Below are 72,089 nucleotides of genomic sequence, written 5' to 3'. Positions count from 1 at the left end.
GATGGGATACCCCGTACTTGCCCACTCTCGCAGCCAGCCAAAGTCACCCTCGGACCACTACTAGCGGAACACACCTTCCTTTTAACCAGCAGCCCAATAAACCTCCTCGGTAGAGACCTCCTTTGCAAGCTAAATGCCACCATAAAATGTTCTGCAGATGGCATCTATTTATATATGCCCGAGGACTCCGTCCCCACATTCCAAGGCATAATACAGGAAGCTAAGTCGGATCGCCAATTCCCGGAACTCCCTCCAGAATTAGACGAGTTACCTCCATCCCTGTGGGGAACGGAATCAACCTCGGTGGGACTCTTAATTTCAGCCACCCCAGTTAAAATTATTTACCGGACCGATCTACCCTTCCCTTGTACCAAACAATACCCCTTACCCAAGGAGGCCATCGAAGGATTGACCCCAATGATTGAAGATTTCCTTGAAAATGGGATCCTAGTTCCATGTGCCTCACCCTGTAATACCCCAGTGCTCCCAGTAAAAAAGCCCTCAGCAGAAGGAGCCCCAATCCGATACCGATTCGTTCAGGACTTAAGACTGGTAAACCAATTCGTCATACCTCGCCACCCAGTGGTGGGCAACCCAAATTCTCTACTGAATGCCATTCCGGCAGGAACAACTTGGTACTCCGCTGCGGACTTGTGCTCCGCCTTCTTTAGTATACCTTTAGATCCCGCCAGTCAATTCCTCTTTGCCTTTACCTGGGGACCCAGTCAACTAACGTGGACAAGGCTGCCCCAAGGCTATGTAGAATCGCCCGCAATTTTCTCTGCGGTGCTACATCAAGATTTAGAAGATATACGTTTGCCTGCTAACTCCGCCCTCCTTCTCTATGTAGACGACCTCTTATTGTGTTCTACCAGTGAGGAGGCATGTAAAACAGACACAAAACACCTCCTGTCCGAGTTAGCGAAGAAAGGACATAAAGTGTCTCCCAAGAAGCTACAATATTGCAAGCAGGAAGTAAAGTACCTCGGGCACATCCTAGGAGTAGGCACCCGAAGTTTAGCCACTGACAGGATAGAAGCCGTCACTAAAATTCCACTCCCAAAAACTAAGCGCCAGCTACGCGGCTTCCTTGGGATGGCTGGCTTTTGCCGAGCATGGATTGCCGGCTACAGCGAAATCACGAAGCCTTTAACTATCATGACCCGCCAAGACCACCCAGACACACTGATCTGGGAAGAGGAAGCCTATAAATCTTTTGAAAGACTAAAACGGGAACTAAGATCTGCCCCTGCTTTAGGACTGCCCGACTATCGCATCCCCTTTAACTTATTCATTCACGAACAAATGGGGGTAGCCTCAGGCGTCCTGACTCAAACTTTTCGTGATCAGGAGAGACCAGTAGCTTATTATAGCCTACAGCTGGATAACACTGCGAAAGGTGCAGTAAGTTGCCTCCGTGCCATCGCTGCGGCAGCCATCCTACTTGAAAAAGCCCAAGAAACAGTACTCGGACATGAAATAACTATTCATGTACCCCACTCCGTCTCCACCCTCCTCACCCTGAGGGGCTGCCATCATTTCTCAAATTCCCGCTTAAACCGCTACGAAGCCCTACTACTAACACCATCTAATGTCACCATCAAACGAGTCAATTCCCTCAACCCGGCCACCTTATTACCCCTTCCCGACGATGGCACTCCACACCATGACTGCGCCACCATAGTTCGCCAAGCTGAGAAGCCTCGTGAGGATCTAGATCACCTCCCCTTAGAGAACCCGGACCTAATCCTCTATACCGACGGTAGCTCAAAAGTCGTCAATGGGGAAAGAAAGAGTGGGTATGCTGTTGTCTCCGATTTTGAAGTCCTAGAATCCAATCCAATTAATTCACAATACAGCGCCCAGGCCGCAGAATTGATTGCACTTATACGCGCGTGCGAAATCAGTGAGGGAAAGAAAGTCACTATTTATACAGACAGCAAATATTGCTTCGGTCTAGTCCACACGACCGGCCAAATATGGCTCCAGAGGGGCTTCCTCACTGCCGCTGGCTCCCAAATTTCTCATGCAGCCCTTGTAGAAAGATTACTAACCGCCATTCACCTGCCCACGGTCATAGCCGTCGTCCACTGCAAAGCACACACCAAAGGGAAGGACTCCGTCTCAAAGGGCAACCGACGGGCTGATAGGGCAGCCCAACAGGCCGCCCTTCGCCCCCCCGACAATGAAACCGAATTCCAAGCCTTGCAATTCCCGGCAGACATAGATCCCTCTCAATTATACCAATCCGCTTTAGAAGAAGAAAAAACTAGATGGAAGTCCGTAGGCGCCACCGAGCAAAATGGTATGTGGATCCTCCCTGATGGCAGAGCCGTCCTTCCAAAGGCCTGGACTCCAAAATTAGTGAGGATCCTTCACCAACAGACACATTGGGGAAAAGAGAGACTAATAGAACATGTCAAAAGGTCCTGGTATGCCCCGGGGATAGCAGCCGCAGCCACAGCAGCTTCAAAAAACTGCGTCGTCTGCAGTAACTTCAACCCCAAACGTCAGCCCAGGAAACCCCCGGGAGCCAGACCATGGGCCTTTGTCCCCTTCGAAAGCCTACAGCTAGACTTTATTGACCTACCTCAATGCCAAGGCTTCAAACACGCCTTAATCATAATAGACCAATTCTCTTCCTGGGTAGAAGGATTTCCCTGTAAAAAGGCCACCGCCACAGTAGTCGCTAGGGCCCTCCTACAGGAAATTATTCCCAGGTTCGGTGTACCCCGCCGTTTAGACAGTGATAGAGGGACCCATTTCACCGCGGATGTAGTCCAAATCGTGGCCAAGACCCTCCAAATAAAATGGGATCTGCACACTCCGTACCATCCGCAATCTTCCGGCCAAGTAGAACGCATGAATCAAGAAATAAAAATACAGCTAGGAAAACTCTGCAAGCTCACTGGACTAAAATGGGTAAATGCGCTTCCACTAGTCCTTCATAATATACGCAGCGCTCCAACCGGACCCCTGAAGCTTTCCCCTTTTGAACTCCTATTCGGGAGACCCCCTCCCGTTTACAATACTCTGTTTCCCCTCTCTGAACTTGAGGTGGGAGAAGCAGAGCTCACTAATTATGTCATTCAGCTCCAGATTCAACTCCAGCGCCTCCACCAGTACGCGGCCGTCGAAGGACAGAACCTACCCATCGATGTCCAAGCCCATTCCTTCCACCCAGGAGATTGGATCCTCGTTAAAGTCTACCAAAAACAACCCCTTCAGCCTTCCTGGGAAGGTCCTTACCAGGTACTCCTGACCTCACCGACCGCCGTAAAAGTAGGAGAGAAAAGTGCATGGTTGCACCACACGAGGTGCAAAACATCACCGCCACCCCAAGAGACGTTCGAAAGCTTCGGGGAAGATTATACCTACACAACCCCACCTCCCTCGCCGGCCACCTATATCGACGACGAGGAGGAACAGACCGGACCAGCAGATCGGGGCCAAGATCGGGCTCAACAGACCGGACCAGTAGATCGGGGCCAAGGTCGGGCTCAACAGACTGGACCAGCAGATCGGGGCCAAGATCGGGCTCAACAGACCGGACCGGATACCACGACATCCAACTGGACATCCGAGATCATTCCGGACACAAACGCCCTCAAGTTACGTCTCAAACGCTCCGAGAGCCTCGTTTGACAGCTTCCTACGTCACCGCTTCTTCTGACAGCTTCGTTTGACAGCTTCCTACGTCACCGCTTCTTCTGACAGCTTCGTTTGACAGCTTCCTACGTCACCGCTTCTTCTGACAGCTTCGTTTGACAGCTTCCTACGTCACCGCTTCTTCTGACAGCTTCGTTTGACAGCTTCCTACGTCACCGCTTCTTCTGACAGCTTCGTTTGACAGCTTCCTACGTCACCGCTTCTTCTGACAGCTTCGTTTGACAGCTTCCTACGTCACCGCTTCTTCTGACAGCTTCGTTTGACAGCTTCATCTGACAGCTGTGCTTTGACAACTGCGAACTATATCCCTCCCCACCTACACACCAAACATGGGTCCTGCCCCCACCTTTCTTCTTCTCGCCGCCATATCCGGGGTCATGTTTACCTCATCAGACCACTGCACAGGACTACAAACGGATTACCACTTCTTAGACTATCACGAGGTCGAGACAGGGGGAAGGTCTAACCCCGACCGAATGGGGGACTTTGATTTCTGCCTTCCTGAGTCTCGGACCCTGTTGCGCCACTCCCTAGTACCCCGACTCACCAATGACGACTATTGGGAACTTTTCGTCCGAAACAAGGACTTACGCCGTATCGGGTCTGCTGCCCTCGCTCTAGATCATTCTTCTTACCGCCTGACTTGCTACAACGGGACTTATCTCCTTTACAAAAATGGAGAATCCACACGAAACCCAAACTGGACCGAAGTCGAGATAGGAGGGGCCTCTCACGCTTTCACGGACTTCAACCACCCCTCTGGAAACTTGATTTTCGGCTTCCAGTGTCTCCTCTCTACCCAAGAAACTCAGAAACCCCAACTCCAGGGACTCTGTCTGCGGCAGTTCTGCTGCTTGTGGAACCTTGGGGTTACTCATGAGTGGAAAGGGGCGGAATACCTGGAAGGATGGCATCACCCCATACACCCTTCACGCCCCCCACATGGGACCACGTCGGACCCCTGAGATGCGGCGGGATCGCCAGAGACAGGCGACTACTGAATACTACCGACCCACTTCATCCAGTCGGTACAGCACCTAGACAATTCGGCACAGACTCTACGCTCCCAGGAGAGGACCTCCTTTCCTCCTGGGAACAAAACTCCTACATTAAACTTCTCAGCCAGGTGGCAAAAGAAGCACCCTACCCAGACTGCTCGATCTGTGCCCACGCACCCAGCCACCTCCAGCAGAGCCTCCCACTTGTCCCAGTACCAGTGACTTTGGAACAATTTCGCTCTGGAAATGTTACATCTTGGAACCTAACCGCGCTCAACTTGACACATCAGTATCTCTATCTCACAGGTCCTACAAAGGGACCCCTTTGCCGCCGTTTCTCCGGAGAAGGAACCTTCATTGGATCCAGTTCATGTACCTACGCTCTCGAAATCCTATCAACTGGACTGGTCACCGTCACCGACGCTAGGGGCCCCCGGACTTTTCCTAACCTCACCACCGCCTGGGCCGCTGTCGTTGGACACCCCTTAGACTGGACACCCCAACCCACGGACTCCATGCTGCTGCATACCTTTGCTTCAGGCAGAATGGAGTCTTACCTAAGCGGCTTATTCTGGGTATGCGGACATCGCGCATATACATGGGTAAGCCCACATATGTCTGGATCCTGCTTCGTCGGCTACATCGTTCCCGGAATTAGGATAGTTCCACACCTACCCCCCGGGAGACAAAGGAATAAGAGGGAGCAGAAAGAGCTGTCAGATCTATCAGACGTTGCTGCAAATGGAGAGACCGTAGGTCGATCACTTTTCCCCGCCTACGGTGCCGGTTCGAATCACGTGGATATTCTCCGACTCACCGACATCCTTCTAAAATTCATGCAGGAGGCGACCCAGATCACAGACTCTCTCATGTCAGAACTATCCGAGGTAAGACAATTGAGCTTACAGACGAGGATCGCGACAGACTTCCTCTTGTCCAGTCAAGGAGGCACATGTGCATTAATAGGCACAGAGTGCTGCACGTACGTGACTGACCAGACCTTAAATATAACTGGACATTTAAACAACATTCATGAACTAGCAGGGAAGCTCCACGATATCCAGCATGAAGGGCTATCCGATGTGGACTTATGGGGATGGTTGCCCAAGCTAGGATGGCTCAGACAACTATTGAAAGTCGTTTTGTTCATAATCTTAATTGTTGTTCTTTGTGTTTCTATCCTGTGTTGTACCATGCGTTGTATCACCCCTTGCTGTTCTCTCCTCCGTCACTCTGCTTTGCCTAACTCCTTTCCTCTTCGAGCCTATTCCCGCTCCCGACATACTCCCACCTTCCCAGACTACGTACAGATGAGGCATTTGGGGGAAGGGGAATACGAGATCACCGAAATTTAGTGCTTCGATGGTGCGGAGAAAGGATTTGCAAGTTCTTACAGAACTTTAATGCAAATCTATCTCCGAATGGGGGACTGATACGGACCAGAAGGGGTACCTCTTCCCCCCCGCCCTTTTCGTTGGAGCGTCCGAGGCGATGACCTCGAGGGTGCCCACCATATGCTCCCTCTCAGCCCCCTCACCGTTGCATAAGCACCACACTTTCATCAGACCTCTCCCTCTTTCTCTCTTTTCCACGAGCGAAATAAGCTCAAATATTCCCCTATCTTTCCTATGCCTATCTGCGCTCCATACTTAGAACGAGTAGACCGAGTGTTCCTGTTTCTCCGCTGATTCCTATGGCCCCGCTTTAGCCAATCACAGCCATGCATTCGTCCTGCAGGAGCTAGCTCAGGGAGCTACTGCACGCCTCATTTCACCCCTGACAAGCTGTTGACGGCCCCCCCCCTGCGAGAACAATGGATCTGAAACCACAGACCTCGTAAAACTGTCAAACTCCTGTTACAATGTATCCATTCTTGCTAAATTGTATCCACTCTGTTTCCGCTTTTGATTCGTAGTACGGAATAGGCTGGAAACCATTGAAATCTTTGGAAATTGATATAAAATCAACCGTAACTCGGATTTCTTCGCTCTTGGCGTCATTCAACTCAGCTCCCCCTGGACTCCATGATGCTTCCCCTACTTCCATAATCCCCAAAGCGGCAGGTCACGTACACAGGAACTTCTTAATCCTGTCAGATGGTTTCCCATAACCCTTCCTCCGGGCGATATAAAGTGGCAGACGATGCATATCTCTGGCCCATTGTCTTGCCACCACCGGTACTCAATAAATGTTTATCTATGTATATTTCTTGGTCTGCATAACCCCCCTCCCTCATCCAAAATGTTAATGAATGTAATCCCACCCCTTCTTAATCTATTCATGACGCGTGAAATATATTCATGACGTTTCCTGCACTGTATTCTGGGTTGTGGAGGGAAACTTTAAAAGCTTGTGTCGCCCCTTTCTCGGGGTTCAATGCTTTTTTGAACCTGTTGCGCAATAAACTCGGATCTTCGTATTTTGCTCCTGTGTCCGGCTGAGCTCCTTTATTCTCCGCAAGGACCCGCGGACTTAGTCCGACGAGCTGGGTGGCTGTGCACTCACGCACCCAGATTTTTCCCGTGTCAATGGCCATCATATCTCCTCTCAGTCTCAGTCTCTTTTCCAGGCTCAACACCCCCAGCTCCTTCAAGCGCTCCTCATGGAGGAAAGTTTTTTCCTCTCCCTCTTTCATAACACGTGAACTCGTGGATATCGAGTGAAGCTGATGGTCAGGAGATTCAGGACAGGCAAAGGAAGTCCTTCTTCACACAGTGCCTATTCATTTATTTATTTTTGAAATTTTATTGATTATTTTCACATAACAAATCATTTCAGCAATTATATTCCCCCCCATTTCCCCCTCCCACCCCTCATGCCTATGACTTCCCTTAGTTCCTCTCTCTGATTTATCAGCACATATTGTTCTCTGCATATTATAAAAATGTAAAAATCTCTAAATTATCCATCTATTATGTTAACAAATAAATTTGTGCATGTTTATTCAAAACCTGCCAAGGAGTCCAGTTCATTTTTTTGTTTCTTTAAGTACTTTGTAAAAGGTTCCCATTCTTCTTTAAAGTCACAGTTGACCTTGTCACATAGTTTATGCGTCAATTTTGCCAGTTCCACATAGTCCATCAGTTTCCCTTGCCGCAGTTCTTTGGTTGGGATTTCTTCAGTCTTTCATCCTTGCGCTATTAAGATTCTGGCCGCCCTTGTCGCATACATAAATATATTCCTCATTTTCCTTGGCAGGTCTTTTCCTACAATCCCTAACAAAAATGCTTCAGTCTTTTTTTACAAATGTTAATTGGAACATTTTCTTCAACTCATTGTATATCATTTCCACACAGTGCCTATTCCAACTATGGAACTCCCTGCCACAGGAGGCAGTGATGGATTGCTTTAAAAGAGGATTAGTCAAATTCATGGAGGGGGAGAGGTCTGTCAATGGCTACTAGCCAGGATGCCTGTGCTTTGCTTCCACAGCAGTTGCTGGAAACCAGAGGATGGGAGAAGACTCTTGTGTTCGAATCCTGCTTAAGGGTTTCTCAAAATGGGCATCTGGTTGGCCCCTGTGAGAACAGGATGCTGGACTCAAAGGGCCATTGGCCTGATCCAGCAAAGGCTTATCTTCATAAGAACCCAATGAGAACTGAGCATCTTTTACTTGGTATTATAAGTGAGGACATTAATAGACAAGACATTAAATTGTTTTTATACGCAACAACAGCAGCAAGAGTATTGTTGGCCCAGAAATGGAAGCAAGAAGAGAATTCTTGCTGCTGTTGTAGCATATAAAAACAATTTAATGTCTTGTTTTAATTAATGTCTTCTCATCACAAAGTATTGGAAGACACAAGATCTACCCACCTTGGAAGAATGGCAGATGAAGGTGATAGACTATATGGGACTGGCAGAAATGACTGGCAGAATCCGAGACCAGGGGAAAGAAGAAAAAAGAATTATACTTGTTCTTTTTTTTTCTTTGTTTGTGTTTGTTTGTATTGTTGTGTTTGTCTGTATAATTTGTGAAACTTTAATAAATGTTTTATAAAAAAACCCAAACAGAAATGGAAGCAAGAAGAAATTCCGACGAAAGAAGAATGGCAGACGAAGTCAATGGACTACGCAGAATTGCATAAGATGACAGGAAGGATTCGAAACCTGCGGGACCAGAGATTCACAGAAGATTGGAATAAATATGTGAACTATTTGAAGAGCAATTGTAATCAACAAATTACACTAATAGGACTACAAGAAGTTTTGTAAGGAGGAATATATGAAATATTGCGAAGAAGGTAAAGAAGAGAGACATTAGTTGTGATAATTAAAAGTAACAGTGAAAGGAAGAAATGTAAATTAAGTGGAAAAGATTAGAAAATTTTCAGATGTGATTGACGGAAGTCAAAAAAACTGTATAAGATATAAAAGTATGTTTTATAATGTTGAAAATGATATGTTAAAAAATCAATAATAATAATAATAATAATAATAATAATAATAATAATAATAATAAAACTTCACATCTTCAGCAGCCGCAGAGTGTTGAGTGACTTTTGCAGGGCCTGTGGGAACGGAATGGAGTCTTGCGCAAGAGGACATGGCTGGCCAGAATAGTGAACAAGAAAACGCCACCCTGCAAGATCTGGTTGCTGCTCCTGCTGGTTTTCCAAATTTGACCAGAAGCCAAGGAATTCTGCCAGCCCAACACCTGTCCAGACCACCCTACAGGGCTCGGCTGACCCAGGGGGTCTCCCAGCATGATGAAGTCAGCCTCAGGGTCGGAGTGCAGCCAGCCACATTGCCTTGGCATGAGCCATTCCTGGGTCTCCCTCCCGAGGAAGCAGGGAACCTCTCTCCTGACCGGAACCCGGGCTTCACTTTATTTTTGTTAATAAACTCTCCTTCGACCTTCCTTCCTCCCACCGAGAAACTTAGTCAGATTGCTGAGTCAAGGCAATAAATCCAGCGCATCTCGCTCAGGGAAAAAAAATGATTACCCGGCTCTCGATAATGAGTGAAGGTTTATGGCTCCAGCCTGCAGCGCGTGCCGCTGAGTGACCTCGCTTTGCTGCAGAAAATAATTCCTTTTTTGTGTTTCGCACAGGATGGCAGGTGCGGGGGCCGGAGGGAGGGAGGGAGGGAGGGAGGGAGGGAGGGGTGGAGGGAAAACCACAGTCAGCAAGGCTCAGACCTAGGAGGATTTTTTTTTTGGGGGGGGGGGGTGACCTCCTGAAACATATTTCCTAGGCTGACTTCAGTGGCAAGCACGTAAATTTCGATTCTCCAAGTTCTTTTATTTCTTCCTTTTAAAAAGAATTTGTGGATTCTCATAAATTGGGGGGGGGGAGGTTTGAGAGAATGGAGTGCTTTGAAATGACTGCTTTCAAACCTGTCAGCAAGACTCAAGGTTCAGATTGTTGTTTTTATAAGTGCCCCCCCCAAAAAAAATGAGGATGGAGGTGCCAACGTTTTAAATTTTTAAAGTTTGGGTTTGTGCCTATTTTCATTCCTGGCGTTTGCAGGACATCTGAGACTGGATGTTCAATCTTAATCAAATGTGTTGCCCAGCTGGCTGGCTAGTGACACTAGAATCATAGCATTGTAGAGTCGGAATGGACCTTGTGGGTCATCTAGTCTAAGAACATCAGAGTCCGGCAGATGAGTCAGAACACAGGCTGCTTTAATTCAGCATCCTGATGCCAAACGCCTACCAGAAGCCGGCAAGCAGGTCCTGAGCACAGCAGGTGTCTCCTTGCCTGTGATTGCAAACAACTGACTTTTGCTTCTCTCGTTTTAATAAAGACATAGGAAGAGCCTGCTGGGTCAGGCCAATGGCGTGTGTGGGAAACCCGCAAGCAGGATTCGAACACAGGAGCCCCCTCAACTCCTGCAGTTTCCAGCAACGCATTCAGAAGCATCGCTGACTCCAGCTGTGGAGACATAGCATAGCCATCCTGGCTAGTGTGTTGGGATGAGTCCAAGGAAACAGGGGCAATTAGCAGCCCCCCCCCCGCTGGCTTCAGCCCACTGACCGGCAGCCGGGCAATCTCCGGCCCTTGGATCAGCATGTAACTGCAACTTGAGCTTCAGAAACCTTCAGAAGCTGAGCATGCAAGCCAGCAGAGTAAAAGAACTCTTCGCAACAGAAGGGCAGATAGAGGACGCGGGTGGCGCTGTGGGTAAAAGCCTCAGTGCCTAGGACTTGCCGTTCGAAAGGTCGGTGGTTCGAATCTCTGTGGCGGGGTGTGCTCCCATTGCTCGGTCCCAGCGCCTGCCAACCTAGCAGCTCGAAAGCATCCCCGGGTGCAAGTAGATAAATAGGGACCGCTTTATAGCGGGAAGGTAAACGGCGTTCCGTGTGCTGCTCTGGTGCCGGTTCGCCAGAGCAGCTTCATCACGCTGGCCACGTGACACGGAAGTGTCTCCGGACAGCGCTGGCCCCCGGCCTCTTAAGTGAGATGGGCGCACAACCCTAGAGTCTGGCAAGACTGGCCCGTACGGGCAGGGGTACCTTTACCTTTACTTAAAGCTTATTTATCGGCATTTTATTCAGCATCAGGACAAAGGGGAAAACATGTCTTCTCCCCTTCATGTCCAAGCAAAAAGCAAAAGCAAAAGCTATACACACAATGGAAGTTCCCAGCAAGCTGTGCTGGAATGTAAACAGACATGTGACATACAACAACTGTTGTATTAACATCTGTTAAGGTGGAACGGAATATCGTAACATCGTGGGCCTCTTCTCAATTTCTCTCATCCTCTTTTGAAGTCATCTAGGTGGCTGGCCATTCCTGCCTCCTGTGGGAGGGAGTTCTATGGTTTAACTATGTGCTACATGGATAAATCCTTTCTTTTATCTGTCCTGAATTTGTCAGCTTCCTTGAATGTCCACAAGTTCTAGTGCTGTGAGAGAGGGAGGAAAACTTTTCTCAAACTGTTTTCTCCATCCCACGTTGGTTCCCAGGGCCGTCTTTAGCAGATGCGGTGCCGGGGTGCAAATATCCGCCCAGCGCCCCCAAATTACCACGGATAGTGTTAGGGTGGCCGTAGCTGCGCACTGCCAGCCATGGGGGTGGGGTGCAACTCTCCCTCATGCCGCTGTGGAAGAGCGATCCCCGCAGAGGCTTGGGAGGCTTGGGAGGAAAGCTGCACACCCACCAGCTTTATGGTTGGTGGGGCGCAGTTGGCGGGCGTGCAGGGAAAGAGGAGGTCGAGAGGCCGACGCCCTGGCGCAAGGCACCACTGAGCCCTATGGGAAAGACAGCTCTGTTGGCTCCCTCTTTCAGAAACGTACCTTGGCTCCAATCTAGCAGAGCTCTTTTTGTTTGTTTTTTTAAATATTTTTTATTAGTTTTACAGAATTTTTATAAACAATACAAACAAATAGAAAAACAAACACACATGTATAATTTCATCTCCTTTTTTCATAACCCTCATTTCTCTGACTCCCCCAAACCTCCCCTTTCTACATCCCAATTTCCAAAATTATTTCAGCAAATCCTAAACTTAGTTTTATCAAATTTGTCCCTTATTTATTCTTTTCTTTTACTTAATCTTTTGTCGCTGTAATCTCCTTTCTTACTAAAAACCTCAACATTTTAGCATTCATCAATTTTGTAATATTTCTTGAGATAAATTTTAAATTTCTTCCAATCTTCATCCACCGTCTCTATCCCCTGTTCACGGATTCTGTCGGTCATTTCAGCCAATGTCATATAGTCTATCACCTTCATCTGCCATTCTTCCAGAGTGGGTAGTTCTTGGGTCTTCCAATGCTTTGCAATGAGTATTCTTGCTGCTGTAGTAGCATACATAAAAAAAGTTCTATCTTTCTTCGACACCAATTGGCTGACAATGCCCAAGAGAAAGGCCTCTGGTTTCTTAGGGAAAGTACATTTAAGTACCTTTTTCATTTCATTATATATCATTTCCCAGAAAGCCTTAATCTTCGGGCACGTCCACCAAAGGTGGTAGAAGGTACCTTCAGTTTCTTTACACTTCCAACACTTATTGTCAGGCAAATGATAGATTTTTGCTAGCTTGACTGGGGTCATGTACCACCTATAGATCATTTTCATAATATTTTCCTTTAAGGCATTACATGCCGTAAATTTTATACCGGTGGTCCACAACCATTCCCAGTCAGCAAACATAATGTTATGACCAATATCCTGTGCCCACTTAATCATAACTGATTTAACTGTTTCATCTTGTGTATTCCATTTCAGCAACAAGTTATACATTCTTAACAAATTCTTAACATTGGGTTCTAGCAGTTCTGTTTCTAATTTTGATTTCTCCACCTGGAAGCCAATTTTCCTGTCTTGTTTATAAACCTCCATTATTTGGAAATAGTGGAGCCAATCTCGTACTTTTGTTTTCAATTTCTCGTGGCTCTGTAATTTCAGTTTATCTCCTTCTTGTTCCAAAATTTCCCAATACTTTGGCCACTTGGCCTCCATATTGAGTTTTTTCACCGCTTTAGCCTCCAAAGGTGACAACCATCTAGGAGTTTTGTTTTCCAACAAATCTTTATATCTAGTCCAAACATTATATAGTGCTTTTCTGACAATGTGGTTTTTAAAGGCCTTATGCACTTTAACTTTGTCATACCACAAATATGCATGCCATCCAAATGCATTGTTAAAACCTTCTAAATCCAAGATATCTGTATTCTCGAGGAGCATCCACTCTTTCATCCAGCAGAACGCTGCTGATTCATAGTACAATCTTAAGTCCAGCAGGGCAAATCCCCCTCTTTCCTTTGCATCTGTTAATATCTTAAATTTTATTCTGGGCTTTTTGCCCTAGCAGAGCTCTTTTTGTGCTGAAGATGGAGAGTCAAGCGCAATTTGAGAATGTGCAAATGTAGAAACGGGAGGGGGGGATACACCACCCCTCCTGTTTCTTTTGCTTTGTATTTAAATTTCATTCTGGAAGTGAACAGAGAACAACAGCTGAACAATGGCTCCAAAAGGCCAAGCGTTTACACTCATTGAAGCCCCCTGGCACTTTGGAAGCCAGCATGGTGTAGTGCAGCCTTTCTCAACCTGTGGGTCCCCAGATGTTGTTGGACTACAACTCCTATCATCCCTGAGCTCTGGCCTTGCTAGCTATGGGTGATGGGAGTTGTTGTTCAACAACATCTGGGGACCCACAGGTTGAGAAAGGCTGGTGTAGTGGTTAAGTGGGGTGGCTTCGTAATCTGGTGAACCGGGTTTGCTTCCCCGCTCCTCCACCTGCAGCTGCTGGGTGACCTTGGGCCAGTCACACTTCTGTGAAGTCTCTCAGCCCCACTCACCTCACAGAGTGTTTGTTGTGGGGGAGGAAGGGAAAGGAAATTGTGAGTCGCTTTGAGACTCCTTAAGGGGAGTGAAAGGCAGGATATCAAGTCCACATTCTTCTTCTTCTTCTTCTTCTTCTTCTTCTTCTTCTTCTTCTTCTTCTTCGCCTTGATCTTTATTGGCAAAGCATAAATTAATCAAAAGGAAAGCGTAGCAGAAGCAGCACCACATACCAAAAGCAATGGTAGTGATGGTCACTGACTAGGATGGCTTTAAAAGAGGACTGGAGGGCAGTCTCTGGCTATTAGCCACAGTCAGAGGCAGCAATGATTTTGAGTACCAGTTGATGGAAACCAGAGGAGGGGAGAATTGCTCTTGTGGTCAGATCCTGCTTGTGGGTTTCTCCTTGAGGCAACTCGTTGGCTACTGTGAGAACAGGATTCTGGACTAGTTGGGCCTTTTGCCTATTCCAGCAGGACCATTCAGGTTTTCTTATATTCTTTACCCAATCTTCCAGGTAATAGAATCAGACACTCATAGAAGAGCTGAATGGAGAAATATGACCCAGATGGGGATCAAACCTGCAACCTTCGCATTATCAGCACCTTGCTCTAACCAGTTGAGTGGTCCTTGGGCAAAGAGGAGTTTTGCCCACTATCTGCTGCCTGGTGGATCCTGAGATTTAAGGGATCGATCCTGGCGTGCTCTAATTCCAAAGGATGAGCTCTGCGATGGAGTTGCAGTCCTTTGCTGTGAAAGACTGCCGAAAGTGGGCCGCCAGGGACAAACTGTGGATGTGTATTTTGAGACAGATATTTCAGTGTGGATTTGTGCACAGATTTTTTAAAAATAAAAAGGGGAAGATCAACATAGAGATGGGTGGCCATCTGTCAGCAGGGGCGTTGAGTCCCCATTTTGCTGCCTGAGGCAAAATGGAATAACGTCACCCTACCACCGAAGCCCCCTTTGTGTGGGTTGAGCAGCAGCACCTGCAAAGAACAGGGCAAGGATGGGCAGTTTCCGGTGAGATCTGGCAAGATCTTGTGGAGTGTGGGAGATCTCGTGAGATTTCAGCAAATCTCCCAAGATCTCTCCAGAAGCGATTGCCAATGCTGCTTTTCCACCAGCGGTGGAGCTCCTGTAAGACGGCAAGAGATCCTCTGTGGGAGGATCTGCCAAGCCACAGATTGCATGACAGCTAGATAGTCATAGACAGGGGACTCCATGAGTATACTCAGGTATACAGGCCTCAGTCCTGTATACCTGAAGGAGCATCTCCACCCCCATCGTTCACTGAGATCCAGCGCCGAGGGCCTTCTGGCAGTTCCCTCGCTGTGAGAAGTGAGGTTACGGGGAACCAGGTGGAGGGCCTTCTTGGTGGTGGCACCTGCCCTGTGGAACGCCCTCCCATGTGAAGGAAATAAGCAGCTATCTTATCTTTAAAAGACATCTGAAGGCAGCCCTGTTTAGGGAGGTTTTTAATATTTAATGCTGTATTGTTTTTAACACTCGATTGGGAGCCGCCCAGAGTGGCTGGGGAAACTCAGCCAGATGGGCGGGGTATAAATAATAAATTATTATTATTCATATTATTATTATTATTTCATATCCTCTAAACATTTGTGATAGGAAGAGGAACAATGGAAACTTAATCTGTTCTTCTTCCCAACTCTGACACTCCTCCTCCTGACTGTGATGGGGAAGAACCATCTTTCCTCTCCTCCGGAGAGCAATCTACATTTTGAACTGAACTATAGATATTTGTGGGACGCGGGTGGCACTGTGGTGTAAACCACTGAGCCGCTTGGGCTTACCGATCAAAAGGTCGGTGGTTCGAATCCCTGTGATGGGGTGAGTTCCCGTTGCTCGGTCCCTGCTCCTGCCAACCTAGCAGTTCGAAAGCACATCAAAGTGCAAGTAGATAAATAGGTACCGCTCTGGCGGGAAGGTAAACGGCATTTCCGTGCGCTGCTCTGGTTCACCAGAAGCAGCTTAGTCATGCTGGCCACATGACCCAGAAAACCTGCAGACAAACGTCAGCTCCCTCGGCCAGTAAAGCGAGATGAGTGCTGCAACCCCAGAGTCGTTCGCACCTGGACTTAACCCCCAGGGGTCCTTTACCTTTTATAGATATTTGTAACATTTAAGGATGCTTGCCTGTCTGATTTTCATCGCTGTGTCTGTTGAATCCTGGCAAGACTTTTGATGTGAGTAAACCTCATATTTTCTTGTTCGCCTAAGAGTCTAAGTGTGGTTTATTTATTAGGAGGGAAGCATAAAAGGGAAAAGATAATCCAAGTATGCCTAAAGCATCCTTGGATATCATAATTGCTCTAGACGATTATGCAACATTTGTCCTAACAGCCTCCAGAGATAAGCTGTGCATGGATGGTGGTGCTGAACTCTGCTGAAGTAGATATTTGCATTGTCACATAACTGAGGAAGAGGAAGGATAATTACTAAATAAAATAGCCTCTCCTACTCATCTAAATCCATCCAACTATCTCTACAGCAGCGGTTCTCAAGCTGTGGGTCTCCAGATGTTGTTGGGCTACAACTCCCATCATCCCTGAGTTCTGGCCTTGCTAGCTAGAGGTGATGGGAGTTGTAGATCAACAACATCTGGGGATCCACAGGTTGAGAAAGGCTGCTCTACAGGATCCACATGGGTGGGAGCTTCAGCTGAGATTCCTGTGTTGCAGGATTTTGGAGGAGATGACCTCTGAGTCTTTTCCAACTCTACAATTCTATGGTTCTACCAAACGGGGTGAAACAGGCTCACAAGTGAAGGCGTACAGAAATGGCACAGCCGGGAAAGAGACAGTTCTGCTGCAGCCTGTCTCTCTGGTTGGGGGAGTCCTTCAAGCAGGGCTGTTTATCATCTTGCCCGTGTGTGTTGGTTGCTGGGTGGGGGAACTTCTCCATGGGAAGATCAGGGAGGAGAGCTAAATCTCATGCTGTGGGCTCATCTTGACGAGCGCGTAGTGAACCGGAATGACATTTGCCAATTGGAAATCCCTGTGGCAAGTTACGCAACTGAATTATCCGTCCATATGGCAGACAGAGGAGTCCGCAGTTAATTGATTTAATCTAATCATATGCAGTCAGTCACTAGTTGTACTCAAATGCACACATACGCAGCCCAAACAGCCACCCCCACCACGGGCACCTTAACGGGAGCCAAGGAGCCCACAGCACATCATGTTCCCTTGCTTCGCAATGACATGCGCTGCATCGTGGAAAGCTGCTGCAAATCGTCAGGGTGCATTAGGGAGTACAAATGAGGAAAGTGTCCACTTTTAATTTCATTAGAATTAGCATGTAATCAGTGAGAATGGAAAGGATTTTAAAAGGCAACCCTTCTCTCTCTTGTATATCTGAAGTGAGTATTTCTTGAGCGTTTCTAATCTCTGTTAATGTTGGCAGCGGACAAGGAAAGCTGGCATTTCCCAGTGCTTTTATTGTTTACCTCTTTGTAAAAATCACTTGTCATAGAATCGTGGGGGTGGAAGGGGCCCATGTATTCCCAACAGATGACCTTCCATTTTTGCTCCTTAAATTCTCCCCAAATGCATTATGAAAGCCTGTATTCCTGGACATATGCCACAACTCAAAACAGTATCCATCTGTAAAACTCATTCTTATTAAGTGATCCACAAGTTTCCACAAACCTTTGCAACTAGTCTTTGGTTTTCTGAAGAATTTGTGAACAAAATGAAGCTTCCACAAAGGCGTCTCTGTGCTCCCCCCCCCGCCTTAATTTGTGAGTCAATTTTTCCATAAGGGCAATATGCCACCCTCCCTTGTACCAGTCTACACCTTTTTAAGTCCTTCCAGAATGTATCTACAGTGGTACCTCAGGTTACATATGCTTCAGATTACAGATGCTTCAGGTTACAGACTCCGCTAACTCAGAAATAGTACCTCGGGTTAAGAACTTTGCTTCAGGATGAGAACAGAAATTGTGCTCTGGGGGCGCGGCGGCAGCGGGAGGCCCCATTAGCTAAAGTGGTGCTTCAGGTTAAGAACAGTTTCAGGTTAAGAACGGACCTCCAGAATGAATTAAGTACTTAACCCGAGGTACCACTGTATAACCCTACATGATGCCATTGAGAGAAATACTATTGGTGTTTCCCCCCATCAATTCCTGGTTTATTAAGACCATCCAAATACAAATTCAGTAATGCAAGGTCTGAAGTCTTTGTGACATGCTGATGTATAATCCTACTTATTTCATTAAATGTTGTTGTTGTTGTTGTTGTTGTTAGTCATTAAATACTTGCTCCCCCCCCCAAATTGCCACCTTTGGGCACACCCATCACAAGATGGGGATCGAAGGAAAGAGGCCCTCAAAATTAAGGCTTCTTGGGTGTGTCTGCCTGAGAACTTGCAGTATTGCAAGGCGGCCGGTTCAGACCTGGACCCCAAGAACAGACGGCACCTTTGCTCCCCCTCCATTCCAATTAAAGCACCCTGCTCCTGTTTCATGAATTATGTATCTTCCCCTGCCGCTGCCGCTCGTCTTTCCTCCCGATTAATTTCTGCTTTCCCGATAAAGATTAAGGTGCTGAAGTGCCAGGAGGGTTTAATAAGTGCAAACACCTGGCCTTTTGGAGCCATTGTTCAGCTGTTGTTCTCAGTTCGCTTCCAGGGTGAAATGTAAATACAAAGCAAAAGAAACAGGAGGGGTGATGTATCCCCCCCTCCTACTTTTGCAAAATCTCAAATTGCGCTTGACTCTCCGCCTTTAGCACAAAAATAGCTCTGCTAGATTCAGGCCAAGGTACGCTTCTGCCAGAGCGAGCCGCTATGTTTCCTCCTCCCTCACAGCGCCAGAATTTGGTACTAACTTCAATAGCTTCTACAAAGGATTAGACAAATTCTTGGCCCAACACTACACAGAACCTCCCTATTCATGGCAGTATATCTCCAGATAGCAATAACGGGGTGAAGTTGCTTCAAGGGAGCCAGTGTGGTGTAGTGGTTAAGAGCGGTGGACTCGTAATCTTGGGAACCGGGTTCGCGTCTCCGCTCCTCCACATGCAGCTGCTGGGTGACCTTGGGCCAGTCACACTTCTCTGAAGTCTCTCAGCCCCGCTCACCTCACAGAGTGTTTGTTGTGGGGGAGGAAGGGAAAGGAGAATGTGAGCCGCTTTGAGATTCCTTAGAGTAGTGATAAAGCGGGATATCAAATCCAAACTCCTCCTCCTCCTCAGTGGTGTAACCTGGGGAGCACAGGGGCGGCTGTCCTGGGTGCAAAATTGTTAGGAGTGCAAAATTTCAACACCCGGTGCTATCGCAACACAGCTGAGCACTTCTGTTTCTTCTCTGTTCAAAATGGCTTCTTGATGTGAACCAGGAAGTGACCTCTCCAGACAGCGGAACAACTCTTCTTTTCTTATCTCTGGGGCTGTGACCCCCTGGGTGTCATGGATGCTCTTAGGCAGTTGAATGCGCATGTGTACTGAGTCCGTTTCCTGCCCTCTCCCCACGGTCCCGGGCACGGGCAACCCCTTGCTACACCACTGATTCAACTAAGTCTTGCTTTATAAGCTCCTCTGTGGTAAAGGACTTCTTAACACAGTGCATTGTTAGACTGTGGAACTCACTCCCACAGGAGTGATGGCTATGGATGCCTACTAGCCAGGCTGCCTGTGCCACAGTTGGAGGCATCAAGGCTTCTGAATACCAGATTCTGGAAACTCCAGGAAGGGAGAGCAGCTGTTCTTAAGCTCTCATCTGGATTGCCTTTGCTGGAGAGGGAACGCAGGGTCCAATATACCCCTTGCATGCATTTCCCAGAGAGGACATTCTTTTGTTAGTTTTCGAAATACTGCATCACGTCCTGATGTGATCAGAGCTGTACTAAAGGACGAACTTGCAGCCGGTAAGGTAAGCTTGCTATTGGTTCGCCTGATGGTAGGAGAGACAGCGCTCATTAGCACCCCAAGGTGAGGTGTGATATTGTCGTCAGCCCCCTGCTGCGTTGCTTACCTTAATTACTGCGAAGAGAAATTGGCAACGGCAAGTTATTGAGAAGACGCGGGTTTCTAGACCTCAGGGCTTTCTCCCTGCTGCGGGAACCTAATCAAGAGGCGTGAATACCTTGCAGACTCCCCGGCCGGAGCGAAGCAGCTGTGTGCAACGTTGTCCTCTGCTGGACAGAACTGTGTGTGCCAGGGGCGATCAAAGGCTAATCGGCACCTGGAGCCGCGTGTCGGGGGCAGGGCAAACCGCCCAGTGGGGCATGTTCATGCGCCGTACCTGCTGATGGCGCTGCTCAACAGCCATACGGATGGCGGTGGGATCCTCCGCTCGTGGCGGTGCGATCCGTCACCCCCTCAGAGATGGCACCCGGGGCAAACATCCCCCACCCCCTTCCTCCACCACTGGGGTGTGCTCACCTTTGCACAAAGCAGGTGAGATGATTTGGTGATCCACAGGCATCCTTTAGTTTTGACCTGAATGTGGTTCAGGTGAAGCTGGGTTAAAAATCCCCGCTTGGACCATTCATCTATATCGAAAGTGTGTCTGTCTGTGGCTGGATACACACCATACCCAAAGAAGCCTGGAAACTATAGTTTACCACCAAAAGAGATACAATTCCCAGCACAAGGGCTTTTTCCCCCAGGAGGAGCTTACAGGAACTCAGTTCTTGCACCTCTCAGGTGGGTACCATTGCCATTCTAAGGGAATGAAGGAGGGGTTCACATCTTTTTCCAGAAAAATAGCACTGCAACAGCACTCTTATCAAACTACCGGGCATGGACCAAAATGCAGCAATCTGGAAAGGGGAAGATAGAGTTCTTTGGATTCTCAGCTGAAAGAGCTGGTTTTTGGAAAAGGTATGTTTTGGAGCCTTACACCCTTTTTTGTAAGAATAGCAACTTAGAAGAAGAAGAGTTTGGATTTGATATCCCGCTTTATCACTACCCGAAGGAGTCTCTATGCAGCTAACATTCTCCTTTCCCTTCCTCCCCCACAACAAACACTCTGTGGGGTGAGTGGGGCTGAGAGACTTCAGAGAAGTGTGACTGGCCCAAGGTCACCCAGCAGCTGCAGGTGGAGCAGCAGGGAAGCGAACCCAGTTCACCAGATTACGAGTCTACCGCTCTTCACCACTACATCACAATGTATTTTTTATTGTATTTTGCAACATTTAAACCAAGTAACGCTTTAAAATTTGTGTGTGTGTGTGTTGAGCATTTATTTCTACACAGAACATCCCCTACCCCCAGGCTTATAATCTAAAAAACCTCCCACGACACACAAGGAAAAAGGCTCAGGGAGGGAAGAGGAAAGCAAAAATCAAAACTCTGCTACAACTCCCAGCATGGCTGTGTTGCCTCAATTCAAATCTGGTGAGGTCGTAATTAGATTCAGGGGGGAATTCTTTCCAGGGCCACATCCCACCTGTGGAGCAGTATCTGGCCATACCTGGCCTAGGTAAAGTCTTCTCTGTTGGTAGAGGAGAAGGTGCTGCTTTGCCACCCTGGAGTCCCCAGGCAGCCCCTCCAGCATAAAGCAGGGCTTCTTGTTCTGTGTGTGAAGGTTTCTGGATTTGTAGGGCCCCTAGGTGTGGGGTACTTAAAATGCAGTCAAACCAACAATTCATGTCTTGCTAGAGAGGCACGTGATAGGAGCTGAAGCTCACAGAGTTTTCCTGTAACTTTGCTAGAGAGAACTCTGTGAGAGACACTACCAGTGTGTCCTGACCATAGCTGTCAACTTTTCCCTTTTCTTGCGCATAATCCTATTCGGAATAAGGGAATTTCCCTTTAAAAAAGGGAACAGTTGACAGCTATGGTCCTGACAGAGGGAGTAGCTATATACAGTGGTACATCGGCTTACAGACGCTTCAGGTTACAGACTCTGCTAACCCAGAAATAGTACCTTGGGTTAAGAACTTTGCTTCAGGATGAGAACAGAAATCGTGTGGCGGCAGCTGGAGGCCCCATTAGCTAAAGTGGTGCTTCAGGTTAAGAACAGTTTCAGGTTAAGAATGGACCTCCAGAACGAATTAACTTCTTAACCTGAGGTACCACTGTATCTTCCTGCCTGCCTGGGTAGAGTCTCTTCTTCTTTGTGTCTCTCCAGCAAGCCCTCTGTACTCTTGCAGGCTGCTTCCTGCTTTGCATTCCCTGTTCCCCCCTCATCTGGCACCAAAGGACAGAAAGGGCTCACAACATGAATCTGACCAAACTGCGGGAGGCAGTGGAAGACAGGAGTGCCTGGCGTGCTCTGGTCCAGGGGGTCACAAAGAGTCAGACAGGACTAAACGACTAAACAACATAAATGATTTCCTTTCCCCTTGGGTTTTTTGAGTTGTAATGAAAGCTGCAGAGGGAGGCGTGAAGCGCAGGGTAGGAATGTGGGAATCCCGCCATGCCCGGTTCTCCTCCTTTAGGATTTCCTCCTGCAAAATCCCTGCCCGAGCTCCAATTTAAATGCAGCTGGGTGGGGAATGTGTTGTTCCCACTGGACCTGCCCAGTTGCCGCATTGCCAGGTCAGGAGCATCCCAGAACTTGCGCAAGGCCCCAATCCCTGCTGATGTCATGGGAGGAGGCCCCTGGCGAAGGAAGTTAATTGGGAGAGGGAAGCCCAGGAACACAGACCCCTCCCTCCCCCCAAAAGGGTATGTGTACTATAATTTGCGGGACACGGGTGGCGCTGTGGTCTAAACCACTGAGCTTAAGTCAGAAGGTCGGCGGTTCAAATCCCCGCGACGGGGTGAGCTCCTGTTGTTTGGTCCCTGCTCCTGCCCACCTAGCAGTTTGAAAGCACACCGGTGCAAGTAGATAAATAGGTACCGCTCTGGCGGGAAGGTAAACAGTGTTTCCTTGCACTTCTCTTGTTTTGCCAGAAGCGGCTTAGTCATGCTGGCCACGGCCTGGAAGCTGTCTGTGGACAAACACCAGCTCCCTTGGCCTATAGAGCGAGATGAGTGCCGCAACCCCAGAGTCGTTCGCGGCTGGACCTAATGGTCAGGGGTACCTTTATCTTTACTATAATTTGCAGCCAGCTCTTGGCAGGCTGATGCACACAAGCTGCAGGCAGTCTTCTTAAATCATCGTCATCATCATTAAAGACCCACCTGAAGATTGAAGCCGTCCACCTGGCACCGGAGGAGGCTAGGCAACCTGGAAACTTCAGGTCAGACCTGGATGTCTAGCAACCCCAGACATGTTCCCTGCCTCCTGTGGAAGGTTACTGTCCATTAAACTTTAATTAGTTTAATGTTAAGTAAACGTCCAGTGCGCTTCCAACGCCATAAGTCTTATCTCAGCAGAGAATTTCGTGCAGCGGTTGAAGAAGGCAGGAGAGTCAGTACGTTTCAATGAAGAATCCTGGAGGAAGCACTTTGGAACTCAGAAAAAAACTTTATTTACAAAAGAAAAACCCTGGCGATAAAGCACACTTGCTTTTATCTCCGGCATAAGGAAAAAACTTTACTCTAAACTTAACTCATATCAGCAAACACGCCCATGGCCACAAACTGAGTCTGCGAGTCAGGTCAAGGGGGGGAAAGAGGAGAGAGAAAACACACAGGTGAACTGACTATTTATACAAACTAACTCACCTTCCTGGATGCTTAATGACTTCCAGCTGCTGATTAGAGCGACTTGTTACCTCTTAACCCTTTAGTACCAACAATTACTGTAGCTGTGATTCCTGCATTGCAGGCGGTTGGACTAGAGGACCCTTTAGGTTACCTCCAACTATGCAAGTCTATGAGTCTATGAAAGAGAAGAGCCTGCTCTATGTCCATAGGCTCCTCAGAGGTTTCGTTCTCATGTCGGCCAGGCAGGGACATGACGGAGGTGGTGAGGCCAGCAAGAATGGGTCCGCTCGCGCTCTCTCTCTCTCTCTCTCTCTCTCTCTCTCTCCCTCTCTCACGTGGCTGCAGCACAATTGTAAATGGGTGGCCCCCTCCCCTTGGCAGCACGCATGGCTCAGACACTTCCATCATTCTGGCGCCAAGTAAAGATGTCTCGCTTTGCCTGGACAATTTGCAGGTTATTAGAGCACTCCTGTGCAATTTTAAATAGCTTTAGCATTGCATTTTTAGCATCTCTCACTGTGCTTATAGTTTGGATGGCTTTTAAGGATCTGGGCTCATGTGCTATTTTAACATGTGTTTTTCACCCCACCCTGTGATCGGTGAAGATGAAGGATGGGCTATAATTATGCCAAATGAGCAAGCAAATGGGGAACAACCAAATGAGGTTTAAGGGAATTTCCATATCCATTCAAGAATAAAGAAGATGTTTGCAGTACACTTGTTTCCCTATGGTAGGTGTGCTTAGGGATAAAAAGGGTAAAGGGGACCCCTGACCATTAGGTCCAGTCGTGGCTGACTCTGGTGTTGCGGTGCTCATCTCGCTTTATTGGCCGAGGGACCCGGCGTACAGCTTCCGGGTCATGTGGCCAGCATGACTAAGCCGCTTCTGGCGAACCAGAGCAGCGCACGGAAACGCCGTTTACCTTCCCGCCGGAGCGGTACCTATTTATCTACATGCACTTTGACGTGCTTTCTAACTGCTAGGTTGGGCAGGAGCTGGGACCGCGCAACGGGAGCTCACCCCGTCGCAGGGATTCGAATCGCCAACCTTCTGATCGGCAAGTCCTAGGTTCTGTAGTTTAACCCACAGCGCCACCCGCATCCCATGCTTAGGGATAAAGCAGCACATAAAAGAAGATATGTTGAGTCTGCAGGGATATTTGCCACAAGGTTCATTTTGTGCAGTTTCTCAACAGATGTACACATGCGAAGCTGTGGAACGCCATGCAAAAAATAATCTTGGTACAGTAACATCCCCAGGTACCTTGAGATTGCTTTATTTGAAGGATGAATCCAGCCTCATATAACCAGCATGCTTAACTCTAGTTAATACATGAAGGGGTTAAGATCATAGAGTAAGCTGTCCCATCATGTTTTGCTAAGTCAAACCCTCACCTTGGGAGGAAGGGTTACCAAACTTTTTGTTCTCTCTTTTTCCACCATATGAACACTACTACCAGGGAGGTCTAAGCTGGATGCTCCAAGCTTAGACTGCATGGCTTTAGCAAGCCATCTTTGTGTTTCTATACAAATAATTTTGAAATATTTACCATTTTGAAACTAAGTTAAACTTCCTGTCTTTTCTTGCTGTTGTATAAAGCAGTTTCCCCACACATAAAGGTGCTTTTCACAAGTATTTTCATTTTTTGCATGCACACTTTCTACTGTATGCATTTTTGCACACATTAGTTAGCTGGAGAACTGCACTGCAAAATTCAGAGAAGTGTGGCGTTCAATCAGCAGCTCTGTTTCAGTTTGCATATTTTTTCAGGAATCACAAATTAGGTAAGTAGATCTTTAAATGCAACCTGTGTCAAAATCTCCCCTCATCCTTGCCTGGTAGTGAAATGTTTCATGCTGTAGTGCTACAGCAGGGATCAGACTGGGGTGGAATCTACACACATATAAAAAAAGTTGTGAAAATGTTTTTTAAAAAACGTTTTGAAAAATACATCAAATTTTGTGTAGCTCACGGTCGCCATCTAGTGTCTCATCTGTATATTGCACTTTGCAACACATTTAAAATGTTTTATTTGCAGCTGTGTAGAGGATCATAGAATCATAGAATCATAGAGTTGGAAGAGACCACAAGGGCCATCGAGTCCAACCCCCTGCCAAGCAGGAAACACCATCAGAGCACTCCTGACATATGGTTGTCAAGCCTCTGCTTAAAGACCTCCAAAGGAGGAGACTCCACCACACTCCTTGGCAGCAAATTCCACTGTCGAACAGCTCTTACTGTCAGGAAGTTCTGGCAGTCCCCAAAATTCCCTCTTCCACAATCTCAGGAAGTGAAACCAGATCCCCAGTTCCCCTGCCCCTCCCAAATGCATCTGGTTTCCTTAATCACACCCATTTCTCCAACCCAACACAGCAGCCTCTGAAGCCAGAAAGGCCATGATCGTGACTGGCAACACACACACACACACACACACACACACACACACACACTTATTCCCCTTCACAAGGCCTAGTGAGATTGCCCATTGTTCTGGCTTGAATGGCTAGCAAATTACTCCAGCCTCAGAAATAAGTTTCCCAAGTTTGAGGTGGGTAATTGGTCCGGTTTTTTATCATTGCATCATGCAGACTGCAGCAATATTATTGCAAAAGATGCCTCTTACTTTTGGGGGGTGGGTGGGGGCATGGAATCTTTGCAATGTTGGTAGACTCATTTCCTGCTCATTTCTGGCAATCGCCAGGACTACAGAACAGCTGTGCCATTCAATACAATATTCAGCCCATGCCTCTCCAACTGTCTGCTGCTTGAAGCTTCTTCTTGCTCCCTGATGGATTTGAGCTCCAGCATTTAACCAGGAGTTACCTGGTGGGTTTTTGAGGGAGCCTAAGCTCAGCCCTTGCACCAGAGTCACACAGTCTCTGTTCTAGCCAGGTATTTTCTACTTTATGCAGAGTGGTCCTCAGATTCTCAGGGAGAGGGTCTTCCAGATCATTGGCGACAACCTGGACCTTTATAACATGCAGGTGAAAAGGACAAAAATCGAGACCTTCTGCATGCAAAGCAGAGTAATAAAATTGCAGAGTTGGAAGGGACCCCAAGAATCATCCAGTCCAACCCCGTGATGCAGGAATTCAGTGGTGCCCCGCAAGACGAATGCCTCGCAAGACGAAAAACGCGCAAGACGAAAGAGTTTTCCATTTTTTGAGTCGTTCCGCAAGACGAATTTCCCTATGGGCTTGCTTCGCAAGACGAAATGTCTTGCGAGTTCTTGCGAGTTTGTTTCCTTTTTCTTAAAGCCGCTAAGCCGTTAATAGCCGCTAAGCTGCTAATAGCCGCTAATAGCCATGCTTCGCAAGACGAAAAAACCGTAAGATGAAGAGACTCGCGGAACGGATTAATTTCATCTTGCGAGGCACCACTGTAAATAGGAGCTTACCTTATTCCAGTGGTTCTCCATGGATGTGGCAGGAGAGCATGGCAAGGGTGGCAGGAAGTTTCAAGGACAGTCAAAGAAACATTTAAACATTTCAGCATAGTATAGTAAATTTGTTTGGATGTTCACCCAGAAACAGAATCCATGCCTCTCTTCAAGAGCACTTTTCGTTGTCCCCGAGAGGAGGCAATGACAATAAAGATATTATTATTATTATTTATATTCTTCTACCGTTCTCCACGACATATTGTTGTGAACAGGGATTTTCAATCTGACAAATACGCAAGTTCAGAAAAGAGCAAGGCTTCTTTGCGTTGATGAGATGAGCATTTGTTTGTCCCAAATTAGACCTAATATACCCTACCTTTTCCATGTACAAGGCGAGGGTTTTTTTTACTCTAAAATTATGTTCAAAAACTTGCCTCGTCTTATACAGTGGTACCTCTAGTTGCGAACGGGATCTGTTCCGGAGGCCTTTTCGCAACATGAAAAGAGTGCAACCCGCAGCGACGCGTCTGCTCATGCGTGGGTTGCGATTTGCCGCTTCTGCGCATGACGTCATTTTGCACTTCCGCGCATGCACGAGTGGCGAAACCCGGAAGTAACCCTTTCCAGTACTTCCAGGTCGCCGCGGGACGTATCCTGAAAGAACGTAACATGAAGCAGATGTAATGTGAGGTATGACTGTACATGGATAGTGAATGGGGTGGACAGGTGATTGGCTCCAGCTGCAAGCAGGAGTTTGTCAGTGACGATTGTTGGCTGCTAAAAGGGCTGCTTTTGATTGGCTGCTGCTTCTCTAATTGGGTTGGTGATTGGCTTCTGCAGCAAACACTGTAAAACTCTGGGCAATCCTCTGCAAAAAAAGCTCAACAACTCTGAGCCAGCTCTCATTTTCTTAAATTTCTCATCCCATTTTCTTAAATTTGAGTCTTATAGACGAAAAAGTACAGTAAATGCGACTACCCGTAAGCTCCCATCTCTGTGACTTTGTATATGTGCAGCTTGAACCTGTGACGCAAACATCCCCTGCAATGTGCCTGCATGGCTGCCACAGAACTTTGAGGACTCCCGGCCCCTTCACTGAATTGGGGGGGGGGGCGTCTGCTATGTAAGAGGTTCATTTATAATTATATTTTGAGAATGATTCCTGTTCTTATGTAACTGCCTTGTTTTACACTTTCTCAGTGCCCCATGATCACGTTATAAAGTCGTGTCCTATGTTATAAACTGAGCACTGCAAGTTCTTCCTTATTGTTTTCCAGCGTATTTCTTATCAATACAAAATTCAGGCTAAGTTGAAGGTGCTGGTTTTGGTGTGTATAAAGCCCTAAAACAGCTGGGGACTAGGAGACCTGAAAGACCACCCACCCCCCTTATATACTCAATGGATCGCTGCCCCCTGCAGGTGAGAGACTCCTTCAGATACTAGCTTATCAGGAGGTCCAGTTCCTATGAGATAGGAATCAGGTCTTTAGTGTGGGGGCAGTGACCCTTTGTAATCCCCCCCACCTGAATATTAGGCAGGCACAGACTCTGTAGTCTTGTCAGCACCCGCTGAAGACTTTCCTTTTCCAGCAAGCTGTTGAAGTCAATATCTTTCCCAGGTTGCATCTGTACAGTGGTACCTCGCAAGACGAATGCCTCGCAAGACGAAAGAGTTTTCCATTTTTTGAGTCGTTCCGCAAGACGAATTTCCCTATGGGTTTGCTTCCCAAGACGAAACGTCTTGCGAGTTCTTGCAAGTTTGTTTCCTTTTTCTTAAAGCCGCTAAGCCGTTAATAGCTGCTAAGCCGCTAAGCCGCTAATAGCCGCTAAGCCGCTAATAGCCGCTAATAGCAGTGCTTCGCAAGACGAAAAAACCGCAAGACGAAGAGACTCGCAGAACGGATTAATTTCGTCTTGCGAGGCACCACTGTACTGGAATTGTTTTAATATGTTTGTATCACTTGTTGTTTGCTGTCCTGAGGTCCTCTGGGAGGAAGGGCCGCTGGACAGAACTTAAAGAAAACAATGATTTCATCAAGATATGCATTTTTATATACCGTATTTTTTGCTCTATAAGACTCACTTTTTCCCTCCTAAAAAGTAAGGGGAAATGTGTGTGCGTCTTATGGAGCGAATGCAGGCTACGCAGCTATCCCACAAGCCAGAACAGCAAGAGGGATTGCTGCTTTCACTGCACAGCGATCCCTCTTGCTGTTCTGGCTTCTGAGATTCAGAATATTTTTTTTCTTGTTTTCCTCCTCCAAAAACTAGGTGCGTCTTATGGTCTAGTGCGTCTTATAGAGCGAAAAATACAGTACCTTGTGGTTGGAGAACTGTGCTTCCAAATTTGGAGAAGTTTGAACTTTGAAGGTTAGGTGTTTCAGTTCGCTTATTGGTTTGGGAGATATGGATCGGGTGGGTTTGCCTACTAGCACACCTCTCTCCCATCCTTACCCCCTAATCTCATTATCAAACCTTTTATTGGCATCACATACAAACATCTAAAACAAATCAAGACAGAGTTACTACTTCCCCAGTGGCACAAAACATTTGCTAAAAGAAAGGAGGCAGAGCAGTCTATCGTCACATCTCTTGGTCTCCAGGGAGATCAGACGTCTGCAGTGTATTTCGACGACAAAAAACCCAAATAGAGATATTTAGCTACTAACTTGGTGAGCTCCTGATCTTTCCCCAGTAATAGAAAATGTATGACCTCCAACTCTGGTTTCCATTTGGGGATACATAGTTGATCTAGAAATTGCTGGCAAAGATCAGCATATAGTTTAAAATTAAGAACCATATATGTAAGGGTTTCCACCAGGTGGTCTTCACATGGGCAAGTTCTTTCTCCTTCCACATCTGGAGAGGTGACTGCTCACTGACAGAGCACCGGTTTTGCACTCAGAATTCCCCAGCTCACTCCCCAGGATTTTGACTCAAAAGGATTGCAGGATTGAGCTACCCTGACCAGCGGCTAAGAGCCAGGAGAGACCTCACTGGGCTGACTCAGGAGAAGGCAGCTTCATATGCCTACCCCCAAACCCAAGCTTCAGACCATCCCTCGACCCACACACTTCAGCTGAGACAGTTGAGATTCTCCAGAAGTTGAACAAAACACCCCATACCCGTCCCTGCACTTTCCTGACCCAATCGTGGAGCAAGTGTGATGACTTCTGTAGACTCACCATAACATGACATGCTCCAAACAACACTTCCCCTGGAGTCAGACTAACTTGCCCCAGTGTAACTGACACAAACTTTTAATAAACACACAATGCCACAGGATATATTATTGTCAATGTAAGCTTTCTTTTATACAAAAGCAATTATTCCTGGAAGGAAGTGTTCCAGCCCTAACTGGTTCTCTTCTTTGAGAGTCCATGTAATCCAGTAGTGACAGCGTCGGGCTTTAGAACAGCCAGTCCACCCGACTCTCTTGGACGAGGTCGTTCTCTCAGTTCTCTGTCCGTAAAATGGGCACATTAAGGCGCCACTTCCCTGTGCTGTTACTATACGTAAAGGGGATATCGTGATGAAATTGTAGGGCGTCGCTGCTTCCTCCATGAGGATAAGAAGGGTTCAACCATAACTCTGTGGCAGACAAAGGCAGCCTCCTCTTGCTGGTGCCGTTGCCCAATTTCCCACTGCTCTTCATCTTGAACCAGCAAAACAGAACCACAGGCCTCCCTCCAGGAAGGAAATATAAGACCCAAGGTGGTATGCAACGTCTAATGATCAGCTTGGGGATCCTATTATTACTGACAGGTGGATTGTATGTTTATGTATAATATTTATTTATACATTTTTTATACAAGTGCCCTTTGCCAAATGGCACTTGGGCAGCTAACACCAAGTTGTATGTACAAAAGAAGGAACGGATAAAAGTGCCAAAAAACGGCACGAGGAAGCCTCCTCTGTCTTCAGTCTCGTTCTGTTCACATAGCAGCTGGGACTCCTGCTTAACCTCTGCAGCTCAGCCTCTTCTTTTGGTGGAATAGAAATCGGTTCTGGTGCATTGGTCAAGCAGCTGACTCCTGGACCACTGACGGAGAGCTGGTGCCAGATTCTCTGCGGGCTCCACTCTCCTTCTTTTTTAACATGAAGTATAGAATGCAAAGCAACGCAAAGCAGCTTGCTTCCAAAAAAATCTGAAGGCCCACAAACCTGAGGGCCCAAAAAATTAAAAGAAAGAAATCAGTGAGGTCAAAGGGACCACAGTGCAGAATCTACCTGCCTGCCTAGCCAGCCTTCCATTTTAAAATGGATGCCAGGCCTCCTTCTCCACTCCCCAGGAATCCAAATTCTGCCACATGCCCTGCCTTGGGCTTGAAAGGACTACTGTGGCTAAAATTAAGATTCATACAACTAACCCTATCTTCTGACCTAGAGGAAACTTCTGAAAATCATCGTTATCTGAAGACATGGCCAGCACAGAAGGAGGAAACTAAGTAAAGCCAAAAGCAGTTGAAGGGCAAGTGTTATGCACCTGGCCACCTGAACAGATGGCCAGTCTTGTGGGACTTTACATCTATTTTGCTTTGTCTTGTTTTCACTTGGCTGTATTTTAAAATTGCTGTGCCATGAGATCAGTTGCAATGAGGGGCAGGGTATGCATTCTTTAAACTAAGCAAACTCCATCTTTTGCTGTTGCCTTTCCACCTGACCCTTGTCTGTAGATGGTATTGATGCCACAAACACACACACGCCAAATTCGTGACCTGTTATGGGGACAAAGAGAGGGGCTCAGGAGGAGGCTTACCTGTGCCGAAATAATAAATTGTTATAGTATCTGCAGGCTGTTCTCTTTTTGCACTTGTATTGCCACAGGACGCAGGCTGTGTCAATGAGGCTACCGTACACCACTGGCGCAGGCAACCAGGCTAGAAAAGCAAGCAAGAGGTTCATGCCACGTAAGAGTTGGCCTCCCACAGACCCTTCCAACAGCAGCCCTGATATCGCCAGATTTCAGCCTGGACCACTTGGCCATTTTGCAGGTTTTGGAGAACTGAAAGGGGTTAGAGAAGCACTGCGTTGAAGTCACCCAAGCAGCTTGCAAAGTGCTTGCTGGCCTCGCAGTAAGGAATAGGGAAATAGCCATGCAGTTTCATTCCAGGGCAGAAGAGAGTCACTGTACCACACGATGCACGGGGCCCCAATCACTGGCATCCTCTTTTGGAGCAGCCTGAATAAGGCAGATGCCTCCACCCCATATCTACGCCACTGCATGTTTACTGTATTCCACTGTAGTAAGAGCAGTGATTGTATTTCAGGTCCCCTGTCCCTCCATGTGTGTCTTTTTGTTTAAAAAAAAAATATTTGGTTGTATGTGTGTGTCTTTAATTTGAGGGGCTCAGTAAAAGGTACTGGGGTAAGTTAAACTGCAATGGAAATGTACGTGTGGCAGGGGGACAACCACCTATCCAAGGTACTGGTGGGAGCCAAATGATCCCAACATGGTTAACACTTTCCTTTAACAGTGCAATAGCTATATCTCCACATTTGGGGATGAAGTGCAACCAGAAGTGATTTTAGACACAGTTGGTGGAACTGCCTCGAAGCTAAAAGAAACTGGCAAGAAACAACAACCAATACAAGATCTGTTTTGAAACGCCAGGTTCAGAAAGACTTCTGAATATTTCTGTTTATGTAGTTGAAAAGTGCAACACCCAATGAAGAGGAAAATTTGTTATTTCAGATGATAGTGGTAGCACCAATTCCATATGCAAAATATTGTTGGAGAAAGGAAATGCCCCCATTTGACGGAATGTCACATCAAATTGTGGGAAATTTACTCAAAATTACTTGTGTTTGTTTCAGTTCACACAAGCAAAAAAAGAGGGTAAACAGATCTGAACAGGACTGGACACAACTTAGATAACTTTGGGGTAGTAAGCAGGTGGAGGTTGTTATAATTCTCAATTTTATGAAATGTGATTATGATTGCTTTTAAGGCTTACATTTTCTCTTTCTACTCATTTTTTAAATTTTACCACCTATTCCCCCCTATTTTTATCTTTTTTATAATTAAGAACTAGATGGACATTTCTATATTATTATCAGGGACGCGGACTTATAAAAAATATTGGGGGGGCCCGGGAAAGCTCGTGAAACGTAAATAAGCTCATGAATATGCAAATAAGCTCATGAATATGCAAATAAAGTGGCGCCGCCCCCTCGTGAGCGAATAGGGGAGAGCGTGCTGCTGCCTATTAATCAGCTCCGGAACAGCTGATATGCGGGAAACGTGGGTCTAGAGGCAGAAGCCCCCGCCCCCGGGGATTCCCCTGTTCTCGCGGGGGACGGCCGGGGCTCTCCAGCTAGGGCGCGCGGCTGGCTGGCTGGCTGGGGAGGGAGCAGGTGGGGAGGAGGCGGGGGACGGCGGCAAGGGCGCCCGAGATTATTGGGGGGGCTGAGCCCCCCCAAAAAAATTTTTGAGGGGGCTCAAGCCCCCTCAAGCCCCATGGAGTCGGCGCCTATGATTATTATTGATTACATATATTATAATCTCATGAATTGTGTGTGTGTATATCACTATTTAATATGATTTATTTGTCATTAAGAAAACTGATGATAGCATATGTTTGATTTTAAAACAAAACAACAACACCTACTTTATGTTGATGTGACAGATAAAATAAGGCGGTGTTAGCTATTTCATATACAGTCATACCTCGGGTTGAAGTAGCTTCAGGTTAAGGATTTTCGTTCGCATCACTTCATGATGCGAACGGGGCTCCAGAGCGGATCCCGTTCACATCCAGGGGTACCACTGTATTTTGGTTCTGTTTCTCAAGAAGGGTTTGAGTTGAAGAAAAACATTGCATTAGTAAGCAGGGGTCTGCCAAGCACAATGGGAATTACTGTTTTTTTTGTGTATAAGACTAGGTTTCCCCCCTAAAAAATAATGTCCAAAATGTGGGGGCATCTTATACACAGGGGCCATCTCCCCCATTTTCTTAAATTGGAGTCCCCCGAAATAGGGGTCGTCTTATACATGGGGGCGTCTTATAGATGGAAAAATACGGTAATATTGTTTGGGGGATCATTACATTATCACCCCTGCATAATTGCACACCTGTACTATAAAAAACTTATGTTGTATCTTAAATTTGGAATAATTATTCAGTATAGTGTGTGTGTGCTTTGACTATGAATTTATTGGGGCCTATTGGACCCCAGTCAAATGTGTAAATGCTTCTTGCATGTGTCCACAAGTTAAAATGCACAGAAAGCAAAGATTGCTCTGGCTTCTGAGATTTCACCCTGCACACTCAACAAGTGCTCAAGTTTTCTGTACAACCACCAAGGCTGGAAATTTCCTTTTCAGGATGCAAAATTCACCACCAAACAGCAAACTGACTGTGCCTCAAACACACACGCACCACTTGCCTCTGACTTACCTAGAACTCTCTGCATGAGGAACTGTATCCCAATGGCAAAAGACTTATCTTCAGGGTCAACGTTTCTGAAAGAGAAAGCCAAAAGGGATTGGTGGGAGCCGGAGGGGCATGTCTGCAGAAGGCTGTGAGCCCTTGGGGACTCTTCAGGCTAGGTGATCTGCTGCTACGCTAGAAAACAACTGCTTGCAAAAATGTGCACATTAGTTGAAACTGCATGCAAAAATGTGCTTATTGGGAGAAATCCACAACAGAACATGGGTAAATTTTCATGAGGGTTAATAACCATATATATGCAAATTGCTGCAGAAATCTGCAAAACTGAATTTAAGATTGGAAGTTGGGGGGGGGGGGGAATCAACTAAGAGAATTGAAATGGACAGATCCTTCCAGCCCTTGTTCCAGCTTTCTGCACATGAGGTGTATTTTTCAGAAGAGATTCTGTTCTCTTTCCCTTGCTGCTCCTAATGCCTGGAACTTCTTTTCGAAATGCTTTGTGGTGGCACTTCCTTCTCGCTCTCTCCCTTAAAATCCCCCCTGAAACTCACTTTTCACAGGAGGCTTATGCCCTTATTCCTATTCCTTACTCCCACTGAACTAAGCTCAAGAGAGAGCATTTAGCTGCATTTGTTCATATCCATATTTTTTCTTCCTTTGCCTTTCCCATTCCTGCCCCATAGCTGCCATTTCTTCCATTGTCAAAGTTTAGACTATAGGCTCTTTGGGGGTGCCATGCAATTCCCGGTGAACACTAATCAATAAACAACTGGGTATAAACTGTTGGTGTTTTTTTTTTAATGAGCCATCTCTTCCCTCCCCTTTGGGAAGGACAGGCATTCAAATACAGCAGAGCCCACAAACGCATCTGATCTAGATTCCTTGACAGAGAAATGCCACTGCTCGAATGTTCCTAGGAAGTCCTTTTAAAATGTCACGAAGTACCTCAGAACAAGCACGAAGCCCGGTGTGTGTGCGAGGCTCCCCAGGAAGGTGGATAAGGAGGCGATGGTCACAAAAGGCGCCAGGAATTTGGAACAGTGGAAGCTGCAGCTCCCAGGTGTAGCATATCCATAGCCGCCGTCGACAACAATGCAGTTGCAACTGGTGTAGTTCTGAGGGAAGGGGCAGGAAGTCAGAGAAGGAACAACGGCAACAGTACCAGAGGCAGGTGGGAGGAAAGGTTAAGACTGATCTCCTCCTTCCCTTCTCCCCATTGCCATTTCCCCATCTTGAAGAAGGAGCATCCATTAATCTAAAAGCGTGAATCAAAGAAGAAGAAGAAGAAGAAGAAGAAGAAGAAGAAGAAGAAGAAGAAGAAGAAGAAGTTTGGATTTGATATCCCACTTTATCACTACCCAAAGGAGTCTCAAAGCGGCTCACAATCTCCTTTCCCTTCCTCCCCCACAACAAACACTCTATGAGGTGAGTGGGGCTGAGAGACTTCACAGAAGTATGACTAGCCCAAGGTCACTCAGCAGCTGCATGTGGAGAAGCAGGGAATCGAACCCGGTTTACCAGATTACAAGTCTACCACTCTTAACCACTACACCACACTGGTGTAGAGTTGGAAGGGACCCCAAGGGTCATCCAGCTCAACCCTCTGCAATGCAGGAATCTTTTGCCCAGCATGGGGCTCATGTGTATTTCACATTAGTAAAGGTAAAGGTACCCCTGCCCGAACGGGCCAGTCTTGACAGACTCTGGGGTTTGTGCGCCCATCTCACATCTATTGGCCGGGGGCCAGCGCTGTCCGGAGACACTTCCGGGTCACATGGCCAGCGTGACAAAGCTGCATCTGGCGAGCCAGCGCAGCACACGGAACGCCGTTTACCTTCCCGCTGGTAAGCGGTACCTATTTATCTACTTGCACCCGGGGGTGCTTTCGAACTGCTAGGTTGGCAGGCGCTGGGACCGAGCAGCGGGAGCGCACCCCGCCGCGGGGATTCGAACTGCCGACCTTTCGATCGGCAAGCCCTAGGCGCTGAGGCTTTAACCCACAGCGCCACCCGCGTCCTGTATTTCACATTAGCAGTGCCCATTTTCAAGCCTGCCTGAGGGATACTGACCCGGTATCCTGTATGTGGAGGGGACTGAGTGTGGTTCCTTAAGGCCTAACTATGCGTGGCAGGCAAGAGCATGTAGCGGACTCTGGATGACAAAACAAAAGAGGGCCATTTGCAGCAGAGGCACGGAAGTGGTAGGGACACCTCTCACCTGATGCTTCTCCACTCCAAGCCCACCACTTTCCTGACCACTTTCCTCTTGCAGGCTTCTTTATGAAGATCTAGAAGAATCTATACTCACCAGAACTTTCTGTGTTTCGGATTCAATATTTAGCCCCGTGCAGCCAGCGTAGCAAGGGGAGATGTATTCAATACCATTCACACCGCACACAGGGTTATAGGCTGACGGGGAGCATTTGCACCTTTGGTTACAATCGAAAACGTGTTCCTCCATTCCAGAACTGCAGAAGGAAGAGCACAGAATTAGGTCAGCAAGAGCATCATGGCCCTGGGACATTTTTGCATGCACTTGCACAAAGGCTTATGCAAATACTTATTGGGGCTGTCATTCAGTACAAGACACTATAGTCAACTGATCGTATGAGTTTTACTTGATTAAATCGGCTTGCCTTTGCACATGAATTATATTTGAATACAAAAAGCTCTCCTTCCTTCCTTCCTTCCTTCCTTCCTTCCTTCCTTCCTTCCTTCCTTCCTGAATCAGAGAGTTAGGTCATCTAGCCCAACCCCCTGCAATGCTGGAATCTCAACTAAAGCATCCATGACAGAGTCTTCGTATGTGATGCTTACACGTGTCACAGCGGGCGGCATCCCAGTGCCAGGAACCGCTGAGCACTGCAACATGTGCTGAGAGGCGTAATTGCAGCCCCTCAGGCTAGAACCTTCTCGATCTGGCCTGGCTCCATATTCCTAGTTTCCTTTATGAGTCGACCTTGTTGCTTGAGCTGTGGCTCTAGAGGACCTTTTCATTTCCAGTCTTCTTCTTCAGCCCTGACTTTCTCCATACTGCAGACACCCTTTAATTCCTAAATTTGCTGCTCTGGTGGCCTTGCATTTTTGCTAAGGTTAGTCCCTGGTTCTCTCTCTTCCCCCACCCTCCTCCCCTTCACTACCTCTGTGACAACAACTGATAAATCTAATTAATCATAGTATCTATAAAGCAATGCTGGGGAACCTTCTTCAGTCCAAATGCCACATCCCCTCAGAGGCAACCCCTTCTGGGGGCTTCCGATCCGTGGTGGGAGTGGCTAGAGGCAGAAGAGGGGTGTGCAAAAGATGTGACAGAAGGCCAAGAAAAGCCTGCACATTCACCCACAGGCCTCATGTCTATTATAGAGCATCTTGGGACTAGATCCCATATACCAACAACTCCCAAACCCACAGAAACTTAGGAATGGGTCAGTGTTGAGAAAAGCAAGAGGGGTCGATGAGAAATGGCAGAGATCAGAGGTAGTATGGAGAAGCATGAGAGGAGCAAATGGGAATGCAAGATGGAAGAAGCTACGCAAGGTTGTTACCAGAATTTGGAGAAAGGTTGGAGGGGGGGGGGTTGGCCCTCCAGCAGACATCATACATACCCCCACTACCAAAATCAACACAATCACGCCCGCAAATGTTCCCACAAAACACTTCATCACACAGTCCCTGCCCCCATCGCTATTCAAAGGGGTCTCCGCTGCACAATACCAAATGTAACAGTTCACTGATAAATGTATCTATGTATTGGCTAAACGGGAAAACTTTAGAAAGTCATATAAAATCACTCCAATATCGGATTTGTGCCGTTCCAACTTTGTTCTGTTCAGGAAATGAATGGCTACCAAGGGGAGAGTCTGGGAAGTGGGCAGCCATAATCCCTGAAGCCCAAGATCATGTACCCAGCAACCTCTTGCATGGGAGATAATTGCTGGCATCCTGGCTCTGACTGCCAGACAGTAGCCATCCTAACCTCAGTTGGTTAGGATCTTGGTCAAGACAAAAGAGGTGTGGTTAACTTGGCCATGTACATACTCACCTTCGTTTTACAGTGGTACCTTGGTTCTTAAACGCCTTGGTACTCAAAACAACTTGGAATCCAAACACTGCAAACCCAGAAGTAAGTGTTCCAGTTTGCGAACTTCTTTGGGAAGTCGAATGTGCTCCGATTTGAGTGCCACACTTCCATTTTGAGAGTTAAGCTGAGGTCTGTCTGTTTTTGCTATTCATTTTGCAGTTTCATTTTTGCCGCTCTTTTTGTTTTGTTTTTGTGATTGTGTGGAACCCAATTCAACTATCGATTGATTCACTGATTGATTGTGTGACTGCAGTACATTGTTTATCGCTTTCATTTTATGGATCAGTGGTCTCGTAAGATAGGAAAATTCATGTTAAATTGCTGTTTTAGGGGTTGTTATTAAAAGTCTGGAACAGATTAATCCATTTTGCATTACTTTCTATGGGAAAGCGCGCCTTGGTTTTGGAAAGCTTTGGTTTTGGAACGGACTTCCGGAATGGATTAAGTTTGAGAACAAGGGTACCACTGTACTTAATTGGTGTGAAGTGGAGGTCAAGGTACGGATAGGGGCAAACCTGATGATCAGGTTTCTGCCAGAAGACCCCTCCCAGGTTATGAAATAGCTGTGATGTATATATGATGTATGTATGATGCTTCACTGAGGGTGTTGTGGGTAAAAAGGGAAATTTATAAAAAAGGGAGCCATCCTTTGTTCGGGGCTTCTTCCTGCTTTTTCCATGTGGTGGCTGAAAGTCCTGCAACAGTCTTCTAAATAAAGATCAGTCCTACAGGCTGCTGTTTTGCTCCTATATTCCTGGCTGCTGTCTTTGTTTGGCAATGCAAGTGAGCCCAAGGATTTTCCTATAACAAGGTGTAGACAGAAAATGGGTTTCCTGCAGAGCAAAGAGGAGGGAGTGCCAAAGAAGAAAGGAAGACTTAAGGAAGGAGCCAGGAATCGAGGCATGTCAACAGAAAATCCCTACAGTTACAAAGACTTTCATTTTTCTTCAAACCTACACTTCTATAGCCTTAAACTGGATAACTTCCCCACATCTTCCTTTAAACGGGCATGCTTGTATACCTTCCAGAAAGGTCAAGTCCTGCCACCGTCTGCGTCTGGCAGCCCAAGAAGAAGAGCGGCACGTCACAGATGGTACAGAGACCCATGCTGATTACGCTCATCAGGGCGATCTGGGTGAGGGAGAGGCGGCAGTTCCTTATGATGGCACCTCCAAGGGCGATTCCGAACATGCCACTCGGGATGTTGACAGCTCCTGTGGGGTGGTGGTGATGATTTGTTAAATTTGTATACCAACCTTCACACGAAGATCGCAACATAAAACTACAAAATCAGAACACAAAATACATTTTTAAAAAGCAACGATAACCCTGCCTGTTCCTTCTTTGAACTACAGGGGTTTTGTTACAATCAAGTGGTATGTGGATTTTGTTAGATATATAAAGAATGCAGAGATCCACCAGCAGAACAACCTTTCCCTGCCCACAGCCTGCTTATTTTAAAGTAGCTTCTTTAAAAAGGGGTGGAACTGGGCGGGGGTGGGTGTTTGCAGTTTTTCCTAACGGTGCTTCAAATATACATGATTTCACCGATGTGCACAGTGCCTCGGGACGTAACCCCCTTGTAAATGCGGGAAGGGTTGGCCTGTACAGTTGCACCCACATTCCTGCACTTCTATTGGGCATGCATTTGCCATTTTAGAGCAGGCATTCCACCTACAACCAACAACAGATTGACAAGGGTTTCTGATTCCCAGTTGTTTAAGAACAGTGACCGTGAAAAAGCTCTTGCGCCCACATTGAACTACTGAAAGAAATCTGGGTGGGAGGAAACCAGGAGTTCTTTTTGTGTCAAAAGCTCAGGCCTGCTACTGAAAAGCAAATTCCTGGGCTGAGCATACACTCAGACTCAGATGCCCACCCCTACTTTCCTCTGGGCTCTTGGGAATCCATTAGATTCCCAAAGTACATTCTACAACAAAAGCCTAAAGACTGCTCACCACCTGATGCAGAGCACAATCCCTTCCCATCTCTTGGCAAAGAGATGTAGGGATAACATGGTGCATTGTTTTCTTTATTGATTTCAGTGGGTTTACCCTGAGTAAAACTTAGCTGGATACCACTCATGATTTTTGCCCTGAAAAAATTGAACGCTGCCAAAATTTGACACAACACTGCCCCTTACTAAACGTGACAGGAATGGGATCTAAATGACCTTGAGATCTTGTGATCTGGAAACAAGGAAGCAGCACACACCTAGGATCATGTTGGCAACAGATGCTGACAGGGAGAACTGCCTCTCCAACAGTTTGGCCATGAAGGTTGCTATGCCAGCAATCATGCCAGAGAGATTGACCATAGCCAAGATGACCACAACTAAGATGGGATTCTTCATCAGCCTCATGAAAACCACAGGAAACACTGCAACAGAAGAAAGAGTAGCAAATTATAATTAATAATAAGAATAGGCTGTTGCTGTTTCTTGCTGCTACAGACTAAGTAGGTCTTTCTCAAAGTGGGTGCTTCTGCTCCTGGGGGGCAGTGGGAATACCTAAGGGGTGGTAAGTGGCAAGGGGGCACTGGAGGTATAAATGAATGTCAGACTTTGAAAAGCTGGTGTCACTGGATCAAGTTAATCAATTTTTGTTGAATTAGTTAAACTAAATAGTTTTAATTGGGTTTTAAATAAATTTGCAACTACTGTTTGGAATTCTGGATTTTGTTGTGTTATTATCTTCTTTGTGGGTTGTGCACACCATTTTTCTGAATAATGTTTTTTATCGGGTAGGGTAGAGGGAACTGGGTATAGGTTTATGGAACCAAGTGGGTGGTGGCGTGAAAACATTTGGGACCCACTCAGCTAACTCTTTTTTGCCTTGAAGAGGTGGCAACAGCAAGTATGGTAGTTTAGGCAGCCAACACAGGGTGGCAACATAATGTACATGTAGAAGGAATGGCAGCTTAGCCTGTCTAACAAAATCTGTTGCTCAGAATAAAGAACTAGCTGGGGCTTAAAAGGACTTAAAAGGGTATGTTTAGCATGGAAAAGAGGAGACTTGAGAGGAAATATGAGAGCCACCTTCAAATATCTTAAGGGCTGTCACATGGAGGATGGAGCAAGCTTGTTTTCTGCTGCTCCAGAAGGGAGGGCCAAAACCAATGGATTTAACTAACAAGGAGTTTCTGACTAAATATTAGGAAGGAATTTCTGACAGCAAGAGCTGTTTGGCAGTGGAACGGTCTCCCTCGGGAGGTGACAGACTCTCCTTCCTCGGACGTTTTGAAGCAGAACTTGGATGGGCATCTGTCCTGGATGCTTGAGCTGAGATCCCTGCATTGTAAGGGGCTGGGCTAGACGACCCCTGGGGATCCCTTCCACCTCAACAATTCTATGATTCTATGACCAGTGGAGCCAGTATGGTCAGCCGATGGAGTGCTAAGTGAGGTGTTTGAGGCTTGTATGGCAGTTGACACCGTGCCCTTCAGGAACCTGCATTTCAGAGGACATGTGGTAAGTTACGCTGTCAGGTGACTAAGAAATGGGGGGGGGGGAGGATCTGCAAGGCTTGCAGAGGAAAGAGTTCCCTGGTGGTTGGGCCAGGAAGGCTCTGAAACCTAGCTGGTGGAAGCCCAGGCCACACAGAGAGACACCCACACCCACACAGAGAGACACTCCCCCCCTTCCCTACTCCTTTTTCCTTTATATGGAAAAATTCCAATGGCAGAATAGTAGTGCCAGTAGAAACTCTTGATCCACAGAGGATGATGGCATGGCCCAACGAGTCAGGCCACCCCTCACATGAGCAGACTTTGCGGTCAACAACATCCCCGCAAAGACTTCTGCCAATGTACAAGGTGTTGTTCCTTGGCAGTTCATCAGATATCATTTTATTTGTATGCCGCCTTTCCACAACTCAAACAAATGCTCAAGGCGGCCTACAACATGAAATACACACACACACACACAACTTCAACAAAAGTAGTCATAAACAGGAAGCAAAGCATTAAAAAATATATAACCAAACTGAACAATTTCCACGTAAATCATAACAGGATCTAAAACGAAGATACAGTGGCACCTTGGTTTGAGAACAGCTTAGTTTAAGAATGCTGCAAACCCAGAAGTAGGTGTTTTAGTTTGTGAACTTTGCCTTGGAAGCAGAACATGTTCCGCTTCCTGTTGAGTGTGTTCCGTTGTAAATCGAGTCCCCTGCTGCTATGGGAAAGTACACCTTGGTTTAAGAACACTTTGGTTTAAGAACGGACTTCTGGAACGCATTAAGTTCGTAAACCAAGGTACCACTGTACAAAAAACCAACAAGAACTCCTCCTCAGCCCAAGAGTCTTTTGCAGTTCAGCTGATAAAGCACCCCCTTCCCTCTGGGTGGTAAGCTCAGGAGCTGCTGGATTCCTCTATTGCAGTAGAATGCTTTGCACGGTGATCTCTCTCTCTCTCTCTCTGGAATTTGTCTCCCTGTCTGATTAACATTTTCTTGGCCGTCCAGAAGCACAGTGGCAGATTGGAAGCATACTGTATCTGATGGAAATAAAACTTGCCAGGCTAAAAGTAGGAACAGGGCATTTAGCTTAATCCGGAGGAGAAAGAGAGTGCTTTATTGGACCGGACAGCAAATGTTCCCCATTACTCTGCCTGATAACAGATCTCTAAATCAATCTTAAGTACGCTGCATCCCGACAGACCTTTAAAGCTGCAGTTTTACAGCGTGTCTGGAATTTCCCCTGCAATCGTGGAGAAAGTTATAGGCTCGTCTTTGGCCCTTTATCGCTTTATCATGATGCAGATTAGTAGTCTGGTGGCTGGTTAAAAACTGCCCGGTGTTACCAAGAAGAGCCATTCAGTTGCAATTCTCCACAAACCTATTTTTCCCTGTGCAAATGGACTCAGGGCCATTATGAAGGAACTGGAGGAAGCCATAGTGATTTCAGCCAAACCTCCTTCCCCAGCAGTGGAAGTCTGAATGTTCACAGTGTCTACTACATGCCAGCCTAATTAGAAAATTTACTCTATCTATTGTTTGCAGATCCAGTTATTAATTCTGAAAAAAGCAACTTCACTAGTGAAGTTCAAAACAACCTTGACAGATTAGAGAACTGGGCCAAAACAAACAAGATGAATTTTAACAGGGAGAAATGTAAAGTATTGCACTTGGGCAAAAAAAAATAAAAAAAAATGAGAGGCACAAATACAAGATGGGTGACACCTGGCTTGAGAGCAGTACATGTGAAAAGGATCTAGGAGTCTTGGTTGACCACAAACTTGACATGAGCCAACAGTGTGACGTGGCAGCTAAAAAAGCCAATGCAATTCTGGGCTGCATCAACAGGAGTATAGCATCTAGATCAAGGCAAGTAATAGTGCCACTGTATTCTGCTCTGGTCAGACCTCACCTGGAGTGCTGTGTCCAGTTCTGGGCACCACAGTTCAAGAAGGACACTGACAAACTGGAATGTGTCCAGAGGAGGGCAACCAAAATGGTCAAAGGCCTGGAAACGATGCCTTATGAGGAACGGCTAAGGGAGCTGGGCATGTTTAGCCTGGAGAAGAGGAGGTTAAGCGGTGATATGATAGCCATGTTCAAATATATAAAAGGATGTCACATAGAGGAGGGAGAAAGGTTGTTTTCTGCTGCTCCAGAGAAGCGGACACGGAGCAATGGATCCAAACTACAAGAAAGAAGATTCCACCTAAACATTAGGAAGAACTTCCTGACAGTAAGAGCTGTTCGACAGTGGAATTTGCTGCCAAGGAGTGTGGTGGAGTCTCCTACTTTGGAGGTCTTTAAGCAGAGGCTTGACAACCATATGTCAGGAGTGCTCTGATGGTGTTTCCTGCTTGGCAGGGGGTTGGACTCGATGGCCCTTGTGGTCTCTTCCAACTCTATGATTCTATGATTCATGCCTACATGGGGAAACATGGGTGCCTGTGTAATGTGTGAACCAAGACATGTGTAGGCTTCATAACTTCTAGATGGGCAAATAAACACAAGCTTACTTCCGATGAACTGTTTCAGAGTGTAGTCTTTCAGTTCTTTTTCTTTACTTCTTTCGGGTAGGAAGTCGTTGTTTTGAGCTTCTGAAGGGCTGTTCTGGGTCGACTCTTCCTAGAAATGGGCAAGTGACATTGAGTCAGTGTGGTCAGAGCGTCAGACTAGAACCTGAAAGAGCAGCTTTCAAATCCCTGCTTGGCCATAAAGCTCACAGGTGGCCTTGGGCCAGCTACTGCCTCAGCCTAAACACAGGGACTTTGTGGGGATTAAATGAGTAGGGGGATAAGCCACGTATGCCACCTTGAACTCCTTGGAGAAAATGGGGGGGGTATATACCAGTAAATGCAATAAATAAAGAAACAGTAATATTCCTGGGAAACCTCTGGATCAGTCCACCAAAGCGAGAATCCTGCACAAAAGACCAGGAGTCCTTAAAGCTGGACTTTGGTCTCTCCATAGTCCACTTTGTCAATCTCACTCCCAAACTCAGATGAACTCAACCTCACTTTTTATCCCCCCCCCCCGCTTCAGTCAGAATTGCATCCTACTGCTGTTTCCCTTTTTGCTACGCCTCCTTTGCCACACGACCGCAACCCACTGTTTCCGCAGAGCGATGCAACCCCACTGCACACTTAGTATTTTATCGGTTTCCATTATAGGCCAGCTACTATTATATCAGCCAGCTACTAATCTGATAAGTTTAGCAGCTGTCTGATTCAAATCATTTTCCACTGGATTAGCTAACTGCATTCTGCTTCAGTCTGATCCAAACCCACCCACAGATTTCCATAGACATTTTCAGCAGGGGTATAACACACACACACACGTGCACACAGAGTCAACCCACAGCATCCATCCATTTAACCTGTACAATTTCAGCTTTACGCATTTGACCGAAAAAATATATATTTAATGGGGTGGGGGGGCATCCAGGAAAAAAAGTCAGCAATCCCACCGACCGTTGTATTTGCCTTGGGATCCAGGAGTACCCACCCCCAAGCTACAAATCTGCTTCAGAGGACGGGTAAACCCATCAAGAGCAGAAAACCTCCCATTCATCCAGTCTAAGGAACTGCCCCCTTAGGACTGAGCTTCAGTTTGTTGGCTTTCATCCAGTCCATTACCGAGGCAAGACAAGACAACTGTCCAGCACATCCACTGCCCCACCTGCAGATGTAAAGGAGAGGTAGAGCTGTTGTGTCATCGGCACATTGCTGACAACATACTCCAAAGCTCTGAATGACCCCACCTAGTGGTTTCATGTAGATGTTAAACCTCCTAGGGCAGGGGTCTGCAACCTTTAAGACAAAAAGAGCCACTTGGACCTGTTTCCGAAGAAAAAAAAACTGGGAGCCGCAAAACTCGTCATTATAAAAATAACTTTTTTGTCACTTTTTATTATTATTTCTTTGTTTGACCCCTCAGAATTACTCCTCCTCATAGAAATAAACATTAAATTAACAAGTTACCTTTTTGTGTGTGTGTGTTCTTCACTCCCCTTCAAAACAGTGACCAGCGTACATGCCCCTTACAATGTAGCGGGCAGGTGGGCGGGAAGGTGACATCGGGACGGTGCGTGACTAACGCACGCACCGCCCCCATGTGACGTCACAGCCAGTACAGCGCCCGCCACAGTGAGGAGTGTCGGGGCGCACAATGCGCCTCCTCCCCTCGCTAGTATCCTCCCCGGAGCCGCGGCAAAGGTGTTAAAAAACCTACCCGTGGCTCCAGAGCCGCGGGTTGCAGACCCCTGTCCTAGGGGATAAAATTGAGGCCTGAAGAACTGAAGGCTCCATGGAGCTGAAGAGCACTCCCCGAGCATCACCCTCTGGAAGCAAGCATCCAAGCAGGACCGGAACCACAAAGCAGTGCCGTCGCCACCTCAACTCAAGACAGCTACTCCAGAAGGATATCATGGTTGGTGGTATCAAAAGTTGCTGAGAGGTCAAGTAGAATTAACAGGGACACATTTCCCATGTCTCCCTCCCAACAGTGGTCATCATATAGAATGACCAAAGCAGTTTCTGTGCTAAAACTGGGCCTAAACCCCAATTGAAATGGATCTAGAAAATCAGTTTCCTCCACCTCCATAACCACCTGCTTAATAGCCTGGCCCAAGAAAGGGAGATTGAAATCCAAAGACTCAGTGAGGTCACCAACATAAAACATCCTTTTATCACTCTGATGTTTTTGTAATCATGTTCTCCTCAAATCCGCTATTTTGCCAAGAAAAAGGCTAGAAGAGAGTTTTTGTCCTTCTCTGTGTTAAGGCTATTGGATCGCCTCTGTGGACTTTGTTACAGTGGACAGCCCTGTCCCCAAGATTCCCTAGGAGCAAATCAATTTGGCTCTGTGCAAATAGAATGGCATAAAATCAAATGGATGCAGCAAAGTCAGCACTCCACTTAAAGGCAGAAAAGATCCATTTAAATATCCTTCCATGGAGAGGTTAATGCCTGCGTTGTCTTTCTGGCCTGGCTCTCAGCTTCATGGCACTTAGTAGCTGAATGCTGAATCTGGCTAGTACAAGTACAGTTGGTTTACTATGAAAGCTAAAACACTCATGACATGGAAGTGTGTGTATATGTATAAACCCTGACGATGGCTTGTTCTGGGAAGCAACGTCAGGAGGAAGAGACTTGGAGAAGCAACAGGTGAGAATGCTTAACCCCCCCCATCCTGAAATCACTTCTTCCCTCTACTGCTGCTCACCCCAACCTCTACAATATGGTTACCAGATGTCCCTGTCTCCCAGGGACAGTCCCCGGATTTACAAATCTGTCCCTGGCCAAAATCTGTCCCCAGAATGTCCCTGGATTTAATTTAACGTCCCTGGATTTATATTTTAAGTGTTCTAGATTTATTAGTAGGGAATGAATGTTGCGTGATTGGTTCAATGGCACAAGACACATCACATGGGGACTTCCAGTGAGGCAAAATGGCAGATGCCACGGCAGCGAGCAGCTCCTGAAGCCAGCCAGAAGAGCCAACTGTGCTACCAGGCTGGCTCCTGGTTGCTGAGACTGCCGCTGCCACGGCCGAGGGGGAACCACTCAACACCCCCCCCCCCTCATGACCCAAATCAAGCCGGGTGTGAAAGTGCCCGGCCACCCGGCCAACAGCCCAGCGGCACTCCGGGGCCAGGGAAACCCTGGAGCCAACGCAGGGAGAAGGAGGAGAGGAGGAGAAGGAAGGGAGAGAAAGAGGAAGGAGAAAAAAGAGGGGAGCCCCGATCTTGCCGCACTGCTGCTGCCGCCGCTAAGGAACAGAGGTAGGAGAGCACTGGCAGGGCAAGGAAACGTGGCCGACCCCAGGCCTGACCCGAGCCTACTCCAGGGTGGCTAGCACCCCAAGAGAGCAGGCTGGGGCCCAGAGGAAGGCTGCACAACAGAGGAGACCACAGAAGAGATTACCTCTTCTTTTTTTTTAAAAAAAAACTTTTTTTAATAACTCCCCCTCTTTCTTTCTCTCTTTTTAAAAAAAGTGTACCTGGATTCTTTGGGGGGGGGGATCTGGTAACCTTACCCTACAAAGGCTTGTGAGGGTAAACATGTCTGGAATGCAGTTGGGGAAAGCAGTTGCATCAGAAAACCAGAGGGGCAGGGAAGGGTTAAGCATCTGTCTCCCCCTACCACTGCCTCAGCTTCAGTTTGACCCCTCCTCACGAGGAGGAAACCATGACCGTCACACAGGACATTCTCTTGGGGCTTCTTGCATCCTGATGAAACTTTGCAGGCCACTTGGGCTGAGGCTTCTACTGAGAAATGCAGGTGGAGCGGAGGCAGGAAAAAAGCAATTACCCAGCTTGGGAAGTGGCCAGGACATCAAAACTTATCACTGCTGCTCTTACAGCGCATGCCAAGGGATTGTTAACAATCAGGAGCAACCAGGGTCTCGGCTTTATGTCTCACTGGAAAAAGAGCAATTCATTTCAAAAAGCTGCTTCTCCTCCACGCTTCTTGCAGCAAACTGTTTTCCAGTGATCGCTCCGCAGAGCTCACAAAAGCAGGCATTTCTGCCTCAGCAGAAGATTGTGTTTGCTTGATCTGATCTTTTGGAGAAACTGCTCATAATCAAGGGGGAAGCAACTTAGCAAACAAATGAAACTTCTCCTACCGCCACCCTTCCCAGCCCATCTTCACCTTCTCTAAGAATGCCTCTGGATCAACGCCACCCACGTCCCTAGGGCTGGCCCTACCATTAGCCAAAGTGGGGTGGCGCCTCAGGTGGCAGATTCTGAAGGCCAGGGAGTGCCTGCTCTGTGCTCCCTAAGCTAATCCGCTGCCCTCAAGTGTAGAGGAGGGCACTGTCTATTTGCCAGTGATGAAGTAACATTCAATGACTGGTCTTCTGTACGTCGTTTGTGGAGGCACCATTTGCTCCTTCACTTTAAGCAGCAAAAAGGTTTGGGCCTTCCTTGTCTCTCACACAGGACACAAAGACAGAAACTCAGCTTTCCTTCTGCCACATGGCCAGAACACTTTGTCGTGAGACTCGCACCCGCTTCCACTTTCACGACTTGAAGTTTGACAGTGCACCTACTCATGAATGGCTTGTCTGGGCTTCCTGTGCCAGGGGATGGACGCTTCTCCCAACGCCTTGGAGCAAGATAGACGGAGATAATCAGAAAATGATGGGGGAATTTTATTTTCTGCATTCCTCTTTGATTGGAAAAGGGACCTTGCTCTCACCCACAGTTTGCCTGGCGGTCTGGCACTCTCTTCCTCATGGAATGTGAGGGTAGGAAAGGCACTGGGTGCATGGAGTACTCTGGCTGCCGCAACCACCCCACCGCCCCCCGATCCTTTTCCTGGAAGCACAGGCTATCCTGCTAATTCGGTTTGTTTAATTGGAATAAACTACAGGCGCATTCTAGAGATGGTGAGATAAGAAACTGTGAAAACGAACCCAGCTACAAGGATTTAAAAGGTTTAGATTGAGAGGGGATTTCATTCGGTGAAAGAGACATTGCGGGGAGGGGAGCCCACACTTTGCTTATATCAAAGTTTTTCTCTACATTTATGATATGGCAACCCTCCCCTGAATGCAGGGTTGTTGTTTTTTTAAAAAAATATCTGTACAAGTGTGGAAGGAATAAATTGGAATATAAATAAGGAATGTAACAAAACTGGAACTGAACATGCATGAGAGAAAGGAACTGAGAGGGAAGGGAGGGGGGAAACGCTATGCTTCGAAAATATGGAGCAAAGTCCTCTCTAACCTCCTTTATCCACAGAGGAATGTGTTTGAGATAAGGACAATTGGCCATAAATCAGCAGCAGGGAAGAAAGGAGTCTACCAGCTGCAAGAACAGAAGCTTTTGGATTAACTATTTGCAGTCTGAATTCAGACTGTTCTTCCTAGGCTGGAAAAATGGTGAAGATGGCTTGATGAAGTGATGCAGTGACTTTTGGAAACTGAGATAACTGCTTCTCCTGAGACATGACGGGAACCATCAACAGTTGTAATAATGAAGGATATAACACCATATATGGACGGGAAAACATCATGGGGGGGGGAACTGTCACACACAAGAATAAGAATTACAGTTAGAGTTCCTCACTTGGAACTTCATAAATTACCTGATATACCAACACGAATGAAATCACAAGATTGTAGGTCTTATATAAGGGATTATTTTATCTAAATGGAAAGTAATGGAAATTATTAAGATTTTGGAATGCAGAAAAAATGTTGAAGAATGAAGTCATCAAATCTAGCATGTCAGGACGCCAGTTTGATTAAATTGTATAATCTGACATTGGAATAATTGGCATTAATAATTGTAATAGCTGGATAAAAATGGTATTGTTATAATGAGGCTGCTATTGGAACGATATTCGAAAATCAATAAAAACGTATTTTTTAAAAAAATAATGAATGGCTTGTCTGAATGCTTGAATACTTGTCTGTGTCTTGATTCTTCAATCTGCCTGTTTCCCAAACCTGTGCAAGTCCACCCACCCACCCAATCCACTTTTGTGAAACATGGTCAGTGCGTTAAAAATGTAGAAAAGACATAAATGTGAAAAGTCATCATTTCTGAGTGTGCTGCTTTCCTTTCCGCTTCTGCTTCTTCCCTGAACGCCCTGATGCGAGTCATGTTTGGCTACCATCAAAGGGCTCTGCCTTTCGTGCCTCGCCTGGCCAGTTCTTCAGTTCCTGCTCTCATTCCTGTGAGTTAGTAACAGTTCATGCCCAGTCTATCCTGCTGTCAGTCCCAGCCTGGGCCTGACACGACCTTCACTGTGTGCTCCAACTGTGACGAGTTCTGTCTCCCGTTCGATGCTCAAGTAGCACCTTGAATGTAAAAGGTCTGGCTGGGTATCAGGAGGTCTAGGGAAGGGTGCTTGACAGATGGACACTGTCAGAGATTGGCTGGATGAGGAAGAGTGTTGGGCGATGCCTGCTCAAGAGCCACCAAGGAATGACACAGAAGAAGGACAGTGGTGGTGGGACCTGGAGGACCAGTCTGTGGAAGGGACAAGCTGGGAGGTCATAGAAGCAGGAGGGTTGAGTGAACATGGGGGGGAGGCGGATGTCAGAAGAAGAAAGCCATTTCAGGACAAGGCTGGGTGCCAGGAGTCTTAGTGTGAGCGCAGGCTCTGACAGAGAGGAGCCAGAAGCTCAGCAGCTGGGCGGTCTTGCTCCAGTTAGCTCTCCACTGACACCCAAATCACAAAGAGTCCTGCACATGGTTGAGCAACAGGCCAAACAGGCCCCAAAAGGGATCCTTCCTCCTCGTCACAATCTACAGCTGCTTTGGAGGAGTCTAGAGTGAGGGGGCTAGAGAGGAGGAGAGGCCAGATGCCAGTTCCAGCAACGTCTTCAACAAGAGGAGACTAGCCTAGATGGACTGTGTTGCACTTTTACTTTTGTGAATAAAAAGTTAATTGCACTTTGCATCTCAAGTGCTTTTCCTGACCTGTGGATGAACCTGCCTTCTCCTGACAGCCCCTTGACAGCCACTCACTTGTCCAGTAGGAGGTGGGATCTGCTTGGAATCTGCTCTGTCCCAGGAATGAAGAACGTTCCTGAGCATTCACTGACACATTGGGCCTGTTCAGCCAGACATGACAGCAGTAATCCCAAGATGGAGAGCACACAAGTAAACAGAGCAAAACATCCTGATGTGTACCACACCATATCTAACTTTGCTCTTTCTCCAAGGTACTCAGATGGCATACACGGGGTTTCCCTCTCTCTTTATATCCACAGCCCTTTGGGATAGAAAGGTTAGACTGAGACTGGGCTTGGCACTAGAGTACCAAGGTTGTTTTACATGAGGGCACGAATCTGGATTCAGATCTCTCTGGTCCAAGCCCAGCACCCTGCCCACTAAGCCGAAGTGGCTCATGCGCCAGTGTTTTGAATTGCCTTACTTTCTATTTCAAGAGGAAAGAGATCATGCCTTGAGAATAGCTATACTCAAGCTGTCCTTACCTCTCTAGGCAGCTCTTTTGGAAAGAAGAAATAAGGTATTGAAGCAATGGCGACCACGCTGGCGGAAATTATGAAACCGAGCCACCAGGCTCCAACCCATCGTGGATCTTTGTTATTAATGTGAATTTCCGCTGAAACACAAAGTACATGGAAGAGCTCAAAGATAGGCTGGTGCTTTGGTGGCTGATAGCACAACTCTCAGAGGCCTCCACAGCTGCCTACCCCTTTTGCCAGGAGCATAGACTCAGGCTCATCCAGATTTGCTTTTACACCACTTTTTAAGGCATAAAAAGGCTGAAATAGATCTGTGGCTTCTGCCTGCGTCTGTCTCTGGAAGCGAGGCAGGTGGAAGCTGCAGATCCATTCTGGCCTTTTTCTTCTGCCTACATCTCTCTCTGTTGCATGGCTCTGTCTCCATCTCACCACTCACCACATTTTGCTTACACCTGGTGAGTGACATCTCATTCTCTAGAACAGGAAGATGAAGAAAATTTATTCTGTTTTGGTCAATTTGGGTTAGATCATTATCTGGTTAAAGATAAAGAACATGAAAACTGACTGTATCACTACAGCAACACCTGATATCCTGATATCACTACAGCAAAATAATGTTTCGTTGTCTAATTTTAAAGTTGGTATTTTTTAGGGGAAGTTTAGTTGTTAATTTAAAAACCAGTGGTTAGCTAAGTTTAAGTTTCTTTTGTTTGCTTGGTGAATAAAAATAATATCCTTTATGATTATGAGTATCAGTTCAATAAATGTTTGCCTTTTAGAGGGACAAAATCCCTGGGTGAACTCCCTAGTGAAATGTGCTATGCATGTCTATGGAGTCAGGGCACAAATATCTTCATTTTAAACTGTGTTTGACATCCTATAATCCCACACATCTTGTAGTGGCTTCCTGCAAAGGACGTCATTTGCTCAGTGAGCCCGGGTTCTTTTAAACCCAGCTCCTACACTAGCAGATTCCATTTGCTCGCCTGTCTTTGTGTACGTTTGTTTCTATGAAATCTGAACCCTGGTGGCTTAGGAATGAAGTCATAAACCTCCACTCTGAGACACAAGAAGGTCAGTAATGCTGACTTCAGCTAAGTACACATTCACTTACAGACTCATTGTTAAAACCGTGTTTACGGAAGACAATCTTACTCGGCTACGAGTGATCGTCAAAGAAGAAGAACACAATTACCAGACATAGTGATAGACATCAGAGCAGAAGCACAAATTCTGGCCCACACTTCCTTCCCTCTGTGTCTGCGAGATTTACTCACTCACAAAGATGCTCACACAGAACATTTGCTAACTCACCTGCGGGAATTTTATCGATGTCAACAAAATAGCGCAATGTAGCTGCCCCCACGATGAATGCTAATGCAGGACCCACTGTAGTTGCAGCAAAGAGGATTCCTGTAAAAAAGGAAACAGAACTTCTGCTCAAGTAGCAAGCCCACTAAGCATCTTTCAAAATTTGTCCCAACGAGATTATTTAACATTTACTATATATACCGCCCTGATTGTGGTAAAATCTTTAAACAGTTTATCCTCTAAGTGGGATTGGAATAATGAGGTGGATTCACACAACTCACTCTTTTCCAGGGGATTTCCAACCCTAGATTCGGTTTGGGTATGTATGCATCATCCCAGTCTTGTAGATGGCTCAGTGTGTGTGCAGATGCATATCCAGGTCAGTGGCAAGTCCATGCCATGTTTTAAATTTTCCAGACAGAGGCTGCTGTACCCCCACCCAACAAAATGGTGGCAAATTCCTACCCAGGCTGACTAAAAAGATAAATTTAGTATGGTGGTGGTGGGAAGCTTCCTGCTAAGTAAAGGCCTGGTGGTAAAAAGTAAAAATAACAAACACAGTTGTCATCTACTCAAGGAAAGGAGATCACCTAGAAAAAGCCACACACACATACCACCATTGCCTGGGGATAAGGGTCCCTTTCAACCCAAAAAGTAAACTTTAAAGCCAGCCTCCTGACAGGCCCCTTGCAGCCTCATGTTCAATTGTAGCTCCCACTACAAGGTTCCTTTCCTGCCAGCTATTTTATTTTATGATTATATTTATTTTATGCTTTGATTTTATGCTTTGCTGGTTTTGTAAATCATTTTGTCCTGACAGGGGTTGCGACAGAGGAGCAATTTTTATTGGGACAGCAGCAGAGAAGAAAAGTTTTAACTCCCTACTCACTGCAGGCCTGATGAAAATCCCTCCTCCCAGCTATTAACATTAACTTCAGCAACACATCTAGTTTGGCCTTTGGGTTCGTCCACACTTCCAGTTGTTCCATGCTTTCAGTTTCCCCCTTGCTCCACTCTGTTCACAGGGAAAACCAGCTCTTTAGTGCTCAACTGGAGCAAACATCCATCTGGGGAAAACTCGAATTGCCATTTGCTCTGACTGAGTGCTGAAAAGCGGTTTTCGCCAGGGAAAAAAAGGAGGACAAGAGGGTTAGTGGATAAGCCTCTTGTTTGTGGTCCATCCAGACAATCTGTTTGGGAACCATTGCTTTATCTCTTCTTTCCTTGGCTCAGGGCCCTCCTTCATCCATTCTCAGGTGCGTTGCAGGTCACAACTCAAGACAAGATGCCTATATGGTATAAGGCACTAGCCTGGACAGCTAGCCTTTGTTTCTAGCATCTTACCTATATAGAGAGGGGAGTTGCTCTTACTGGCAAAATCATCAATGTATGAGATGCCAAAGGGCTGGATGGGGACCCCGCCAATCCCCAGCAGGGTCTGCCCAAGTAAGAGCAGCATCACAACCACTTGGGTTTCTTTCTTTTCGGATTTAGTGCATACTTCTGTCTCATTCCGGTTTGGGAGGCATATGTCTGAAGTAGTAGTTTCAGAACCTGTAGAGGCAAAAGGAGATGCTATCAAGCTGCCACACCCATCTATTGTTTTACTGCTGGATGAAACTCCCTTTGGAACTGGGCACAGCAAACAGAGCTATTGAGCAGCAGCAGCAACACAAAGCTGCTTTCTGTTCTCTTACCATCTTCTCTTACCCCTCCCTACCCAGCCTCTATATGGAAGGATGCTGCAGCAGCACACAGTCATGCAAGGAGGAGCATTCTGATAGGTGGCTTACGACCAGGTTACTTCAGAAACTGCCAAGTCTTTGAGACTGGCCCTGAAGGCCCTGCAGTGGCGGACCTTTGGGTCTCAAATACAGTGACACCTTGTGCCGGCACCAAAATTCTGCCTAGAGCTGTGTTTCATTCAGCTGCAGTCTCCACATCCAGTTCTGCTACAGCAGGCTTGTTGGAGGTTTGGTGGAGGCAGTGATGGCCACCAACTTGGAAGACTTGTAAAGAGGGTTAGACAGATTCATGGAGGAGGGAGCTATCGATGACTACTAGCCCTTATGGCTGTGCACTGCCTCCACCAGTTGCTTGGAAACGATAGGAAGGGAGAGGGCTCTTGTGTTCGAATCCTGCTTGCGGGTTTCCCACAATGGGCATCTGGGTGGCCACTGTGAGAACAGGATGATGGACTCGAGGGGCCACTGGCCTGATCCAGCAGGGCTCTTCTTATGTTCTTATGAATCATGGAGCGGGAGAGAAGGGAAAACCCACTCTCATCACTGTCTCATGCTATTCGTTTAATGGAATGTGCACTGAGAGCCTCATTATTGCCCCCACCCCCAAATCAGACTAGCTGAAATTGGCAAGAGTCTAACGTAGCTTCCTGTATGGCTTTGGAAGAGAATTTATTGCCAAAATGTTTTGTGTGTGTTTTTAAATGTATTAGTTTATTGGTAAAAATGAATTTAAGTTTATGTTGTACAGCTGTAAGATTTTTATTTTTTTTTTGGTACCCCTGCCCGAACGGGCCAGTCCTGACAGACTCTGGGGTTTGTGCGCCCATCTCACATCTATAGGCCGGGGGCCAGCGCTGTCCGGAGACACTTCCGGGTCACGTGGCCAGCGTGACAACGCTGCTCTGGCGAGCCAGAGCCGCACACGGAACGCCGTTTACCTTCCCGCTGGTAAGCGGTACCTATTTATCTACTTGCCCCCGGGGGTGCTTTCGAACTGCTAGGTTGGCAGGCGCTGGGACCGAGCAGCAGGAGCGCACCCCGCCGCGGGGATTCGAACCGCCGACCTTTCGATCGGCAAGCCCTAGGCGCTGAGGCTTTTACCCACAGCGCCACCCGCGTCCCCTGCTGTAAGTATAATAAAACATAATTGAAAAACTAAATAAAATAAAATAAAAATGGAATTGGGTGTGTGTCAGTGTCCAACTCTTGGCTTGATCGTCTGTGGTTTTCTAATGCAAAATGAAAGTAGTTCCCCCCCCCCTCAATTCCAAATGTGAACCTGCATACTGAAAAGCTACCCAAGGAGATTTGGGTAGAGACTGTGAGGAGATATGTTAGCCATCTTCAAATATCTCAAGGGCTGTCTTATGGATGATGGAACAAGCTTGTTTTCTCCTGCTCTGAAGAATAGGACTCGAACCCATGGCTTCAAGTTACAAGAAAGGAGATTCCAACAAAACATCAGGAAGAACTATCTGACAAAATAAAAAATTGTCCAGTAGCACCTTAGAGTGCATGCACACAAAAGCTTATACCCAGAACAAACTTAGTGGGTCTCTAAGGTGCTACTGGACAATTTTTTAATTTATTTCTACTGCGTCAGACCAGCACGGCTACCTACCTCAACTGTCTGACAGTAAGAGTTTTTCGACAAGGGAATGCTCTCCCTTGGGAGGTGGTGATTTTAAGCAGAGGTTGGATGGCCATCTGTCATGGATGCTTTAGTTGAGATTCCTGCATTGCAGGGGGGTTGGACTAGATGACCCTTGGGATCACTTTCCAAGTCTCCCATTCTATGATTCTATGAATCAACAGTTTCCCCAATTCCAACTGTGAACCTCCGTGGTGAAAAGGTACCCAAGGAGATCATACATAGGAAGTCCTTACCACTAATGGAGCGATCATATTCGTAGGGTCCTGAGATAAAGTGAGGAAGCGACATGACCAGACCAGCGATGGAGACGAGGATGGCCCCATAGCCAATGAAGCGGGGCCTGTGGACTCTGCAGCCCATGTAACTCACAAAGATGATCAGCAGCGTGTTCCCCACCTGGGTAGTGAGACGAGAGGTTGAGAGGCCTCTTAGGACATTGGGGAAGCCACATCCTTATGAAAGGATAAAAGCAGGGGAGGAAAGATGGACAAGGAGCAAAGGTGGTACCTCGTTGAAGGAGACCACGGTGCCGGCCATCTGGCTGGACAGTCCAAAGCGCTTCTCGATTGTGGAAATGGAGCTTTTCACAAGGCTAGACGTCATCAGCTGAGAGAACTGCAGAAACCCCTGGCAAAAAACGAAGAACTGCAGAAGGAGAGAAAAAGAATGAACAAAAATCAAAATGGAACCTGAGAAACCTGAGGCTGTTCTGCCGCACTGGGCGTAACGAGTCCTGACTCGCTCCTTACTAGGTAGTCTGTGCAGGGCACACAGCAGCTGCTCTCCACCCCACCTGCCAAGTCTCTGCCTCCTTTCCCTTCCCTGTCACAAATACCTGTGGTCCCAAACCCCAGTTCTAACTATCATGTTTTGTGATGTATCTGTGCAGAGTTAAAACTGTGGGATAACCAGTCTCAAATAACCAACATGCTTAGGTCTAATTAATGCATGGAGGGGTTAATACTGTACACTGTCCTGCCTGGCTTAGCTATATCCACTCCCCTCACTTTGGGATGAAATGATTAATCAAGCTTTTGTTCCAGAGAAGCTCAATGTGTGAGGAGGTCTCAGCTAGTTGCTGCAGCTCAGATTGCATGGCTCTTACAAGCCAGTCTTGAGTTCCTGTGCCAATAATTTAGGAACTTTTACCACTTTGGAAATATGCCAAGTTTTACTGCCTGTGCAACTTTTTCTGAATGCTGTATGGAAAAACACAAGAATATGACCTTCGGAGAGTTTGTAAGTAAACCATTTTTAACTTACCAAAGATGTGGCCTTTTTCTGTGCTCAGGGAAAAGGGAAGTTTTGGAACTCACAAGGGCATATTTTAAAGGTCTTCCATCCTACATTTCCATACTTTATTTTGCTGCATGTTTTGTGATTTAAAATCTCTGTTTGGGTTCTCTGACCAAAGAGTAATTTTATTTCGGCACTGCATGTGGGTTGGGCTAGTTGACCCTTGCAGTCTATTCCAACTCTACAATTCTATGACTAATATGGCTCTTAGTCTGAGGCAAAATAGAGGGATTGGGAGCTCAAGGAATGAGTACGGTTTTTGTTTTTTGCCACTAACAGTGTGTACAAATGCACAAAAAACAGACTGCTTGTGAGCAATAAATACAAGATGGGAACCTGCATGTGTGATAGTCACACTAATGTTACATATTGACGCTGCCTTTCAAAATGGTGGTGCTTTTCTGCTCTCACACACCAAGTCTCAACAATCAAGGGTGGCTCCCTACAAACATCACTTTAGATACCCTCGTAAAGTTAGATGATTTGACACAGACTTTAAAACCTGTGTACATGGCTTTAAAAAAAATGATCAGAGGTGTTTTAATTTCATGCCACTTATTCTTGTGGGCTTTTAAACTGTTGCGAGCCACTAATCTGGAAGACTTAAAAACAGCCAGGTTATCGAACACTCAATTAAGTGCCATTATCATTAGATTTGTTTTGTTGCAACTTGAAATAATGGCAGGATGTGTGTGTGTCATTAACAAGGAACCATAATCGACTGGGGGAACCCCCCATATGGTGACTTGAGTGGGGCTGCACAAAGGCCTCATCCTCAGCATGGGGAGGGTCCCACCAGAATGATCTACTCAGTGGTGGGCCCAGGTGTCTGGCAATTCCCTGATGGTGACTGAGTCAGCAGGGTGGGATGTGAGATAGCAGCCAGCAGTGGCACTGCCCGAGAGTAGGATCCTTGCTCTATGCCATACACACCTCTACTATCATTATAATAAATGAAAATGGTGCCAGACTGAAATATCCCTGAACATATAGGGAAACAATATCTGGGATACAGCAATGTCTGTATCCCAGACACAAGGAGGGCAATTAAGGGCAAAACAAATAGAGACACCTTCCAAGAAACGTGGACCCCTTTCTTTAACTATATTAATGACCAAAATCAAGACCTTCTTATACCAAACGCTGGATATTCTCAGCGGAGAGGTGATGTTAAGTAATATGTTTGAATGTTGAATGTGCAAGTGTATGTTTAGGGACAATGGATAAAACAAACACTATTAGCTATACTGCTGGATAAGTGTTTAATGGTTATTGTATTTGATTAAAAACCAATAAAAATTGTTTAAAAAGAAAATGGTGGCCATGTTTAACCCATTCCTTATGTCAGTGCGTTCATTGCTCACTCGCTGCACATGGCGCAAAATGTGGAAAGTTTTGAATACCAAGTGGAAACTAATTATAATCACTGCAAACTGAATAACATTTTCTCCACAGTTCGCCCCCACACCCCAGTTTAAAGAAAAAGGGAAGCAGGGAGCCAACCCCGGGGTGTTTTACATTTTTACACATGCAACGGACATCTATTTTTAAAAGTCCACTATCTTGGAAGCAGCAGCTTCCAACCTGCTTGGAATGTTTTTGCTCACAAAGGCAAAGATAAGAGTTCCTGTGGTTGCGGCCAGCTTGCCGGAACAGCCAAGCTTCCTCTCTGACACAGGAAAGGGTCAGGTGCGCAGATGGCTTTGAAGTGCCTAGAAGCAAGTTCTGGATTCAAGTGCAAGAGAGGCACTGAAGGTCAAGTGAGCCAGCAGGTAACAGATGTGCTCTGAGAGCTCAGGCACAAAAGGCCACAGCATGAGCTGCTTATTCTCATTTTGAGCTCTTCTGGAAGTTTGAGAAGAAACTTAAAACATGTCATGTGAAGCTGCCTTATGCTGCACTAGACTGATGTTTTGCCTAGTCTTCCCCCAAGCTGGTACCCTCCAGTTGTTCTGTGCTTACAACTCCCACCATCCCCAGCCAGCCTAGCTGTGCTTCCATCCGTCATAGCACCATGCAGATGTGCCGGTTGGGGTTGACAGATGTAGTGCAAAACCTCTGGAGGGCACTTGCTTGGGGAAGGCCGACTAAATCCAATATTGCTTTCTCTGACTGAAAGCAGCTTTCCAGGGGCCCCAGCAGGAATCCTTTCCAGTCCTGCCTCCTGAAATCCTTTCAAGCCTGCAATTCTGGGGACTGGTCACCAAACCAGTCGTGAAGTTAAATGTGCTGTTTGAAATTGTGTGCATCATTTAAAAATGTTTTTAAAAACACAAAACTATAACTAGCAGACATCGTACAGGAAGGGGTTGGTTAACCTTGCCCTGGCATGCTATGGTTCTAATGAAAATCCCATTATTATTATTATTATTATTATTATTATTATTATTATTAAAAAAAATTTACATAATGTATTTCCATTTAAACATATCAATCACCTTTATATTTAGGATTCTCAGAATACCTTGACTTCCCTTCACCCTTTGCTGGTTTCCATTGTGCATCCCTTTTTATTCAGCTTATCCTTTCTAAAAACTTTTGCAGGATTAGAATAATACACCCCTTCAAAGCTGCCATTTGGAAGCACCAACTGGCAGAAAGGAAACTGCACTTCAGTGTACTTTTCTTCCTTGGAGCTCTGATCGGGCAGAAGGGATTAATCCTGGTACTTACTTTGATAGTGAAAAATGAGCCTGCATGAGATATTCGTTGGAAGAGACGACTGCTCCTTTCGTCTGGCATTTTAAAAATGTGTGCTTTGTGTCTCTGCAAAAGAGAAATCAGGCTGTTAAATGGCGTACCTAAGTTTCTCCACCTGGTTTAGCACAGCATGACATTGTTCAGAGGGAGACTGTAAGCATCAACAGGACTCATGGGCAATCATAACAAACATATTTGTCAATAAGAACAAGCCCACTAATTGCTGGGGGTTATGGGGTGCTTTAGGGACGTGGGTGGCGCTGTGGGTTAAACCACAGAGCCTAGGGCTTGCCGATCAGAAGGTCAGCGATTCGAATCCCCGTGACGGGGTGAGCTCCCATTGCTCAGTCCCTGCTCCTGCCAACCTAGCAATTCAAAAGCACATCAAAGTGCAAGTAGATAAATAGGTACCACTCCGGCGGGAAGGTAAACGGCATTTCCGTGCACTGCTCTGGTTCACCAGAAGCGGCTTGGTCATGCTGGCCACATGACCCGGAAGCTGTACGCCGGCTCCCTCGGCCAATAAAGCGAGATGAGTGCTGCAACCCCAGAGTCGTCTGCGACTGGATCTAATGGTCAGGGGTCCCTTTACCTTTACCTATGGGGTGCTTTACAAAGCCATGTTCCTCAGTAAGAAACTTGTTGGCCAGATCAAGCCAGACCATTCTTTGACTCTTCCTTCATCCTTCCATGAATGTTGAACTTTGGGGGTGGGGATGGATAGACAAACAAACAGGAACCATTTTGAATGGAAAAACAGTTATTAGGGGAAGAGTTCAGCAAACCACCTCCCTTTGTTCCCAGGCTCAAAGTCATATATTTCCCAAGTGGCTTTTAAGGACTCACCCACATTTCCCCTTGTCCTGCTGGTAATACTCACTGTTTACTGCTGAATTGGGAAAAAATAAAAAAATCATGAATTAGTTTTTCTGTGGATTGATGCTTGTTCCAATTCAGCAGTATACAGTGGGTTTTCCCTGGGAAAGTGGCAAAACAAACACAAAACTGCTCAGAGACGTACCTAGAAAGCAAAGGAGAAATGGAAGACCTCTCGGACCCGTGCATGGGACAAGCGGAAGTGTGGCCAAACCCTAAGTTAATAAAAAAAATGGCAGTGGGCTTTGGTTAAACATGCTAGAATGTAACATGCACTTTGCCCCTAAGCACACCAAACTCCACCATGCACAGAGAACCTGGAAAGGGACAAATCACCTTTCTATAAAAGCATTCGGCAGCAGAGTACTCGAATCTCAATAGTTTCTATTCATTACCATTGAGTAATAGTTCTAGTACCGGAACCGCCTTGCCTCTGAGTGCCAAATGCTGTGGACCTTGAGTATGGAAAGTGCTGTTGTGGTCATGCCCTGCTTGCAGAGTTGCTATAGGTATCTGGTTTGTGACGATGAAGGACATGCCTGGACCAGCTACACTACAAGTGGGTGGAGACTAGTCTTACGCTTGTCCAAGAGACATTGAAGCCTCACAGATCCCTGAGCAACTGGCTCTCATTGCATCTCTCAGTCCTCAGGGATCAATTACAGACCCTCCAAGTGTCCCAATTTTCCAGGGACAGTCCCAGATTTACAGAAGCCGTCCTGGTTTCTGATTTGATCCCAAAATGTTCCACTTTTCCTTGGAAGGGACATCTCTATTTTCATCGGAGAAATGTTGGAGGGTGTGAAATTAAATGAGGACAGAGGAATTTGTTCCAGCACTTGTGGTCAGGCCACACACACCCAGTTGTAGAACGACAGTGGCAATTTCCTCATCCACCAGTACAGACTCACATGGGTTAAGGTGTCATGGAAAAATCAATGCTGTTGATAATCACAATTGCAAGAACTCTGAAGCCCATAAAGAATGCTGTTGTATTTCTATAAGGACATCATCCGAAGCACTAATGTGAATGTGGAAGGAGGAATATTTGATATATTATACTTCATTATTTCTATATAATTCTCTTTGCCCCCTAAGAATGAGGAAAATAGAGAGGCTAATGAAATTTGATCACATTTCTGCTGTCAGGCTTGATCTTGTCAAGACAAGCAGAGCTGGATTAAACCATGATGCTTCTGTAACTCTTAGGAGAAAGAAAATGAGCACAAGGCATCAATCCAAGAACACATGCTGTATGGGATCAGCTGACACTTGTAAATAGTTTTCATCAACTCCTGAATAGCGAGCTGTGGCTCTTTCAAACCTATTCAATTATAGGAGAAATCCAGAAGAGGGACTGAAATGGAAATGGCTTTAACTAATCACACCACTTCCCCACAAACTACTGCCTGCAGTCATACGAGCCTATGAAGCTGCCCTATTAGACCGAGTCAGTCCATCAGCCTTCTTTTAGTGTTATTCACTAGATTTGCATCCCCTCTTTTCTACCAAAAGCTGAAAGCAGCATATGTGGTTCTTCTCTTATCCTGACAACAAGTATGTGAGGTGGGTTGGTCTAAGACTACCCCAAAGTCACCTATGAACTTCATGACTGAGTGGGAATTTGAACCCGGGCCTAGCCAGTTCCAGCCCAACACCTTAACCACTACACAATGCTATATCCTCACTTGGAGTGCTTTATGCAGTTCTGGCTACTGCGCCCCACAATGGACAACACAGAGGCTGAGTCTACCTAGCACAATGCTGACCAGCCTTGTCACCATTCAGTCACCAGAGCTACCAAAAATGACAGACCTTTTCTCTGACAGTAGGTCTGCGTGTATATACATACTTTGCCACTGGGAGAAAGTTCCCCAAGGACTGCCCTGCAGTGTCAAAACAGCAAGCAACTCCGACTTGTTAATGTAATTAAATTGACTGTGCAAGTATCAACAAATTACTCACATGAAGCTAATTAAAAAGGGAGCGAATGTTCACATTGAAGCTTAATTACCTAGATGTTTGTACATAAATCGCTTTGCAACGCTCAGATGGCGAATGCTCTACACAGCACTGCAAATTTATCTTGCCTGTAATTTCTGGCTTCTCCTCAAGAACTGAACATAAATCTTGAGAGATTGTTCAGATCCTTTCAAAGAAGCAAGAACCGTAGCTTCGCTCTGAGTGCAGCGTCCCACTATCCCCTTTCCTGCAGCAACTGCATGACAACAGCTCAGCTGTAATGACAGAGAGGAAGTAGGAGCTGGGCTGTCTATTCCTATAAAGCTTTGAAGGATTTGGGAGCAAAATAATGCCTCCTTCTTCATACGTTTTCTATCCTACAGTGTTCTTCACTGGCGATCTTGCTCCATATCCCACTGCCATCCAAAGACCAGGAAAGGACATTTTCAGCCACATCACCCAGATTGTGGAAGTCACTTGGTCCCTTCCCTGTTGGATTTTCACTGTTTTGTAAAGCATCCCTAGTAGATGGCTCCATAGCCTACTTCAACACCTGCAGTTTTACCGACAGCCCACCACCATCTCCCTAGGTCACTGGGTTCCACTGTCAGACTGCTCTTGCCATCAAGAGCTTTCTCCTAATGTTCAGCTGAAATCTCTCCTCCCATATCTTACACTTACACCCTCTGGACAACAGAAAACAAGTCTTTGCCCTCTTCTATGCAACAACCCTGCTTTTTTGGCCCTCTCAGTCTTCTCTTCTCCAGCTTAAACATGCCCAGTTCTTTCAACCTTTCCTCAAAGAATCATATAATTGTAGAGCTGTAACCATGAGGGCATCTAGTTCAACCCACCTGCAATGCAGGAATCTTTTGCCCAACATGGGGCTCAAATCCATGACCCTGAGATTAAGGCTGGATCTATACAGATATATTTTAAAAAGCGCTATTAAAAACTCTACATGAAGAAAAGAAGTTCCTAAGGCAATCTGCCATTGATTTTGGATTCTCCTCTACAGCGCCATCTGGTGTCACAATTTTAGAACATGTTTTTAACATTACAAATTAACCAGTCTACTGACTGAGCTATGCCTGCTCTTTGGACTTGCTTTCCACATCCATTGCCATCTTAGTTCCCCTCATCTGAATTCACCTTTTAGGGTGACACCCAGAACTGGACACAACCTCTGAATGAGGTTGTAAAATGGAATATAGTAGAGCTGATACTTCGAAACCGTGGTTCTGTGAATGAATCCTCTTCTTTGGCGATCACTCATAGCCGAGTAAGATTGCCTTCCATAGACACAGTTTTAACAATGAGTCTGTAAGTGACTGTGGAGGCCAATTCTGGACCCACATGTCTTTCCACAGTGGGGACATTGGTTTCCGGGCAGGAGTTGATCACGGTGTGGATTTGCCAAGTGCGCCTTCCTCTTAGCACGCTTCTCCCTTGCGTCCTGAGTTTGAGTGTCTTCAAAGCCCATGGCACCTTTGGTCAAGGCTGTTCTCAAAATCACATTCTCTCTCCATCACGGTTGAAACTGACTACCACCACCACAACCTTTCTACATATGCTACTCCCCAGTCAGGTACCATGCTTGCTTGCTATGCCTGTGCACCTGCTTTTGCGGTTTTGACTTAAATGCAGAACTTTGCACTTGTCTGTGTTGCCCACTTCCTGTGTCTTGAACTGGTCGTCTTGAAAGACCCTGTGAGTCTACTAGTTAATTTCTGAAGCCTATTTCTGTAGAATTGTTTTTACTGGAGCAGTACAGTGGTACCTCGGGTTACAAACGCTTCAGGTTACAGACTCCGCTAACCCAGAAATAGTACCTCAGGTTAAGAACTTTGCTTCAGGATGAGAACAGAAATTGTGCACTGGCGGCGTGGCAGCAGCGGGAGGCCCCATTAGCTAAAGTGGTACCTCAGGTTAAGAACAGTTTCAGGTTAAGAACGGACCTCCAGAATGAATTAAGTTCTTAAGCCGAGGTACCACTGTTTTTGGATAGCAAAATGTTGATTTTATTGTAGTATAGAGTTCACATAGCCCTGGATAAAGGACTAAATACTGCAATGCTCAAAAGGACTTGCCTCACTTTGGAAATGTAATCAGGAAGAAACTCTCACAGTGAGAGACATCAAAATGGCAGCAACGGCTGGGTCAATCCTTTCAAATGAAGACATTGACCCTATTACAGAGACCTTTCAAGCGGACAAAGTTTCTAAGAGACGTTAAAAACTGTTTACTTATCACATGCTTTGAAGTCAACTGGAGCTCCGGGAAATAAAGTTCAACTGCCATAAAAGTTAGTGGGACTTTCCACATTTTTGATAGGGGTTACGGTAGCAAAGAAAGTTACATTTTTAAAAAACATGAAAGGGCAATCAAATTTAACTTCTCAAAAGCGTTCTATGGAACAATGTTTCCTTGTTTAAGGACAAAAGTGAGTGGTTTCCTCTTTGCAATCAATGAAGCCAACGACTCTGTGATAAGCAAAGCACCCATTGTTTGTTCTTTATGGGAAGAACATAACTTGCATCTCAGTCACGCAACATATACTTCAACACATAATTAACAAAGTTACAGAGTTTCAATTATTTGTTTGGCCGTGGAGCATAACAGTGACAAATCTGCAGTTTAAATTATTTGTTTGGCCACAGAGTGTAACAGCAATTAACAATCAAAGTCAAAATGACAAATAAATAATGAAGTTTCAAGGATGTAAAAACCCAGTATTTCAGACATGGGTTTCACACTCCACCTCAGTCACCATTTCATTTATTCAGATAGCAAAAATACATTTTATAGAATGCATGTAAATTTCATTTATCCGCAAACATCAAATTGCACTGGATGCTTGTTTGCTATTGCCAGAGCAAAGGTAGCTAGTTGCTTACTGCATTACCTACTTGTTTATCACTACGGAACAGGAATTTGTTTTTCCCCCTGGCAAATTAGACCAATATTCACGACCTTTGCAGAGATGAGAAATTTTGCATATACACTGTCAAAAACAGGACAATCAAATAAATAGCGTGGAACATCCTCAAGGACTCCCTGTGTGAATTATAGGGGATTTGTCAGCACTTCCCATATCAGAATCCTGAAGGGATTCATAATTCATTCATAGATTTCATTGCCACAGCTGAACATAACTGGTAGGTGCGGGTGGGTATGTGGATGTGTGCATGGGTGTGGGGGGGTTTAGGGGATGGGTAGCACCTCTGGTGAGGGTCACATCATGCTTATTCTGGGGTAGTTGGTCCATCTTTGGTGCCTACACTGCACTCAGCTCTCATCTGTGGCTCCTAGAAGCTGTCCACATGTGACAGGAGCCACACCCCAGGAGCTGCTTCAATTGGCCAGCTAAATTAGGTGATGGCTCTCAAAACCTTGGTAAGTTAGGGACTTCCCCTGCATGCGAAGACAGGTTCTGGCAGATTGAGTGGATGAGACCAAGAGTGGGTCAAACAGTCAAGGCGGCAGTTTCTGCACATGCTGTAATGTAGAGGGAGATGATGGGCAGATGGGGCTTGGAGAAGAAATACTCTGGTTCTAAACAGGGCCAGATTTAGGTATGGTGAGGCTCTAAGCTACTGAAGGTAATGGGGCCCTTTATATGTCCAGCTGTCCTTTGTCAACAACAAATTGTCGCTGTTTTTTGTGTTGAATATATGATACATGGTAATTTATGGACCTAATAGGTATCTAAAGCCATTTGCACATGCAGAATGTAGGCACCCTATATACAGAAAGGAGCAAACCAGGGATATTTCAGGGAGCAGGCTAGGAGGTGGGGACCATTGCTTACATCATAGGAGCCTACACAACACAAAACACTGTTGCTGTATGTAGGTTTTATTTTATTTGTTTTTTATCTTATATTTCGGAAATGTACATCCAGGGGGTTTTTTCTTTTACTTTTTTTGGGGGCCCCCAAGAGAGTGGGGCCCTAAGCTATAGCTTGTTTAGTTTATACGTAAATCTGGCACTGGTCCTAAACGTTTGCTAGCATGTGGCTATACTTACTCGTGAGAAACGCTTTGGGAGTAAACCCCAAGGAAACATCCACACCCACTGCCTTGTGAGACATGTGCTCTAAGGAAATCAATTTGAGGTGCCAAGTGTTTAGGATGCAACTCCCTCCCCCCCCCCCCGCCCCTGTGAGATACTTGAGACTTGCTTCTAGCCCAGCCCAACAGTTTTCTCAAGGCCTCCGAAGGAGGGAAGGGCATTCGCCATCACCCATCCATTCTCCCAGTCTCCATGCTTCTCCTTTGGGCTTCCCCTCCTTTTCTCTAAAATAAAAGAATGACGTATTCAACCTAAGAGGCAAAATAATAATAATATTGTTTCATTTGAGCCAGGGCACCTCAGAGCACAGCATAACACATTTGTAATGCGTGGTTCAGCCCTGAAAAATGTAAAGCAATAATCTCTACTCTTGTACAGAGTATATTACACTAGAGTAATCATAATCAGTCTCTTATGTCTGAGGTTAGGGAGAAAATATCCCAGGTTTGGGGAGGGATGCAGAGTCATACCCAGACAGGCACAGAGCCCAACCCTTTCATTTTAGAATTTCACTGACAAACAAACAAAAAGCAAGCAAGAAATCATAACAGCAGCATTTTCCTCCAGTCTGCCTTCAAGATATTCTGAATTTACAGTGGGGGTGGACTAGAAATATGCTGCAATTGCACGTGGATCAGGTCAACCTGCCCAGAATCTGCTGCAGCTTCTACAAGCAATCTAACTATAGGAAGGAAGCCAGTTCAACAGATTATCTGTGATCCAGACAGCTCCATCAATTAATGAAGCCACCTTTTGTGAAACATATAGTACAACTTGCTCTTGGGTGCTGCTATTAACTGGGGAAAGGAGAAATCACTCCTTTTAAGAACTCTGGATAAAATATATTGTGAAGAAATTCATCTCAATGGCACAATGACTCAGTGCAGACAACAGCAGTGAATAGCTACACTACAAATCAGGGGAAAGGTTATGGTACATTCTGCATTTAACCTTTTACTGGCATAGGAAAGAAAAGTAATTGATTTAAAACTGTTTTAACTCAGTTAATGCACCTTGAATCCAGGATCCTTTAACCACACAGTCCAATAAGCCACTGGGTCAATTCAACCTCGGAAGTGGTGATTTCTGAAGTGGAGGTAGTTGAGCTTATTCCATGACTGAAAGATGAGTCTGAATGTGGGCTGATCTGAACTCCGGTCCCATGGGTCCCAATCCAAAACTTTTTTTTACACTAAACCGCAATATTACACAACAAGCCCTGGAGAAATGCAAAGAACTAATTGCCAGTGAGTGTGATCCTCAAGCCACTCCCTCCACAGGCAGACCCATTTGCCACTAACCGGACTGCTGCAGGAGCTGCAAACTGTGGTGCAATTTTCAGAAGCTGCCAGCTTAATCTACGACGTTTGCTCTGCCATGTGATTTCAGCGACATCTGGATGAATGATAGGGCAGGCACTCTCTACTGTTTGTGGCAGAAATATTGTGCAGCTCCTGGAAAACAATTTGTTCGTCTACTGGTGCCATAATTAATTCATGTCACAAGTGGGTGCCCTCCTAGCATTATTTAATAAGATGCAGAAAATGCTAATTAATTATGTATAGATGCTGTTTTACACACACACACACACACACACACACACACACACACACACACACACTTTTCTTGACAGTGGAACTTTAATGTCAGTGTGAACAGTGAAAGCAGGTAATGTTGAGTGAGGCGTTCTGTGGTATGTTTCATGTGAACCACAGATCACAGTCCACTTGTTCTGGCATTTTAAGAAATATTATAGAAGAAGAAATCTAGGCCACCCCCTTTCATTTGAGGGCAGAGCTCCTGCTTGAGAAAATCTTAAACTCCAGGAATGTGGTTGCTGGCAAACTCAGACCTTACTGGCCAATCCTAGGTATATTTGGTCTGCTTTTAAAAGAGCTTACTTTCAATTATCTGCACATTTGCTCCCTCCTACCATTCACAGATGAATCTAGGGACATGCTTGTGTAGGACCTGAATTTCGATACCATGAATTGCTGCTCAAGACACATATGCTATTATACACATTAGGGAAGGGTTTTGCTGAGTGGTAGAGCATTTCATTCGCATGCTGAAGAGATGCCGGGCTCAATATCCTGCAACTCTTGTTATGGATTGGGGGAAACTCCTATATGAAACCCTGGAGAGCCATTGCCAGTTACTGCAGGTAATACTAAGTTTGGAGGGCTAAAGGCAGATTTGATCGATATAAGGCAGATTTGATTGACCACTCAAAATATTCCTCAGCAGCTGCAGAATGCAAAGCAGCAGGCTAGACCCTCTGTGATGCCATTTCACGTGCCATAGCTGCTGCAGAATATATTGAACTGTTGATTACATATCGTAGAGTAACTCTATTTTTCAAGCATATCTCATAACAACAATAAAGAATAAACAAATACAGCAGGTGAGAAGGGCTTTCCGCAAAAGGAACATGGGAAGCTGCATTGCTGTTGTTTAGTCATTTAGTTGTATCCGACTCTTCGTGATCCCCTGGACCAGAGCACGCCAGGCACTCCTGTCTTCCACTGCCTCCCGCAGTTTAGTCAAACTCATGCTGGTAGCTTCAAGAACACTGTCCAACCATCCCGTCCTCTGTCATCCCCTTCTCCTTGTGCCCTCCATCTTTCCCAACATCAGGGTCTTTTCCAGGGAGTCTTCTCTTCTCATGAGGTGGCCAATGTCTTGGAGCCTCAGCTTCAGGATCTGTGCTTCCAGTGAGCACTCAGGGCTGATTTCCTTAAGAATGGAGAGGTTTGATCTTCTTGCAGTCCATGGGACTCTCAAGAGTCTCCTCCAGCACCAGAATTCAAAAGCATCCATTCTTCAGCGATCAGCCTTCTTTATGGTCCAGCTCTCACTTCCATGCATCACTACTGGGAAAACCATAGCTTTAAGTATATGGACCTTTGTTGGCAAGGTGATGCCTCTGCTTTTTAAGATGCTGTCTAGGTTTGTCATTGCTTTTCTCCCAAGAAGCAGGTGTCTTTTAATTTTGTGACAGCTGTTACCATCTGCAGTGATCATGGAACCCAAGAAAGTAAAATCTCTCACTGCCTCCATTTCTTCCCTTTTCTATTTGCCAGGAGGTGATGGGACCAGTGGCCATAATCTTCGTTTTTTTGATGTTGAGCTTCAGACCATATTTTGCGCTCTCCTCTTTCACCCTCATTAAAAGGTTCTTTAATTCCCCCACACTTTCTGCCATCAAGGTGGTGTCATCTGCTTATCTGAGGTTGCTGATATTTCTTCCGGCAATCTTAATTCCGGTTTGGGATTCATCCAGCCCAGCCTTTCGCATGATGAATTCTGCATATAAGTTAAATAAGCAGGGAGACAATATACAGCCTTGTCATACTCCTTTCCCAATTTTGAACCAATCAGTTGTTCCATATCCAGTTCTAACTGTAGCTTCTTGTCCTACATAGAGATTTCTCAGGAGACAGATGAGGTGATCAGGCACTCCCATTTCTTTAAGAACTTGCCATAGTTTGCTGTGGTCAGCACAGTCAAATGCTTTTGCGTAGTCACTGAAGCAGAAGTAGATGTCTTTCTGAAACTCTCTAGCTTTCTCCATAATCCAGCGCATGTTTGCAATTTGGTCTCTGGTTCCTCTGCCCCTTCGAAATCCAGCTTGTACTGCTGGGAGTTCTCGGCCCACATACTGCTTAAGCCTGCCTTGGAGAATTTTAAGCATAACCTTGCTAGCTGAGCGCAATTGTGCGGTAGTTGGAGCACTCTTTGGCACTGCCCTTCTTTGGGATTGGGATGTAGACTGATATTCTCCAATCCTCTGGCCACTGCTAAACCCTGCATGGTGCTTTGCAGTGCAATCTTATACATGTCTAGACTACAGCAATGCACTCTCTGCAGGACTGCCCTTGAAGATGGTCCAGAAACTGCAGCTGGTGTGATGGGACATAGTCTAATGGGACTATGTGTCACTGATACTCACAGCACTATGCTGGCTGCCAGTGAGCTACTGCATCCAGTTCAAGATATTAGGACCAGCACACAAAGCCCTATACAGTATTCAGATTAAAATTCAGTGGGACTTACTCTCAGGTAAGTATGTCTAGGATTACAGTGTTAGGGTTCATGCACACTTTAAAATTTAAAAATTTAATTTAACAAGATTTGTATATTGCTTTTTAAAAAACCCTCTAAGGAGTTTATATAAAATGGTATAAAATATTCATTAAAAATAGCACCAAAAAGAAGCTTTAAAACAGATTCACTATAGATGCATCCATCCCCCATGCAGAGAATTAACTTCTAGAGACTCTGGCAGGGATATTAAACCCTGAAGAATGACAATGTTAGCAAATTACTGCTAGTTGAATTTCAACATGGCCTTTCCTTGGAGACAGAAATAGGAGCAGTGATTGTGATTTACTGGAGTTGGGTAACAGAAAACAAGGGCTGTCCTTGGCAAAGAGAGACAGCAGAGTGGCAGACAAACATAAGACTGTAGCCAAATAAAATAATAATCATTTTTCAATTGAATTGTGTTATCTGGCACTTTGTATGCTTTTGTAATGTTGTGAACTATCATCAGCCAAAATATTTCATGCTCCAGGGAAACCTACAGAGCAAATTTGACATTTGTGAAAATTTCAAAATAATTGAAGGTGATACTGATGGTGGTGGACAGGCTGCCTTTCAGGGAAGCTTGTCTGCCATTAGTGATCTTCTCAATTGAAGAGCTCTTGGTAACCAGAATTTGATTAAACCACAGTCCTAGTTGCTGT

The 72,089-nt window shown here is 46.1% G+C and overlaps 1 protein-coding gene across 1 annotated transcript; it reads right to left on the bottom strand.

The window, feature by feature from the left end:
• Positions 1–30,133: 30,133 nt before the first annotated feature.
• SLCO2B1 (solute carrier organic anion transporter family member 2B1) lies at positions 30,134–61,497 on the bottom strand. The gene is made up of 15 exons (XM_082219328.1): positions 61,451–61,497; positions 60,403–60,495; positions 56,941–57,078; positions 56,667–56,829; positions 54,379–54,588; positions 53,038–53,136; positions 51,730–51,860; positions 44,292–44,400; positions 40,535–40,699; positions 39,342–39,534; positions 36,548–36,707; positions 35,186–35,355; positions 34,247–34,311; positions 31,606–31,726; positions 30,134–31,010 (listed from the first exon to the last, which is right to left on the bottom strand). The coding sequence occupies exons 2-15, from the start codon at positions 60,469–60,471 to the stop codon at positions 30,866–30,868; spliced, it is 1,938 nt and encodes a 645-aa protein (XP_082075454.1). The 5' UTR covers positions 60,472–60,495; positions 61,451–61,497; the 3' UTR covers positions 30,134–30,865.
• Between the last annotated feature and the right edge of the window lie 10,592 nt (positions 61,498–72,089).

The sequence above is a fragment of the Podarcis vaucheri genome (genome assembly GCF_965113315.1).
Source record: "Podarcis vaucheri genome assembly, chromosome: 4".
NCBI lineage: Eukaryota > Metazoa > Chordata > Lepidosauria > Squamata > Lacertidae > Podarcis > Podarcis vaucheri.
The sequence above is the reverse complement of the archived record's forward strand: the minus strand, read 5'-3'. Positions and strand labels throughout refer to the sequence as shown.

What these genes read in the sequence shown, in the direction of transcription:
- SLCO2B1 (XM_082219328.1), bottom strand. Translation starts at nt 60,471, where the DNA reads ATGCCAGACGAAAGGAGCAGTCGTCTCTTCCAACGAATATCTCATGCA. An exon ending in CAACTCCCCTCTCTATATAG is followed by an intron (nt 53,137 to 54,378) that starts GTAAGATGCTAG and finishes CCTTTTTTACAG; the next exon opens with GAATCCTCTTTGCTGCAACT. An exon ending in CATCGATAAAATTCCCGCAG is followed by an intron (nt 51,861 to 53,037) that starts GTGAGTTAGCAA and finishes TTTGTGTTTCAG; the next exon opens with CGGAAATTCACATTAATAAC.